The sequence below is a fragment of the Panthera leo genome, chromosome E2 (assembly GCF_018350215.1).
Source record: "Panthera leo isolate Ple1 chromosome E2, P.leo_Ple1_pat1.1, whole genome shotgun sequence".
Classification (NCBI taxonomy): domain Eukaryota; kingdom Metazoa; phylum Chordata; class Mammalia; order Carnivora; family Felidae; genus Panthera; species Panthera leo.
The window spans coordinates 11802834-11871273 of record NC_056693.1 but is presented as its reverse complement, the minus strand read 5'-3'; the positions used below and the strand labels follow the sequence as shown (position 1 = coordinate 11871273).

At 56.7% G+C, this 68440-nt stretch overlaps 3 protein-coding genes, 1 long non-coding RNA gene and 1 other non-coding gene across 16 annotated transcripts in view; 3 read left to right on the top strand and 2 right to left on the bottom strand.

Annotated features, from left to right (window-relative positions):
* Positions 1–2562: 2562 nt before the first annotated feature.
* CEACAM19 (CEA cell adhesion molecule 19) lies at positions 2563–18877 on the top strand. Its single transcript, XM_042919354.1, has 8 exons — positions 2563–2617; positions 3523–3891; positions 13904–14054; positions 16462–16545; positions 17140–17186; positions 17803–17888; positions 18357–18389; positions 18824–18877. Exons 1-8 carry the CDS (start codon positions 2563–2565, stop codon positions 18875–18877), a joined length of 879 nt encoding a protein of 292 aa, XP_042775288.1.
* On the bottom strand, positions 2902–3088 carry LOC122209230. The gene has a single exon (XR_006197510.1).
* A 7166-nt stretch (positions 18878–26043) lies between the features above and the next one.
* Positions 26044–37149, top strand: CEACAM16 (CEA cell adhesion molecule 16, tectorial membrane component). Of its 12 annotated transcripts, none has more exons than XM_042920019.1 (10): positions 26465–26949; positions 27156–27291; positions 28758–28870; positions 29089–29259; positions 30484–30828; positions 31150–31425; positions 32441–32719; positions 33472–33532; positions 34868–35194; positions 36927–37149. In XM_042920019.1, the coding sequence occupies exons 4-10, from the start codon at positions 29223–29225 to the stop codon at positions 37009–37011; spliced, it is 1410 nt and encodes a 469-aa protein (XP_042775953.1). In that variant the 5' UTR covers positions 26465–26949; positions 27156–27291; positions 28758–28870; positions 29089–29222; the 3' UTR covers positions 37012–37149. The 12 variants fall into 12 exon arrangements, with proteins under 12 accessions (XP_042775948.1, XP_042775946.1, XP_042775953.1 ...); XM_042920021.1 differs by lacking the exon at positions 33472–33532 and adding an exon at positions 36735–36810 and having other exon boundaries at positions 36927–37015; XM_042920020.1 differs by lacking the exon at positions 36927–37149 and adding an exon at positions 36735–36806.
* A 15017-nt stretch (positions 37150–52166) lies between these two features.
* LOC122208996 lies at positions 52167–57191 on the bottom strand. The gene is made up of 3 exons (XR_006197395.1): positions 55108–57191; positions 54541–54718; positions 52167–54352 (listed from the first exon to the last, which is right to left on the bottom strand). It is a non-coding gene; the product is annotated as an uncharacterized LOC122208996 (long non-coding RNA).
* Positions 57192–59829: 2638 nt separating this feature from the next.
* BCL3 (BCL3 transcription coactivator) overlaps positions 59830–68440 on the top strand; it is a 10526-nt gene continuing 1915 nt past the window's right edge. The window contains 6 exon segments of the mRNA XM_042919267.1: positions 59830–60157; positions 61945–62098; positions 66912–67020; positions 67252–67456; positions 67555–67643; positions 67859–67936. Coding sequence (XP_042775201.1) covers positions 59902–60157; positions 61945–62098; positions 66912–67020; positions 67252–67456; positions 67555–67643; positions 67859–67936 — 891 coding nt within the window. The 5' untranslated portion in view covers positions 59830–59901.

The window sequence follows — 68440 nt, the reverse complement described above, 5'->3', positions numbered from 1 at the left end:
CCTGCTGTGCAACCAAATTCCTACCAGAATGAGGCTGGTTCGGGCAATCTTGTTGGGGCCCAAGCTTGGAACTGTCTCCCCGGGGCGGCCCCACTTGGAAATGACGGCCGGGTTTGCAACCACCTCTCTCTCAAGCAGAGAGAGGAAGTTTCAAAACTGCAGCCAGAAGGCCTGAGGGTAAATCCCCGTGGACACTAAACATCGCACAAAGCCTTCAAGGCATCAGGGAGCTTTCGCGAGGTGGGGGGTTGGAAACGCCTGGGGGGGGGGGGATGCACTTCCCTTGAGCAAGGTCACAGAGGGGCAGGGAGAATTCTGGAAGGAGCCCAAGTCCAAAGACAAGGTCAACACCACCACCACCGCCAGACGTCTGTTGTGTGCTTTGGGGGCCTCTTGCGTGAGTGTCTCCTTACCCCTCGCGGCAGCCCCGTGAGGTGTGGATGCTTGTCCCCACTGTCCAGAGGAGGACAGCCAAGGCTCAGAGAGGTGAAGTCACCTGCAGCCAAGATCCCATAGCCGAGTGATAGCGGAGCCCGGCTGAGTCAAGCTCAGCAGCTCGCCACAGGGACTCTGCGATTGTTTAGCCGGGCTGGGCCACCCCACCCTAAGGTGGTTCAAAGTCAAGATTTTTCTCTCACTCCAAGCTGCAGACTCCGGTGGACGCCCTCACCTGCGACAGTCTGGCCACACGTACACACACAAACTGCTACCGACAAGCACCCCAACTTACTGTTCTTCCCGCAGACCCGGAAACCTCGCGGGGCCCTGCCCCCTTCAGATCCTTAGACAAGCCCCGTGCAGGAAAAACTCCTGTGATGGAGGTGTCTGGGTGGCTCGGTCGGTGAAGGGTCCGACTCCTGATTTCAGCTCAGCTTTGTGAGATCGAGCCCCAAGTCGGGCTGGGCACGCATGGAAGAGCCTACTTGGGATTCTCTCTCTCTCTCTCTCTCTCTCTCTCCCTCTCCCTCCCTGCCCCTCCCCCCCCAGTGCACTCTCTTTCAAAATAAGTAAACAAACAAATTTCAGGGACACCTGGGTGGGTGGCTCAGTCAGTTAAGCGTCTGACTTTATCTCAGGTCATGACGTCACAGTTCGGGGGTTCAAGCCCCGCATCCGGCTCTCTACTGACAGCTCAGAGCCTGGAGCCTGCTTCCGATTCTGTGTCTCCCTCTCTCTCTGTCCCTCCCCCATTCATGCTCTGTCTCTCTCTGTCTCAAAAATAAATAAACCTTAAAAAAAAAAATTTTTTTTTAAAGTGGCCAGTTTGAGAAATTAATTTTTTTTTTTGAGAGAGAGACAGAGAGGGAGTGGGGTAGGGGCAGAGAGAGAGAGAGAGAGAGGGAGAGAGAGAATCTCAAGCAGGCTCTACACTGTCAGCGCGGAGCCTGAGGTGGGGCTTGAATCCCCGAACCGTGAGATCATGACTTGGGCTGAAACCAAGAGTCAGATGCTTAACTGACTGAGCCACCCAGGCGCCCCTGAGAAACTAATTTTTGAGGCATTAATTTTAATTAATTTAAGGGCATATTTCAATTGCCATATGCGGCTACTGGCCAAAGTATCAGCACAGCCCTGGACCCTCCATCACCTAGACCCTGTCCTAACAGACCTCAGAATTCCAATCGATCCCTCCTTCTTCTCCAGCCTCACCCCCTCCTACTCAGACCCTCCCCAGCCGGAATCTTCAGCCTCCACGCCCTTTCAAGTGCTGTTAACGATGCTTGGTATAAACCTCACCCCACCCCACTGCACCTGTCTCATTGCTACTCCTATTCTGTTCCGTCGTCTCCTCCTCCAGGAAGCCCTCCCTGCCCCTCAGGCTGAGTGAGGCATCGTTTTGGGCTCTCCCAGTCCCCTGGGCTCCTCCGTCCCAGCGCTGGTCCCTCCGGATCATTGTCTGGGGATGGGTCTGTTCCCCTCCCCAACATAGACACAGAACTGTGAGCCCGACTGTGGACGGAGGGCAAAGCAAGAGCTGTCTCAGTCGTCACTGTGTCCTCAGCACCACCCAGCATGGGGCTGGGCATAAGGAGCGTGTGTTGGAATGAATGAATGGATGGATGAATGAATGATGCTTTTGAAAAACTATGCTAAAAGCTTTCTTCAGAGTAAACCAGCCACATCTCCACCTACTGGTGAAGTCACATCTCCACCTACTGGTAGGCTTGCCTCCTCCCTTGAGCCTCAGTTTCCTTCTCTGTGAAATGGGCACAGTTATGCATGGGGGATGTTGGATGAGGGGGTTATGTTGGGGCTACATGCGGGGAGCTGCCTGGCCCGGGGAGATTGCTCAGTCACACTGGGTGGGGAGAAGAGAGCGGTTGGAGGGGATCAAGGGAGGAGTCCTGGGAAGCCCCAGGAGGCTCCCCAGTCACCCTGGAAAACTGGTTCAACCAGTGTCGGCAGCCATCCCAGGGAGCACGGGTGAAGGTTCCGGAGCCTGCGGAAAGGGGGTGCTGGGGCTTGGTCAGCCTCGGCCATGTCTGGGAGGCACGCCCAGGACCCCCACTGAGCTGGCCCACTTCTGCCAGCTGAGTACCCGCAGTGGCCCCCGCCACCAAGATGGCAAGCCCTGAGGGGGCCCGACGCCACTTCTCAAAGGGCCTCCTGCTCTCAGGTAAGGAGGAAACACACCCCAGGGCTGAGGGGGGAAGGCAGGACTCAGCCCAGGGGCTGAGGTTTCCTCTTAGAAGAAGGGAAGGATGGTCAAGGAAGACGACATTATTAAGAGTAAGATCGGGGAGGGCTGGGGAGGATGGTGAGCTGTAGAATCACACCCCATCCCTAATTTTAACTATGGAACTTTCTAGAATGTCAGGACCACGAGGACAGGTATTTTGTTTGTCTGTTTAGGGGCTGGCGAGAGGGGGTTTTGTGTGTGTGTGTGTGTGTGTGTGTTCGTCCTATTTGCAGTATCACACGTGATCATCAAACTGCGGCTAGAATGTTCACGCCCATTATTGCAAATTCAAACCCCAGAAAAAAACTGTTGCTGGTAATTTACTGAGGTCAGGATCGGACTGCCTGGTACAAGGCTGTACCCACAACCGGGCAGGTTCAGCAACACGGGAGCCTTTCCCTGGACCGTCATGGGGACAGGAATTGATCTGTATTTGTTTCTGTGCTGTATCCCCTGTGCCTAGAAATCTAGAGAATTTTAGACATAGCATATATAATTGGTACTATAACATAACTAATATGTCTGTCCGTAAGTATTGGTTAGATGGATGGATGAATGAATGAATGAATGAATGAATTCAGAGAGTCCATGAGTTTAGAAGCAGACCACATAGCACCTTAGGGCAGAAAAATCTGCTGGGCCAATGGGATAAGAAACCTGGGGCTTTCATATCTGGGTTCCCACTCCTGACCCCGGGGCAGACATCACTAATCAACCCCAGCCCTGCTTCCCCTGAACACCATTCAGAATCCTTGTCCCCAGATGAGGACACAGAGGGAGGAAAATGCTATGATCCCTGCCCAACACCTCTGATGTCAGCCACCCCTGTAACCCCCCCGCAGCCTCAATCCTGGCCCTCTGGGTCCCCCAAGGCTCCCGGGCTGCCCTCCGCATCCAGAAGATTCCAGAGCATCCTCAAAAGAACCAGGACCTGCTCCTGTCTGTCCAGGGCATCCCAGACACCTTTCAGGACTTCAACTGGTACCTGGGGGAGGAGGCCCACGGTGGCACGATGCTCTTCACCTACATCCCCGAGCTTCAGCGGCCCCAGAGGGACGGCAGTGCCATGGGGCAGCGTGACATCGTTGGCTTCCCCAATGGCTCCATGCTGCTGCATCGGGCCCAGCCCACCGACAGCGGCACCTACCAGGTAGCTGTCACCATCAATCCTGCCTGGACCGTGAGGGCCAAGACCAAGGTCCAGGTGGAGGGTGAGTGTTGCCCCGTCGAGCAAGGAAGTGGGGAGGCTAACGCGCCCTGACATCTCCCACGGCCAGGGTCTGCGCCCATACCGCCTCGTTTGGCTCTCTCCTTCACCCGTTCAACGCCTACTGATTGAGCACCTACTGTGTGCCGGGCCCTGAAGCTATCACTTAATCCTCACTGGTAAAATATCTATTGGCCGCCTGCCTGTGCCAGACCCCGAGTGGGGCCCTGGGGAACGCACCCTCTCTTTTACCGCTCCCACGCCTTCCCTAATAGGATATTTATTGAGCTCCTACGGTGTACATGGTCCTAAGGGAGCAATCCACTCGGGGCAAAGTGCGAGAGAGGGGGCGGTGGACAATGGCGATGGCCAGCAATTCCTGGGCACTCGTCACTTGGGCACACTTACGCGAGAGCATAGCCTCCCGACCTGGGCCCCGTTAACATTTTGGACCGGCTGAGTCTTTGTAGGACAGGGCTGTTCTGCGCGCCGTAGGATATTCAGAGACTTCCCCGGCCTCTACCCACTAGATGCCAGGAGGCTTCCTCCAGCTGTGACCACCAGAATTGCCCGCCGACAATGCCAAACGTCGCCCCTGATTGAGAACCACTGCTCGATATTAACTCATTTGTGTCTTTAAAAAAAAAAGATACAGCCCCCTGGCTGGCTCAGCTGGCAGAGCATGTAACGCTTGGTCTCGGGGTTGTGAGTGTGAACCCCACGTTGGGTGTAGAGATTCCTTGAAAATAAATGTCAACTTTAAATTTTAATTTACTTTAAAACCCCCCGTGTAATGTCCTACACCAGTTACATCTCAAAAGCGCCAGGGGGGGGGGGGGGGGAAGAACTTCTCAGCGCCCCCCCCCCCCCAGGCCGACTTGGTCATTAACCATCTGTGTCCCCAGAGGACTCTGATCACGCCATTACTTCTGTGATTTTCATAACGTCCTCTGACTTATCACGTTGCAAACGTGTCTCCCTAGGATGGAATTTTCTTCAGAGTGAGAGAGCGAGAACGTAGTGGTCCTTTTATCGTCCAAATTCTACCACAGTGCGGGGCGGGGTGGGGGGGGGGAGGACACAATGGATTCTCAGTTAATGTTTGTTGAATAAATAAATGAGTGAAAACTTTCTAGGCCAAAAACTCCACGAGGCAGGCACGATTTTTGTTTCCACTTTACAGATGAGGAAACCGAGGCACAGAGCGCGGTAGAGTTGGGACTTGATCCCACAAAGTCATAATGCCAGAGTCTGGGAGCTTAGCCATTTCCTCCCAGAGAAGAGAAAGAAAGAAAACCTCCTCACCTCCATTCGTATGTGGGAGGCGATAATGAGCACGGAAATGATAAATGAAGGCCATATTTCAGAGACATTAAGAATAATAGCGCTAACTTTATTTGGTGCTTATCACATGCTTGCTTTATGTATAACTCATTGAATCCTCACTGCAGGCCTGAGTGGGAAACATCATCAGACTCATTTTACAGATGAGGCAATTGAGGGGCAGAGAGATTATGATTTACCCAGTAAAAAAAAAAAAAAAAAAAAAAAAAAAAGATTAAACAGGATGATGTAATCTGGGACGGGAGGTCATCAGGTAAGCTTGCTGAAGCAGTGACATTTGAGCAGAAGGAAGGAAAGGAGCCCTGCAGATTTCTGAGGGACAGAAGAGGCAACAGCAAGTGCAAAGGCCCTGAGGCAAGTCTAGCCTGGTGTGTTGAAAGCATATAGACAGAAGGATGCCCTCGCCATAAGGCAGAGTGCGAGTTGGGTGTTAGGGGTCGAGGCCTGAGAGGCACACAAGGACTGGGCTTGTTGGCCGCGGGGAGAATGAGAGAAGCCACTAGAGGGTATTAAACAGAGGAGTGATCTGATACCCAGTTTACCCCACCCATGGTTAAATCTCCATTGTATTCAGAAGGAAGCTGAGGCTCAGGCGGTTTAAGGCATGTCCCCAATATTAGCTTCAGGGCTGGGATTCGAATGCACGGCTGCCTCCGGAGATGCCGAACTGCTCATTCACTGGTTCCTTCAGCAAAGATTCCCCCACGAGCCTCTGCCCCAAGGCCGCCTCTGCATCTGGACTGCCCTGATCAGAGCTAGGACACAGTGGAGACTGAGACAGCCCTGACCCTGCCCTCCCGGGGCTCACAGCCCAGTGGGGGAGACAGATAATAACTAATAATCACACACACAAAAAAACAGGTCATCAGGAACAGTGCAGGGACCGCGAAGGAAAAGTCATACACGGGGATGATGAAATTATAAGTAGCAGTAGTAGGGAGGTTACCCCGGAAAGGCGCTCCTTCGACAACGCTTGATCATTACTGATAATTCTAAGTCAAGGGGAAAGGAGCTTTGGGAGATGTTCGGGTCTGTGCAAAGGGCCAGTGGCAAGAAGCTGTGGGATTCATGCACTGAGCAGGCAGGAGGCCAGCACGCCTGAGGCAGGAGAGCAGGAGGGACACCCTAGGCCAACGCTGGGGGGTGTTTTCAAGCCCAGGCGCAGGTTGTAAGGACAGAAGCTCTCTGCCAATGACTCACAGTGTAGGGAGCCTTGTAGAACCCCGGAGGAAGCCCCTGGAATGTCGGCCCTGGGAGGCCTGGGTTCACAGCTGTCTCCTGGGAGCCTAGAACGGGGCCAGACACACTGTTGAATAAATGAATGGGTGGGGAGCCCCGCAGAGCTGATGGGAAATAGAAGTTGTCGGAAAGGCAAGGGCTCCCTTCTCCTGCAGGGGGCGCCACCTCTGACCGCATCTTGTTGTCTTCATGGCTGGGGATTCCTGCCAGACCTCAAACCGGGTGTCAGCCCAGGCTTCTTTGCATATTTTGAATCTCTTCTTCCAAAAGGCAGAGATGGAAAGGAAGAGAGCTGGGGCGCCTGGGTGGCTCAGTTGGTTAAGCGTCCGACTTCGGCTCAGGTCATCATCTTACGGTTCGTGGGTTCGAGCCCGCACCGTGCTCTGTACGGACAGCTCAGAGCCTGGAGCCTGCTTCGGATTCTGTGTCCCCCTCTCCTTCTGTCCATCCCCCGCTCGCCCTCTGTCTCTCAAAAATAAATAAGCATTAAAAAAGAGAGAGCTGAAGAGACAGAGAGAGACAGAGACAGAATCTGGCTGATCCAGCCTGGCCTGGGGTTTCCTTCCCCTTGAGTGAAGGGTCTACCCCCTTGTCCAAGGGGCTGGGATCAAGGAGAACAAACAGAGGCCTGGGGATCAGGACTGCACAGATGATCAAGGACTCAACACCTGCTCTCCTCATAATAATCATAATATGAATCTATTGTTTTGTTCACCATGAATCCCCTAGGGCAGAGCAGTGCTTAGCACACAGTAGGTACTTCATAAGTATTTGTAGCTCCGCCTCTCGTCTATGAGCACTTACTGGATGCCGGGTACCTCTAAGCCAAGTCCTTTGCTGACCTCGCTTCATTCCGTTCCCACAAGAACTGGCATGATCCTCATTTTACAGAGAGGTGAACGGCCCCCCCACCACGCGGCTGGGAAAGGCAGGAAACCGAGGCCCCAGCTGGGTCCGAGTTCATGTCCCTGGCCCTCTGCCACCTGGTTCTTTCTCAGCCCCAGTGGAAGCCACTCCCTTGTGGGAAATGCCAGAGGGCTGAGCCCAGGGAACAGGAAGCAGAGCCCTTAGGCCAAAGGAAGAGCAAAGGAAAAGACGGAGGTAACGAGGCACGGGCTTGGGCGTGTCCTCAGGGCAGGACGGGTCTCCTCGGCAGCCAGGGCTTTTATACGACGACAGCGGTGGCCCTAAATCCAACCCCTGGGTGGGGGACGTGGTAGGGAGCTCTTCCTGAGTTCCGGGCAATCCCCACACTTTATCTCCCTTAATCATGAAGGAATTTGTGTGCCTTTAGTGGCTGGAAAGGGGCTTAACACAGGCTGCTGCGGGCTTGCAGAACCCCCAGGAGGCCGAGAACCAGAAACAAGGTGCAATCTACTTAGGGAACTCTCCAGCCAGAGCAAAGCAAGCATTGCCCGCAGTGTCAGCCCGGGGCCCAGAACCCCTGCCTGGGGGGGGGGGGGGGGGGGGGGGGGCGGGACTGGCAGGCTGCATTCATTCACTCACGCTTGCATTCATTCATGCATTCAACAAGCATCTATTGGGCCCCTCCTGTGCTCCAGGCACTGAGCGTACAAAAGGAACGGACAGAGAGCTCCGTGCTGGGGGCGGAGCGTTTATATGTGGGTGGGCGTGTCCCTGAGCCCGGAGCCTGGGTCACGTGACCGTGCCCACGAGATAAAAAAGGCTAAGGGAGTGAGTCTCGGGCAGAACTCCCCAAGTGGAGGACTCACAGGCTCAGGGCAGCCTGTGACAGCACAAGAAAGGCCCAGGGCACGGAGGTCCTATAGCTGTCCCCAGTGTACGGATGAGGAAACAGAGGCTCGGCGAGATGAAGTCAGTTGCTCGAGATCCAACAGCCGTTAAGCAGCCTAACCCAGGCTCAAAAGCCAGAGGGGGATCACGGTCGTTTACAGCTGGTGTCTGTTCCCCCGTAAATCTAGTCGTGGGGGCTTGGGACCTTCAAGCAACCTTGCACGGGTTCCTCGAAGCCTTCCGGGCCCTCTGACGCCCGAGGCAGTAAACTACAGAGCCCAGCTCCCCTTCACTGAACACGCACAGAGTGTTTCACACGCATTTACCCTTTGTGTCCTCCCAGCCACGGCACGACGATCCCCATTATACAGATGGAGAAACGGAGGCACAGAGAGTTTAAGTAACTTCCCCCAGGTCACCCAGCTAAGGAGCAGCAGACGCAAGACTTGAACCCAGGCTGGCGGGCTCCGGAGCCCACACTTTTATGACTTGATTCTGCCTCATCATTAACTACCACCATCGAGGGCTAAGTGGATGGTGTCACGGGTTTCATACTCACCGGCAGTACTCCCCTTTCGTCAAACGGCCGAACCTTTCAGAGCCTCTGGTCCCCAAATGTCTGTAAAGCGGGGGGCAATTACACCTCCCACCATGGGTCGCGGTGAGGACTGGTTGGCAAATCCATGCGAAGCTGCTGCTTTCGAGGCTGTGGAAAATCAGCAAAGAATGAGACCAGTGAGAAAAGCAAAGGCTATTTATTCGGAGTTCGCTCTAGCGAGGTAGTCAGCCGCTCTCGCTTGCATTTGGGCAGAGGCTCAAAGACAGGCAGAGGGGGGTGCGAAAGCTTCGTGGTGGAAAAAAGAGAAGGCTTCAGCTGTGCCCTGATTGGAGGCCGTTGGCCCGGGGAACCTAGAAGGCGATTGGTTAGGCTGCGTATTTGGCTTTCTCTGATTGGTCCGAAGTTAGAAGCAGGGACGAACCTTAGGGAAGCTGTTGGTTGTTAATCAAGTCCCGGCCATTTAAGGCCCATTCTTGCAGAAGCGGCTGTTTGTGGTCCTGGATGGTCACTGGAGATAGCAATCCTGTTTCCTTTAAGTCTGACCCAAAGCAGGCTGGCTTCCTGGGCTGTTTATAAGAGGGTCGGTTTTCTAGGCAGCGCACTGCAGACTATGGGTCAAAATTCTATTTTTATATATGGTCTGGCTGTTGTCCACTTGTGTGATGGCCTCTCAAAGCACTTTTTTCAGATGTATTTGTATCTAATCAAAGATACATATGGAGGGGCGCCCGGATGGCTCAGTCGGTTGAGCATCTGACTCTTGATTTCAGCTCAGGTTATGATCCCAGAGTCATGGAATCAAGTCCCGTGTCAGGCTCTTCGCTGGGCACGGAGCCTGCTTAAGATTCTCTCTCTCTCTCCCTCTCTCTGTCTCAAAAAGATACACATGGATAAATACAATCCATGGAAGAAGGCTCTGATGATGCTCTGTTAAAGAACAGAGTATAGATGGTCCCAGTGACCAGGAAAGAGAAAAACCAAAAAGCAAACTTTGGAAAGAAGTTCCTGGAACAGTTCCTGGAATTGTTGCTTCCTGGAAGAAGAAACAGAATGTGGGGCTCTGTTCCAGTGGTATAAGAACCACCACCATTGTATTGTGTTCACGAGTCCGGGGATTAGGAATTCAGACAAGGCGCGGCAGGGAGGGCCTGTCCGCTCCATGATGTCTGGGGCCTCGGATGAGAAGACTCAAAGGCTGAGAGGTTGGCTCAAACGCTGGAGGCTGGAATCATCCAGAAGCGTCTTCACTCACATGTGTGGAGGCTCATCCGGGCTGTCAGCTGGGAACTTAGCTGGGACCATCCACCAGATCACTGTTGTGTGGTGTCCCCAGTGTCACTGCTCGGGCTCCCTCACAACATGGAGGCTGGGTTCTTAGGGAGAACAAACAGAGAGCAGGTGTTCCAAAAGACCAAGGCAGAAGCTCTATGGCTTCTTCTGACCTAGCCTGGGGAGTCACACAGCATCATTTACATTGTATTCTTTTGATTACAAGCAAGCCACTAAGATTAGCGAAGATTCGAGGGAGGAGCATTAGACCCTTCTCCTACGTAAAAGAATGGCAAGTTCATACCACAGCAGAGATCCTGTCGCAATCAACTTGGAAAAATACAGGGATTCACAGCCTCCCTCTTTGCAAGCTCACCGTCTATAGTAAAAGGCAGAAAATATAGCAAGTTATAAAAAGAGGACGCTCAGTCACGTGAATCAGGCAGGGTTCTTGCTACAGCAACAGAAACTGCTTCGAGCTGATTTAAGCAGCAAAGAAATAGATGAAAGGATCCCGAACAGCTCAAAGATCTTCCAGGAGGGCAGGGAACGGAGCTTGGGAGGTGTTGCATGTTGAATGATGTCGCCTCAAAAAGACGCTAAGTCCGAACCCTCAGGACATCAGAATATAACCTTATTTAGAAATAGCATCTTATAGAGGTAATTGAGTTAAAATGAGGCCACCAGGCTCCGCCCTAATCGGATACGTCTGGTGTCCTTATGAAATGGGGAAATTCATGGGGTGCCTAGGTGGCTCAGTCAGTTAAGCATTTGACTTTGGCTCAGGTCATGATCTCATGATCCGTGGGTTCGAGCCCCGCATCGGGCTCTGGGCTGACAGCTCAGAGCCTGGAGCCAGCTTGGGATTCTTTCTCCTCCTCTCTCTGCCGCTCCCCTGCTCATGCTCTGTCTCTCTCTGTCTCTCAAAAGTGAATAAACGTTTGGTGTTTTTTTTTTTTTTTTTAATTTTTTTTAAGACAAAGCAAAGCCACAATGAGGCGTGGCTTGTAAAAAATGGAGAAATTCGGACACAGAATTTTGCATGTGAAATTGCCCAGCGTTCCGACGTCAGCAACAATGATCAATACAGTGCTCTAAGGCATGTTTCAATGAGCTGCCGGTGCATGGAGGCTTTAAAGGAGGCTGGAAAATGTCTTTGTTTGGGGGAGACCTCCGCCTAGCTAAAGCTCAGGGTTCTCTTTCCCAGGGAGGACACATGATCGATGCCTTCGGGGTAGCAAGATGACTCCAGGGTCCCCAGGCCTCAAGACCCACGGCTTCCAGAAGAAGGGATCCCTTCCCCACCCCTATTCTGAACCACACCCCTTCGCCTCATTCTGATTGGACCAACGGGAACCAATCACGAAGGCCAAAGGAATGCAGAGCGCTGATTGGCTTACGGCTGAACTGTTCCTGCCGCTTGCGCGCGCGACTAGGGACGGGATATCCCCAGGGAACGCACTGCAGGGGTGGAGGTGAAACAGGAAAGGAATCGATTTCGGTGAGGCCGACACCGGGGAGACAGCGGACTGGCATCTCAGACACGGTCTCCAAAGTGCCGAAAACACTTCTAGGTTTCTATTAGGAAAATGTGGGCGAAGGGCAGTGGGTACACGCAGGTGGGCAGCCAAGGTCAGGTCCATCGTTGCCTCGGGGTCAGTCACAGGGGCCTTGCTGGCTCGGGGCAGTTCCTACTGCTTGAGGGGGTAGTTCCGGTTCCCATCACAGGATGCCTCGCATGCAGGGTCTGTTGCCCGAATTAAGAGTCAAGCTCTGTTGCCCGAGTTAAGAGTCAAGCTCTGTTGCCCGAGTTAAGAGTCAAGCTCTGTTGCCCGAGTTGAGTCAAGCTGGAAAGAGGAATTTCGTCTATTAGCAAGTACAGCCTGAGGTCAGAAGGGAGGTAGTGGGAGCTCTTTCATGTCCAGGCTGCCAGCCTGAATCAACTCCTCGCATGATGAAGCGAGTAAGCTGTGAAGGAAATGCCTATCAAGAGTCTCCTTGGCCTGGGATTGTCAGAAAAGACTTCCGGAGGGAGCTGGGAATGGTAAATTAAGCAGGAGTTCTGTATAGCGCATGGAGAAGAGTGTGCCAAGCGGAGGGAACAGCCTGGGCAAAGGCTGGGCAGCCCAGAGTGTGAGGAAAGGAGCCGGGGGTGACGGGACTGCGTGGGTGGACAGGGCAGCAGAGGCCAGAGCAAGCAGAGCCAGGAGCAGGGGCCCTGGATGCTGCAAGAAGACTGGGCAACAAGGTCGGGGTAGGGAGGACAGGAACTGGGAGGCTGCTTGAGTCAGCCAATGGTGGGGGGAGGGGAGGGCTGGGCCCCACCTCCCTAGTCACTCAGCAGAGCCACTGAATTTCCACATGCTGTTGTGGGGATTCAAAAAGGTAGAAGGTAAAAAAAAAAAAAAAATAATAATAATAATAATAATAATAATAATAAAACAAAAAGGTAGAAGGTGGGGGCACCTGGCTGGCTCAATCCATAGAGCATGCGACTCTTGATGTCAGGGTTGTGAGTTCAAGCCCCATGTTGGGTGTGGAGCCTACTTGAAAAAAAAAAAAAGATTTTTTTTTAAAAAAGGGAGAAGGTGCAAAAGTTGCTGACGCAGTGCCTGGAAGACGGACTGTTCTCTCCTCTGCCCAAATGCAACCCCTCTGGGCCTTGGTGTGCACAACTGTAAAATGGGCCTGACTTAGCCACCTCCCTGGGCTGTGGGGGCAACGACCATATGTGCCGAGACAGGAACTATCCTCTTCCTCCCAGTGAGAAGATTACATTTGAAAAATGGGCTTTGGACACTTAGAAAAGATCAACTTTCAGGGAAATGGATGAAATCAGCAAATATTGATGGATTTAGTTACGCAAATATATACAACGGCACCCTAGTCTGTTTGGAAATAACAGTCCTCACTCGCGCAGAGCCTGAAACAGTTGATTCCCACCCTTCAGGGGCTCCTGGGACACGGGTGCCTTTTTGGAAGCCACACAGAGTGGTCATTAGGAGCTCAGGTGGCCCAGGGGTAATCCCAGCACTGCACCTACTGTGAGCCATCAGGCAGGTTAGTACGCCTCTCTGTGCCTCGGTTTCCTCCTCTTGAAAATGGCACAGAATCTACTTTGCTGGAAAATTGAAAGAGCAGTGTGTGTGTGTGTGTGTGTGTGTGAACTCATTCAGTCTTCACAACAACCCCACAAGGTAGATATTCTTCTTATCCCCAATTTCATAGATTGGGAGAGGCACGGAAGGTTGAGTAATCTGCCCAGGGACTTGAACCCCAGCATTCTGACCTCAGAGTCTGCGAGCTTAGATGCCAAGAAGGGCTGGGACATAGCAGGTGCTCAGCTTGATATTAAAGGCTGGAGGTCCTCGTGGGGGTGGGGGGTGGGGGGTCAGAAGTCAGGCAGGCTTCGTCCCAAACCTGGCAGCTAGTGTTTGAGAACCCTGTGAGTCGAGACCCTATGTCCCCGACAAAACATAGCCCAGAACCTCATCCTGGGGGTGTCATCAACTGAGGCAAGAAAAAGCAGGTCGGTGGGGTGGGGTGAGGTGGGGGGAGTGTGTCCGGAGGTTTCTGATGTGCCGAGGATCGTAGGAAATCTCAGGGAAGCAGAGATTTCAAGGAGGGGAGAGCCGAGGGGTTGCATCTGGGGAGGCTGAGTTTTATGTGCAGCAGAATCAATCAGAGAGTCAGATGCTCAGCTCTGGAAAGCGGGAGAAAGCTCTGGGCTGGGAAAATGAAATGGTATCGGTGCTCTACAGACAGTCACTGATGCAGGGGTGAGGGGAGGGGGGGGGGACGCCCTCCCAGGACATCTCACAGGCCTCTTGCTCTCTCCCATACCCCTCAGAAAAGCATGAGGAGCTGCCCATTACACACCTGCCCATGAGCGCTGGGATCATGGTTGCCATCATCATTGGATCCCTTGCCGCTGGGGCCCTCTTCATCGGGAGCATTGCCCATCTCCTGTTAACAAGAAGCTGGAGGGGCCAGAGCCACAGGTACAGGGGCCCCAGGCCTCTCTCTCCTTCCCTCTGTCTTCTTCCCCACCCCTTGGGTCCCACTGGTTGATCCTTCCATGAGTCACGTCATCTGGCGCATACACAATCTCATCAAATCTCGGAACTCTTGAGGCGAAAAGGATCTTTCTAGCCTGTACGAGATAGGCGTCTGCACTCCCAGGGACAGAAACCCTACCTCTGAACGGGCTTACAAAAAATTAGAAAGTTTTTTTTTTTTTTCCTCCATGAGCTTCAGGTATGGCTGGATCCAGAGGCCCGATTTTTGTCAAGAGCCTTCTCCATACACCTCTCGACTCCGCTTTTCTCTGTGGTGGCTTCATTCACAGGCAGGCCCTCCCCTTGCGCAGTGTGACGAGACAGCTCCCAGGGGCTCCAGGCTTCTATCCCACCAACTGGGCCACCACAGCAAGCAGACCACACCTTGTCCCTAACACTTCCAACCAAAGCCTCAGGGCTGCTTCTCACTGGCTTAACTTAAATCACATGTCCTTGTGCAGACCAGCCGCTGTGGCCAGGTGCTAAAATACCCTGATTGGCCAAACTTGGGCTATTTGTGCGGCTCTGGAGCCAGAGACAGACCCAGCTCCACGTGACCAAATGGGTTCAAAGGGGGGAGGGGTCCCCCCCCCCAAAAAAATACACTTTATTGGCAAAGAAGCCGAGTGGATGGTGGGCAGGCAAAGGCATCAGGCGGTGCCTCCCTCTGCCCCCGGGGAAGGTGGGGAGGATGGAGAAGGGCCTGTTTTCCCAGGGGACTGTTTCTGAAAAATTCCTTCCTCATGAAATCAGCCTCTTGAGAACTTTCTCTCGTGACCTTGGTTCTGAGCTGCTGGCCGACGAGGAATTTCTCCACCCTCCCTAATATCCAGAAAATGAAGGCAGCCACTTTACCTCCTCGTCCTACTCTCCCTTAGGTGCTGTGGTCTCTGGTTCTTGATCCTTCTACTTGTCTTTCTCCCGGCATGCTCCAATTTAGGGGCGGTGAACAGCTTTCGCCTCCCAGCTCAGTTGTGCTCAGTGAATCAGTCAACACACACCTGTTGAGGGCCTACTGGGTGCCCTAGAGAGCTTGGCGGAAAAGGAGTTGGAGGCCGGGCTGAGTTCTGTGGGAACGGATGCTGTGATCGATTAGTCATGTCTGCCATGGCTGGAAGGAGGGTATTAAAGGCACCTAAGCCATCCTTGCTGTGCCTCCTTCTTAGCTCACAGCTGGCACAAAAAGAGGTGATGTGGGTCCCTAATGCTCCTGGGGGCTTCCCGGGTGTAATCTGAAACCAGCCCCCAAACACAGAGCGGAGGGAGAGACTGAAGAAAGAGGCCACTCCCGGTCAGTAGGGACAGTTTCACGAAGCAAAGAAAACCTAGATACGAGGTTTGTCTGGGGCAGCAGCTAAGGAGGAGGTCCTAACTGGGCTCAGTCACGTCCACCGTGCAGGTGTCCTCAGCACCACATGCCATCTGAAGGCCATGTCCTGGGAGCAGAAAAGGCAGGTAGAACCCACATTCCCAGGACAGGAAAGGGGGCGAGGAGCCCCCAAAGGCCTGTGTCCAGCTCAGGGGTCAATCGGTGATCACATCTTTTTTTTTTTTGTAATAACATTTACTTATTTTTGAGAGACAGAGAGAGAGATAGAGCACAAGCAAGGGAGAGGCAGAGAGAGAGGGAGACATAGAATCCGAAGCAGGCTCCAGGCTCCAAGCTGCCAGCACAGAGCCCGACATGGGGCTCGAACTCACGGACTGTGAGATCATGACCTGAGCGGAAGTCGGACGCTTAACCAACTGAGCCACGCAGGCGCCCCGTCGAGCTACAGATTTAAACCATTGGCTTTCATTTTCCTCACTTTCTACTTAAGTCAAGTTTCATTACAATATGGCAGCTTCTGTCTCCTGCTTCCACTCCCACCCCCCTACCCCCACCCCAGTCTGTTCCCCATTCAGCAGCCAGAAAGATCCGGTGAAAATCAGTCAGTTTGGGTCCCTCAGAGTCAAGGCCAAAGTCCTCACCATGGACACAAGACCTAGCTTGACCCACTAACCCCCTCTAACCTCCCCTCTTCCCCCTCTCCCCCTTACACTCTCTGCCCCAGCCACACCCCTGTCTTTGCTGTTCCTTTGCTATTCCTGCTCCTGCCTCAGGGCCTTTGCACAAGCTGTTAGAACTCTCTTCCCATGATTTCTGCATAGCTGATTCCCTTGCCTGCATCAGGCCTTTTCTCAAATGTCACCCTCTCAGTGAGGCTCCCCACACCATCCTATTTGAAACTGCACGCACACCCCCTCTACCCTCTGCCCCTTTCCACCTTCATTTTCCTTCATAGCACTTTTCACTCCCTGACCTTCTACTGCCAGTCACTTATATGACTTCTCTCTCTCTCCCCACTAGAATGCCTGCTCCAGGAGGCCAGGGGTCCTTGTCGGTCTTGTTCCCAGCTGTGTCCCCAGTGGCTTCAACGGGGCCCAGCCCACGGTCTGTGTTCTGTAAATATTTGTTCAGTGAGTTGATGAGTTTGCTGCAATGATGTCGAGTGTATTTTTTTTTTATTTTTTTTAAAGCTTATTTATTTATTTTGAGGGAGAAAGAGAGAAGGAGGGAGAGAGAATGAGCGGGAGAGGGGCAGAGAGAGAGAGAGAGAAAATCCCAAGCAGGCTCCATGTGGTCAGAGTGGAGCCCGACGACAGGGCTCGAACCCACCAACGGTGAGATCATGACCTGAGCCAAAATCAAGAGCCGGATGCTTAACTGACTGAGCCCCGCCGGGGCGCCCTCAAGTGTGTTTTTTAAATAAGGGTATCCAGGGGCGCCTGGATTTAGATGGTCTGTATGAATAGTGGCATCGGTCGTTGGCACACAGTAGTGGCTGGGGAAACTGAGGAAGGGCTCTGTGGCTGGAGATTATGGGAGAAGGGGCAGGGGGATGGGGCACGTCTTGTCCTGGCTCACTCTGAAGCAGGGACCAGACCATCTCTCTCTCTGATGGGCTGATGGGCTTTCCAGCTTCTCTGAGTCTCTCTCCGCCCACCTGAGCGCCCTAACACAGGCCCCCCCTCCGTGTGTCCCCAGGACGACAACCACAGAGAAGCCAGAGGCGCAGCCCAACCACAATGCCGGTAAGCCGGAAGTCCCTCCTCTTCCAAAACTCTCACCCTGTCACTCCTCTCTGCTCAAAGGCCCTCCATGGCTCCCCAGTGTCTGTAGGACGGGCTCAGCCTCCTTAACATGGCTCTCAAGACCCCCATACGCTGGTCCCCACCATCTTTCCTGGCTTCGTCTCCCACATATAACATTCCCAGCCTCAAAAAGAAAACAATAAAAAACAGACTATATATATATATATAATGCAGACAGGCCAAACATATCATCGCCCTTCAAACACGAGGCTGTTTCCACCAGGCCTCTGCACCTACTCACTCTTGCTTTTGCGTAGCTCTCTCTTCAGTCTCAGACGTCCCCTCCTCCAGGAAGCCCACCTTGACCCACCTCCAGGAGCCCTGGGCTCCGCCACTCACCCTACCCACTCTGGGGACAGACCTGGCTCCCCCACCAGACTGTGAGCCCCAGGAGGGCAGGGCCAGCACTGCCTCGGTCACCGCTGTGTCCCCAGCACCGGGCTGGGCAAGAAGAGGGCTTTGCACAAATGTTGGCCGAACGAATGAATGCCGACAGCAGCCAGCACGGGCCTGTGGGCCACCTGTCAGCCGGTTCCTCCCTTGTCCTCTGCTTCAGGTGACGAGAACATCTACGAAGTGATGCCATCTCCGACCCTCCTGGTGTCCCCCCTCGGTGACCCGGGGTCTGCGAACACCGCCATGGTGAGCCCCGCCCCCTCCCCCCAAAGCCCACCTGGTGCCTCCCCTGGGAGCCCGCTGTGGGGCCCGGCACCTTGTCCCACACAAGTCGCATGGGAACGCGACTCTCTCTGGGATGCTCCCTGCTCTCGAGCCACCGGGAAAAGAGACCGGAAGGGACCCAACCTAAAGAGCCTTTGTCTCTGGGGCACGGAGGCTGGTGGGGGGACTTTATTTTCTCTGCCGCTTGGCTGTAGTTTCTACGCGGAGCAGATACTCCCCTTATTATCGGTGGGAAGGGCTGATAATAAGAAAGAGTGAACTGAACGAGAGCGGCAATTTCAAAAGCGGAAACGGAGAAGCTCAGAAGGGCAGGTGTGGATGGGAGGCCGAGCGCTAAAGGGGTCATGGACGTGCCACCGCCGGTGCCTGTCCTCACAGCAAAGGTCAAAGGTTGGAGGCGCCCGGCTCACCCGTGCTCTTCCCTTGCAGCCCCTGCCCCTGCCGGAGAACCACCACTATCAGGTGCGGAGCTGGGAAGCGGGAGGGGAGGGGAGGACGGCGGGGCGGGAGGGGCCCCCTCACCCACCGTCCACCTGCTCTCAGGGTCTGTAGTTTTACACGGTACAGCCTCTCCCCTCCTGGGGAGGCACTTTCCTCCCTCTTAGAAGGATTCCAAAGCTGTGAGTTTGCACAGGAGGAAATGAAGCCCAGAGAGGCAAGGGCGGTGCCCAGGGTCACACAGCAGGTCGGGGCCTGCGTCAGACCCCACCGCGGGGAGCCCGTTCTGGGTCTGGGTCCCAGCCCCTCTCTGTCCCCTCCTGTCCGCCCCTGGATCTCTGTGTCCCCGTGTGTCTGTGTGCATTTCTCTGCGTGTATCTCTCAGCCTCTGCCTGGCTCCCCCTGACCCTGACCCTGACCCCCCCACCCACAACCCCCTTCTCTCCCTCCCCCACCAGGACCTGCTGAACCCCGACCCTGCTCCTTACTGCCAGCTCGTGCCAAGGCCCTGAAGGGGTCCCAGGGCCCTGGAAGGGCGACGGCCTCAGCCCTCCCCTGGGACCTGGCGCCCGCAGAAAAGCCGTACCAGAGACCCCACAGGACCAGGCCACCAGGGCCGTGGGGCCAACGAGGTGGACTCCAACGAAGACTTGGGCAGGTGTCCCGGGCGGGGGGCAAGAGATCATGATGGGTCTGAGTATACAACCCACACTCAGTTCTGGTCCTTCCAGCAACCTGGCCTGGGCCACGTGCCTGTGAAAGACAGGCTTTCCTTGTCCCAACCCAAAGTACCCCCCCACACACTGGATACTTGGCGGGGGGGAGATACTTGGGGCTTGGGCCTGCCTCTAGCCAGACCTCACCGGCGCCTACTTGGCCGGGCTTCTGACCGTCAGCTCGCGACGCCCCACCCCTGCTCCCTGGTTGTCCTTGGAGCCCCTCGCCCCTTGGGACAAGGCAGCCCCCCACCACACAGGCCCCCTAGGATAAGGCACATGGCAGGGAGGGCTGGCCTCACGGGCTGTGACCCCAGACGACAGACCTGGTCAGTTACCGGGTAAGACCCCTTCCCTGCCCAGGCAGGGGCAGACCCCGCCCCTCTCCAGACTCCGTCTTTCAGAACCTGTGGCCAATTTCTGCCCATTGCCCCCACCCCCGGCCCGAATCGTACCAAGGCCCTCTCTGCCCCCACCCAACCCCAGGCCCCAAATGTGGGCCCAGTCTGTAGCCCCTTAATTTATTCACTCACTCAGCAATAAACAAGCCGCGTGTTATGCACAGTTCTGGATCTTGCGGCTTTGGGAGGGAACAAAACAGACAATCCCTTCTGTTCCCCTAGAGGGGCGCTGTGGCAGGGGAGAGAGTCAACGAGCGAAGTAACACACGTGGTGTGTTGGATGGTGATGAGGCCACTGGGGAGATAAAGAGAGAAGGGGGGCTGGGAGTATTGAGGGATTGGGATTTTACTTTTTGAGAGAGAGAGAGAGAGAGAGCGCGCATGTGCGTGCAAGTGAGGGAGGGGCAGAGGGAGCGGGAGGGACAGAATCCCAGGCAGGCTCCACACTCAGTGTGGCGCCCGACGCAGGGTTCAATCCCAGGACCGTGAGATCATAACCTGAGCTGAAATCAGGATTTGGATGCTCAACCGACTGAGCCACCCAGGCGCCCCGAGGGATCGTGATTTGAAACACAGGAAGGGCAGAGAAGGCTGCTGAGAAGGTGACAATGAGCCAAGACCTAAAGGGGGAGGGAGGGGAAGCCATATAGGGATCTGGAGGGAGAGCATTCCAGGCAAAGAAGCAGCAAGTGCAAAGGCCCTGAGGTAGGACGGTGCCTGGGGAGTTCAAGGGGCGATAAAGAGGCCAGGGTGATGGGAGCAGAGGAAGGAAGAGGGAAAGGGAGGGAGGTGAGTTCAGGGAGATGGGAGCGGTAGAGGGTACAGGACAAATAAAGCATAACGGACGGTCGCTTTTATTTATTTATTTATTTATTTATTTATCCAGGAGCTGAAAAAAGACTGGTAGGCTGATAACGGCCCCTCAAAGTCGTCTGTGTCCTAATGTCCTGTGAATGTTACCTTACATGGCAAAAGGGACTTTGCAGCTATGATCAAGTTAAGGATCCTGGGGGTGCCCCTGGGTGGCATCGGTTAAGCGCCAATAACTCGTTTGTGGGGCACCTGGGTGGCCCAGTGTGTTAAGTGGCTGACTTTTGATTTCGGCTCAGCTCACGATCTCACGGTTTGGGAGTTCAAGCCCCGCATCGGGCTCTGTGCTGACAGTACGGAGCCTGCTTGGGATACTCTCTCTCTCTCTCTCTTTCTCTGACTCTCCCTTTCTCTCTCTCTCTCTCTCTCTCTCTCAAGCTAAATAAATAAACTTAAAAAAAAAAGAAAAGAATTTCAGGGGCGCCTGGGTGGCTCAGTCAGTTGGGCACCTGACTCTTGATTTGGGCTCAGGGCATGATCTCGCAGTTTGTGGGTTCGAGCCCCACGTCAGGCTCCGCGCTGACAGTGCAGGGCCTGCTTCGGATCCCCTCTCTCTGCCCCGCCCCTGCTCACGCTCTCACTCTCTCAAAGATAAATAAATTTAAAAAATAAACTTAAAAAGAAAAAAGAATTTCACCAGAGACCTTTAAAAACAATAACTTGTTGCTTCATCAGTGCAACAAACATTTATTGACCACCTGCTGTATGCAGTGGTCGTAGCCCCCGAGGAGACAGCCGAGAACGAAACAGAGGTCCCTGCCGTCAGAGAACTGACAACACGCGGCGTCAAACATAATTTCCGCGGGGGGAGTGACGTCGCGAAGGAGAAAGCTGGGGGGGGGGGGGGGGGCTGGAGTGGAGGACCCCCAGGTGTCTGGCTTGACCACAGGAGGCAGCGACCCAGGGGGGGGGGGGGTGGAGACAGTGCACGTGGGTGCACCCTGCAGCATGGCCGCCCCAGAAATGTCATCTTCTGTCACCGGTTGGGGTGTGAGTTGATCGGGTCCGTCCTAAAGCCGGGTTTGCAGGCAGGACCCATGTCAACGCAGAACCAGCAGGGGGCAGCAGAGGACCGTGCAGACCCACAGACAAGCTCCCGGGCCGCTTGGAGCCTCTCGCACCCCACCTCCCTGCACCTGTCCTTGGCCTCTGCGCCTTTGTTCCCCCTTCTGGGTGCCCTGAGAATGCACCCAGCTGCCCAGGCCCAAAGCATAGGCGCCTTCTACCCTCAGGGAAGGACAAGCACCGGAACCCACCTCCTAGGGCCTCCTGAGATTGGTGTCTCTACAGCCCAGCCCTGGGCCAGGACATTTCTCCCCGTCACCTCCTCCCTGGTCTCCTGCCCCCTCCTACCCTCCCCCCCACAAGACAGCCCAAGGGATCTTTCTGAATCCCAAACTCAGTACTGCCTCTCCCTGCTCAGAACCATCATCCATGGCTCCCCAGTGCCCTTAAAGTCCAAGCTTCTCGCCACAGCCTGCAAATCTCTGGGAGGTCTGGCTCCAGGAGGCCCCTCGGCCTCTCTCAGCACCCCTGACCCTCACCCCCACCCTGACATCTGCGGTCTACAGTCCACCAGACCGAACTGCTTCTAGGCCCTTCACTTTTGGCTCCCTGTGCTGGGGGCATGCCCGCAGGCACTCCACCCTGCCTGCCCCACCCCCACTCATCTCCCAGGTCTCAGCTCAGACACCTCTTCCTCCGGGAAGCCCTCCCTGACCGTCCAGCTGGTTCAGCCCCTTCTGAGTTCATCCGCTTCAGCCCTGCCCACTCTGGCTGGTCACCGTCTAGGGACAGACTCGTCTCTCCACTGGACTGTAGGCGCCGGAAGGGCAGGGCCGGGGCCGCCGGGGTCACTGATGGGTCCCGGCACCAGGCAGCAGGACAGGCACGGGGCAAGGGCTCAAGGAACGTATGTGACACACGGGAACGTATGCAGATCCTCGTTATCTACATATCCACAGCTCCACTCATTCATCGACAAATGTTCACCGGGGCACCTACCGTCCGCCGAGCTGTGTTGAATTTGAATGAACCCACCCGGGCTGCAGAGACGAGAAGAGACAAGTGCCTCCTCTCAGGAAGCTTGCTGGCCGGGGGCGGCGACATAACATGCCCTGCACTGTGCTAACCCCTTCACGCTGATTAGCTTCATTTTATCCTCACAAGTTTACTCAGGGAGGCGCTGTGACCGTTCCCATTTCACGGATGGGCAAACCGAGGCTAAGGACGTTCAGGTCACACAGGGCGCAAAACGGATCCACCGGAAATAGAACCAGGGTCTTTCTAACATCCGGCTTTCTCCTCTACTCATTCCGGCCCGTGAAGAAGGACCAAACGTAACCCGGGCCGCCTGGATCGGCCCGGCCCGGCCGAGGGGATCTGCCTTCCACGAGGCGGCATGCAGAGAGGCCAACGCCGATGGTGGTTTCAGGCCCCGGGTCGGGTTTGGAAGAGCCAATGTCCTCGGCTGGGACGAGGAGCCCCTGGGGTCCTTCGCCCTCTCTCTCCACCCGAGCTCTGCCCACCGGGGCTCCCGGCGGACCGCCACTCCCTTCCCCTGAGTCCCGGTCACCACTGCATTCTCAGGGCCGTGGCTCCTCGTTATACCGATGAGGAAGTGACCGTCTGGGGAAGGAAACGGGCTGGCCCATGACCAGGACTGATTATGATTCATGGGGAAAACCCTTCCCTCCCGAGCTCAACCTCTTTGTACGCAAAGGGCATCGCACTCTGAAGACTGGCTGGCAGGGCCAGCCGGTGGCCCCGGGGGTCGAACCGCCCGTAGGGGTGCAGGCCCCTTCCTGAACCCGGGGCCCCGCGGGGAGCCCGGGAGTTTAGACCCGGGGATCTTCACCTGTAGTGCACGCGGGGATTCTATGGAAGACTTGGAGGAAAGCAGTCCACCGCTGGAGTAGACATTTCAAACGATTGGGCCAGTTCTGCCTCCTGGCACGGGGAAACTTTCCGGGGGCGGCGAAGACGTTCTCCAACTAGATTTGGGGACCGCCGCACCGGGTGAACTTGATGCTATAGAACATCGTACCCCTGGGGCGCCTGGCTGGCTCGGTCGGCGAAGGCGTCCGACTCCGGCTCGGGTCACGATCGCACCGTTGGGGGGTTCGAGCCCCGCGTCGGGCTTTGTGCCCACAGCTCTGGAGCCCGGGGCCTGCTTCGGATTCTGGGTCTCCCCCGCTCTCTGCCCCTCCCCCACTTGTTCTCTCTCTCTCTCTCTCTCTCAAAAAATGAACATTAAAAAATGTCTTTAATAAAATAAAATCGTAAAAAAGGAAAGAAAAGTATGCCCCGGGGAAGCTGAGGAAGGGATGATGTTTAGGACAGACAGGAACCCTGAACAATACTGACCGAATATTTGAAGGAAACACTCCGGGGCGAGGGGTGGGTGGGTGGGGGAAGGGGGGCATGACTGGCAGGAGCTGGGGGGTGGGCAGGGAGCCATCGCTCTCCCCTCTACTTTCGAGGAGTGCGTGGAATCTGGAGATGTTCCAGAATAAAAAGTTATTCAATTGTTTTTCCCTAACTCTAAATCCAAATCCGCGCCCCCCTCCCGTATTCCTGATGGATAAAATGCACCCGACTAGCCTATAATGGGTCATCTTGCATCCAAAATCTTACTCCCTATGTCCCCTGCTTCCCGTGTAACCACCTCTTTCCACTGCCCCCTCCCTCCCTCCCTCAGCTCCGGCCACACCAGCCTCCTCACTGTCCTCACCCTTACCAAAGACCTTCTTGCCTCAGGGCCTTTGCACCTGCCGTGCCAACAGCCAAAAGCGCCCTTCCCCCAGATGTTCCTTCACAGACCCCACCACGTCCTCCAGCTCCCCGCTCACATGGCCCTCCCTGACCTCCCTGGTCACTCCCTACCCTCTTGCCCTACTTTATTTTTTTATAGCAGTTGTCTGTCCCTGACGTGATATGCCTTATCGGTTTTTCGATTAGCGTTCATCTCCCTCCAATGGGATGAAGCCCAACAAGGAAAGCGATGTTGCCCGTATCCCCAGCGCAGCCTGGCAGATAGTCGGTGCTCGATAAATATTTGTGAAATGATTGAAGGACGAGGAAAAACCCGGGTGAATGAGGTGAGAGGACAGAAGCGGGGGGTGGGTGTCCAGACAAAGGGCAAAGCCTGTGCTAAAGGGCTGAGGCCCTCAGATCCACCCGCCGGCCCGCCCCTGCATGGTAGCCCCAGTGCTCTTCCCGGGGGTGAGGACTTTAGGGGATCTGGGGTCCTTTCTCCCCAAGGACAGCCTCCCCCGGACCAAGCCCAGACCTTGCCAGGCGGGCACAGGAAACCACACCTTGAGGTCAGGTCCCTGAGTAAATATTGCAGCACTCTGGGCCTCCTCTCACCAGATAAGGGGAGGGAAGGGGGTCAGAAACCCGCTCTGGCCTCTCGCTGAGGGATTAGCTCCAGCCCCTCAGCTCCAAGGTCTCTGCCAGGGGAAGGAGAGGACAAGGGTCTTGCCACAAGGGGCCCAGGCTAGTTTCCATCTAACAAATACTGATTAGGTCCGCGGTGGGTGGGGTCTCCATGAAGGACAGGGCCCCGGGCCGGCTCCCTAGGGAACTTAGTGACGTGGCTGGTCAGATAAGAGGGCTTGGGGTGGGGGTGGGGGGTGGAAGTGAGCTGACAAGACCGGAGAACCTTGTCCCCAGCCTGCTGTGATAAGACGCACCCACTCCAGCCTCCTGAGGCAATGGCCCTGAGCCTCAGTTTCCCGGTCTGCAAAATGGATCCTCAGCGGGGAGGGAGGGGGCTGCGGGACAAGGTAACGGGTAAGGCCAATGCCGTCAACCTGAATAAGAGCCTCTCTGTAAAACGTACCCACGGTCTGGCCGTTTCTCCCCTCCCGGGTGTCTGCTTTGGTGCCATCCGGCAGGAAGGATGGGAGCCACGTACACAGGGCAAAACGCCCGGGTACCTTTTACTCATAGCTCATCTCGGTTCAGAGAAGTTAGTGGCCCGTGGCCACCGTACGGGACACAGCTGGACTACCGCAGTCACCTCCTCAGCCCCTCCCAGCCCCGCCGCCACCCCCTCCACGCCAGTCTGTTACCCGCACGCAGCCAGAAGTTTCTACAAACACCTAAGTGTCAAGCCCCCATCCGTTCTCTGCTCAAAGCCCTTCCATGGCTCCAGCGTCAGAGCAAAAGCCAAAATCCGCCGGCGGCCCGTGAGGCCTGCCAGATCCGCCCCTGTTCCTTCAGCGGCCCCCTCACTCTTCCTCACGCTCCTGCCTCAGGACCTTGGCACTGCTGTGCCCGCTGCCCGGAATGCTCTTCCCCTGGATTCAGCACGGCTCCCTTATTCAGTCTCTACTCCAGGGTCGCCTCCTACAACGTCTTCTCACTGCCCGACATAAGGCAGCGCCCAGGCCCCCTCCACTCCCTCCCCTGCTTTCTTTTTCCCCATGGCATTATCCCCACCTGATACAAAGCTCTGTGTGGTTGTGTTTATTCACCTACTGATTATCTCGCCAGACAGAAAGAAGGTCAGTTCTCCGAGGCAGGGACTTTTGTCTACTCGTGCCCATAACCTCCTGCCTAGCCCGGCGCCTAACACACAGTAGGTGCTCGAGAAACGTCAGCTCTCACTTGAACCGAGGATCCAGGCTCGTGTCCGGGAGCACCAGCGGAGGGGCGGGGAGGTGGGGAATGGGGCGGATCCGGAAAGGCAAGGACAGCAGACGCTGTGAGTGGTCGGGAGCCATGGCAGAGTCTGGACAAAAGCCTGGACCTGTCCCAGTACTTTCAGAGCCATGGCCTCCTCCTGCTCCTCAACCAGATAGCGAATCGCCAGACACCCAGGCCTCCCTGTCATCCGCCCCTGGTGTCTACTTCCACAAGCGCTCTGCGCCCCACCCTGTGCTGTCCGGCAATGGGGACACGGTGGTGACCACAACGACCCAGGTCCTGCCCTCCCAGGACTCACAGTCCAGATGGGGAGACAGGCCCACCCCCCGACTGTGAGCAGCCAGGGCGGTCAGGGTGCTCTTAACCACCCCCCCACCCCCCCGAGAGTCCAGGAGGGCTTTCCGGAGGAGGAGGAGGAGTTGGGCAAGCAATGAAACAGAGCAGAGGGAAGCGGGGATGTGCTGGGCCGGGAGGGCAGAAGGGAGGCGGAATAACCAGAGCACAGAGTTCCCGGGAGGAAGGGGTGTCCGAGAGGCCAGTCGAGCCGGCAGGGGCCAGGCCATGCAGGGCCCCACGGGCCATGCCAAGGAGCTGGGCTTTCTCCCAAGGGCGCCGGGGAGTAACGCAGGTTCTGAGCACCATGGAAGGAGGGAGGGCGAGACCAGGGCCAGAAACCTGGGAGGACGTGGGAGGGGGCAGCCAGACAAAGGGCAGGAGGGGTGCCTGGACCAGGGCAGGGGCCCCAGGGAGGGAGAGAAAGGCACACGTGGGAGAGAGATTTAAGAGGCAGGGGCCACAGGATGTGGCGTGCTGGTGGGGAAGCGTCGGGGACAGAGGCCTGGGTCTCTCTGTCCCAGTGACGGGTGGACAGTGTCACCAACCCCTTTGATAAGAGGACGAGGAGCAGAAGCAGGCCTGATGCCAAGGTCGGTCCGGGACAAGGTGAGCGAGCGGCGCCCAGGGACAGCTCGGGGGAGGCGTCCTGAATGACTCTGAGACGCGGTCCCAGGGCTCAGGGGAGAGGCCTGGGTCAGGACAGAGAAGGGTGAGGTGAGGCTGCAGGCGGGGGGGGGTGTGGGGGGGGTGGGAGGGAGGGCGGGGGAGAGAAGGCGCCAGTGCACCCACACTTCTCGCAACCCCTCCATCAGAGCCCCGCCCTGCAAGGGTAGCTCAGGACACGGTGCCCGAGGAGCAAACTGGGACAGCTGAGCCACAGGGACGGCCCCCTGCCCGGAGGCAGGCCACTGGGGCCCGAGAAGGGCCGGGGACCCAAAAGCCATCGAGGTATCAGTAATAACACATCTGTCGACAACACCCTTTCCCCAGATCCCCCGCCCCCCCGCCCCGCATCGCCAACGTCACCTTTCCAGAGATGACCTTCCCTGATCCCCTCCCCCACCCCCAACTGAAAAATCGCAAACCCCCCTTCCTGGCTTTATTTTTGCCCCAACCGCACTTATGTCCATCCGACACGGGACGGTTTGTATTGTATTTGTTTACCCCCGAGGGGGCAGGGAATTTATCTACTTGCGCTTAGAACGGTGCCCGGCAGGCAGGAGATGCCCTTCCAATATTTGTTGAATCAATGAGTGGTTTCTTGGCCTTTTGCCCTGTGCTGGGCATCATCGCAACCATTTCACGCCGGTTTACTCACTTAATCTTTACAACGGCCCTACGAGGTGGGGACTGTCATTGTTCCCATTTCACAGATGAGGAAACTGAGGCCCAGCGGGGCAGACTCTATAACTTGCTCAGGGTCGTGGAGGCTCAGGGTCCAGCGCCTGCCCTTTTAATAATGGTGACACCAGGGGCGCCTGGGTGGCGCAGTCAGTTAAGCGTCCGACTTCAGCCAGGTCACGATCTCGCGGTCCGTGAGTTCGAGCCCCGCGTCAGGCTCTGGGCTGATGGCTCGGAGCCTGGAGCCTGTTTCCGATTCTGTGTCTCCCTCTCTCTCTGCCCCTCCCCCGTTCATGCTCTGTCTCTCTCTGTCCCAAAAATAAATAAAAAACGTTGAAAAAAACAATTTAATAATGGTGACACCAGCCAGACCTTGTGTTGGGGGCCCAGTTCCACCAGGTGCTGGTTCAAGTCCCGACAGGGAGCGTCACGCTAATTGTGCTCAACAAAACTGAGGAGGGCCTACACCATCCCTGTTTCTTTTCTTCCTAATGTTTACTTATTTTTGAGAGAGACAGACAGAGCATGAGCAGGGGAGGGACGCAGAGAGAGGGAGACGCAGAATCCGAAGCAGGCTCCGGGCTCTGAGCTGAGAGCACGGAGGCCGACGCGGGGCTCGAACTCACCAACCGCGAGATCATGACCCGAGCCGAGGTCGGATGCTCGACCGACCGAGCCACCCAGGCACCCACCAACCGTGTCTTGCAGAGCAGCTCATGGAGACTCGGCAAGGGACTGCCTCCGGCCCCACTTCGGGGAAGTGCAGAGCCAGGGTCAAAACAGGGCCCTCTCTGGCCCCAGAGGCTCCGCAGACACATCAGACAGACACGGGAAAGAAGGCCTCAGAAGGAAAGACAGAATGCGCGCTTCTCACCCTGTGCAGGAAGCCAGTCGGCAGCACGGCCCCAAAGAAAGCGCGTGGCCGCCGAGCCTCCTTCCCTCGGGGTGGCTTTGGAGACAGGGCAGGGTTCGAACTCCCTCTCGCTGCAGGGACTTGGGCAAGTTAGAGCCCGTGCCTGGCGCCTCAGTTTCCCCATCTGCAAATGGGGGTTCTAACAGTGCCCACCTCACAGGAAGTCCCCTGAAAAGATACCGGAAGGTCACCCACAGCGCAGAGGCTGGAAAACGGCAGTCGCTGCTGATCGGCTTTATTCTTTGGTGACCCCCAAGTTCACCAGGGCCCGGGGTAAGAACTGCCCTAAAATCTTCCCCCGCCCTCCTCCTCCCTGGCGACCTGGTTCTCCTCCTGGTACCAAACCCGGGCCCGGGCCCTCGGCACAAGGAGGTTAGGCAGCGCCCCAGGAGGCCCGGCCGGGTCGTGACCCCTGGCCGGTGCCTGCCACACCCGCTCTGGTACCCAAACGGGGCCCCAGATCCTCGGTGACTCGATCCCTCCAAATTCAGGTGATCTCCCCCGGCTCCAAATCACCGAACCCTCCCAGGTCCCGCGCCAGACGGAGCCAGGTCCCAACCAGGAAGGGCCTCGGAGCATCGGGACGCCAACGCCGCCGTCTTCGAGTCCGGGTTGGGGGCGAAAGATGGCGCTGACGGGGTGCAGCTGGCTCTTCCTCAGCGGTGAGCGACAACGGTGCCCCCCACAACCGCAGGCCCCGGGGAGGGGGGGCCTCGGGGAAGGGCAGGGACCCCGGTCCGGGAGAGGCAAGGTGCGAGCCAGAAGTCCAGCGTGCTGGATAGGGAGGGCCCGGTCTGCTCCTCCAAGAGGCCCCGGCCAGGGCCAGCCACCCAGAGAAGTCTGCAGGGTGGACCTCAGAGATTTTTCTAAGATCGGGGTGTGAGGCTAAAGCAGGGGGGGGGGGGGTCACTGACCCACCCTCGCTCGCGTGGCAAACCCTGACTGAGCTATAAAAGCGTGGCCGGGGTGAGCCCTGACCCCCGGCTCTGCCTCTCCCTGAGGACGTGGCTTTGGGCAGTCACCTTCCCTTTCTCAGCCTCAGTTTCCTCATCTGTGAAATGGGCTAAACTCCCAGGGTCGTCCGAAGGTCACAATAAGCAGCGTTCACTAGCATTTACTCTAAATGTTTTCTGGGTGTTAACAGCCACCCTAGAAAGGAGGTCCGCTCAGGACCCCCCTCTTCATAGGCGAGAAACCCGAGGCTCGGAGAGGGGAAGCCGCTGGCTGGGCTCAGCCTGCCAGTGGTGGCAGGGCTGAGTGCTAGACCCAGAGCCCTCACCCCTCGCCAGGATGTGTCAGCCTGGAAAGTACCAGAAACCGGGGCCAGGCGTGCAAGCACTTCTTCCCCCAGAACCCACCACGGCCGCCCCTTCTGGGCAACCACACACACACAATTCAAACCCAAGCAGCCCTGACCAGCTAGTCGGGTTTGGGGCTTATCTCCTGGGTTGGAGGGAAAAGGGTGGAGTCAATTCGTCCCGCCCCTACTTTCTGCTGCGGTCAGACCTGCCGAGGCAGAGGAAGAGCACCGGACTGAGAGTCCGGGCCCAGGGCCTAGACGAGCCAGCCTGATTGTGCAAGCCGGGGTTTGGTGACTGTCACAGCAGGAAAACCCTCTGGGCCCCCAGGAAATCCAAAGTTCTTGCAGGCCGAGCACGTGCTAGGAGCTTGTGCTCAAGGCTTTGGGCCAGACCCCAGGCAGAGCCCATCGAATTCAATCCTCAGTCCCACCGCAGGACTGAGACCCTACACCTGGCTCACACTGATTAGGCGCTTGTGGTATACCAGGGACACGCGTGCCAGGAGATCACCACGTCTCCTCCTCCACTGAGTGGGGGCAGTGGCCACGGCGGCCTCACCCGCCCCCTCCGGCTCCTCTTCCTCAGCCGCCTTCCTGAGCGCGGGGGCCGAAATCTCTATCACCCCCGAGCCTGCCCAGCCAGCCGAGGGGGACAACGTCACACTGACCGTCCACGGGCTTTCGGGGGAAGTGCTTGCCTACAACTGGTACGCGGGGCCCACGCTCAGCCTGACGTACCTGGTGGCCAGCTACATCGTGAGCACGGGCGACGAGACCCCTGGCCCGGCCCACACGGGACGGGAGGCTGTGCGCCCCGACGGCGGCCTGGACATCCGGGGCGCCCTGCCCGGGCACTCGGGCACCTACATCCTGCAGACCCTCAACAGGCAGCTCCAGACGGACGTGGGCTACGGACACGTGCAGGTCTATGGTGAGACGCCCCGCCCCCCTCGGCCTCCCCTGTACCACGGCCAGCCTTCCCACGTGCGTCCCGGTCCCTCTGATAAAAATTAAAATGAAAATAAGTTAAAATGGAAAACCGTTAAAAAAAAAAAAAAAAGACAAAATAACATTAAAATGCTCGCCTCCTTCAGGATGGCTTCCAGGACTGCCGCCTGTCCCATTCTTTGCCCCTCTGGCTGGGGGTTACAGAGACGCCCCCAGGATCCACCCATGCCCCTTGCCTAGAGCGGGGGTGGCCGGGGGAGCAGGCAGTGCCCGGCCCCCTCCCCCTCTGTCTCTTGCCCCACAGAGATCCTGGCCCAGCCTGTGGTCACGGCCAACAACACGGCACTGGTCGAGCGCCGAGACACCCTGCGCCTGGCGTGCAGCAGCCCCAGCCCCGCTGAGGTCCGCTGGTTCTTCAACGGCGAAGCCCTGCCCATCGCCATCCGCCTCGGCCAGTCCCCCGACGGCCGGGTACTGACCCGGCATGGCGTCCGCAGAGAGGAGGCGGGAGCCTACCAGTGTGAGGTCTGGAACCCGGTCAGTGTCAGCCGCAGCGAGCCCGTCAACCTGACCGTGTACTGTGAGTCCTCCTGGCCCCGCTAGAGATGCCCTGCGCCCAAACCTCATAGATGGGGAAACCGAGGCCAGGAGAGGGTGCCCAAGGGCTCACACAGTGAGTCAGTAGGTGAGCTGGGGTGAGGCACCAAGGATCCCTTTCTAAGGGATGCACTTGACCCATGTCCTAAGGACTAAAAACCACCCTCGAAACGGACCAATCCTTCAGTTTGAAGCAATACACGCAGGGAAGAGACACAGGGCTGGTTGGTTGTGAAATGCAGGTGGGAAGTGAGTGGCGGGTGGGAGGGGAGACCAAAGAAGGAAACACAACCAAAGCATGGAGTCATTCCCAGGGGCAGCAGATATGCAGTGTGGAATCCGGGGGAAATAAATCACAGAGGTACGCAAGGGCCGCCGATGTAGAAACACTTAGAGCCTAGAATCCTACGACCAGAGAATTCTGGATTTAAGAAGCACTGAATTCTAGACTCTGAGAATCCTAGAAACTCTAGAAGCAGAGATTCTTAGAATCTTAGAATCTAATTCTAAAATCTTAGAGGCACCCAATCCTAGAATTTTAGAAACATAGACTTCTAGAATCTTAGAATCCTAGAACCTAGAAGCATTGACTAGAAACATTGACTCTTGGAGCCCTAGAATTCTAGACTCTTAGAATGGCTTATGAGAAACTGATAGACCGATAGTCTAGTCGTCGTCGTCTTCTTCTTCTTCATCTTCTTCTTCTTCTTCTCTTTTTTTTAATGGAGCCATAGACTTCAAAAATATCTTGAAATTTTGTCTGGCCCAACATCCTCTTTCTACAGATGAGAAAACAGGTCCCCTGAAAGGGGAAAGTGATTCTCGAGATCCTAGAGCAAGTTAGAGATGTGTGTGGGATCCGAAAAAGCCAGAGCTTTCTCCCTCCGCTAGGCCCACACACTCCCAGAGGCCCAGCATGGTGGAGAGGAAGCCAGGGTGCCCATCTCTACTCCCCTGTCGCTCTACTGCCCCGTCTCTCTCCCTCCCGCCCCCCACAGATGGCCCAGAACGCGTGGCCATCCTCCAAGATTCCACCACCCGCACGGGCTGTACCATCAAACTGGACTTCAACACGTCCCTCACCCTGTGGTGCGTGTCCCAGTCCTGCCCAGAGCCCGAGTATGTGTGGGCCTTCAACGGGCGGGCCCTCAAGAACGGGCAAGACCACCTCAACATCACTAGCATGACGGCGGCCCAGGAGGGCACGTACACGTGTATTGCTAAGAACCCCAAGACCCTGCTTTCCGGATCCGCCTCGGTGGTGGTCAAGCTCTCCGGTGAGTCGCCCCCAGCCTGACCACCACCCCCTCCCCATGGAGGCCCAGTTGGACTATGAAGGTTTGGCCCCTCCACCAACAGTTACCGCACCATGTGCCCAGGAGATCACTGGAGAGTTAAGAGATTCCCAGCCCATTCTTTGGCCAAGTCACAAAGTGGCATATCGGGTGGACCCCCTCTTCATCCGGAGACGGTCCATGCCTTGTCGCCTGGAAAACAAACAACGAATCAGACTCTTCCTTGAGAGTCCTCAGTGTGTACCTGTCCACATCGGGCAGTGGCAGGGCGGGAAAACGTTCAGACGTCCCTTCCTGTGAGTGCCCCTGTTCTAAATTCAGCCGGTCACAGATGCTTTGGGGCTGACCCATTCTCTCCACACAGACAGGTGAACTTCTGTGCGGCCAACTGGGTTACCCAGTTATCTGGCCCACACACACACGCGCACACACACACACACACACACACGGAAAGTCACAGCCGACTGATGGCAAGTGGAAAAACACAGCCAGGGAAGCATTGTCTTGCCTCTGTCCCTAAACAACCTGGGGGCTGGGGGTAATGCAGACACAGCTGGTGTTTTCAGAGCTATCAGGATCCTCAGGGGACACTTTCTCATCCCCTGGGGACGGTGGCTTTGAACACTGAGGCCTCCTTAATTCTGCCTTGGTTCCTTCCCAAGTGGCCACCATGCCCCCAGGGACGGTGGGAACAGTCCTTCCCTCCCTCCCTCCTCCCTCCCTCCTCCTAACAGGCTGGGTCTCATCCAAAGGGTGGATACTCTTTCACCCAAAGCAGAAATGGCATCCCCAAAGGTAAGTGTACCTCCTGCCCCGCCCCACCTGGGGCCTTGGTAGCTGGTCTTGGCCAGAGACAGGGAGATGTACCAGATGACCCCAGGTGCCGCCCCAAGCCCTGCCTGTGCAGGCCAAGATGGGGGGTGCCCAAGGGTGCAGGTATGTGCAGGGAGTGGGTACAGCACCCCCGAGGGCCTCCCGAACTGTCAGCAACCCCGTGGCAAGTGCCAGGGAGAGACAGAGGAAAGGGAGACTCTATCCTGATCCCCATCTGGGGGAGACTCTGATGTGATGGAGGAGACATGGTCTCTGCTCTTGGAGAGATGATCCTGGAATAGGGAAGCATGACTTCCTTATTCGAGGAGCTGCCAGTCAGAGAGAAGAGGCAATGTCTCACACTCCATGGACTTTAAGCAATGATGGAGGAGACATGACACCCGCCCTCAATGAGCTTCCAGTCAGATGGAGGAGACAGTCAGTTCACACTTGGGGAGACTTTGTATTCTGATGGGAGAGATGTGGTCTTAAGGAGACATGGTCCTTTTTTTTTTTTTTTTTTTGAGAATTCCTAGTCTGATGGGGGAGACATAGTTCCCACCTTTGGGTTACTCCCAATCTGATGGGGGAGTAAAGCCTCCCCCTACTTTCTAGGAATTTCCAGTCTGATGGGGTAGACATACCCCCATCCAGCTTCTGGGGTCCCCAGCCTGATTGGAGAGACCCAGCCCAATAATCTGGAATTTCGAATCTGATGGGAGAGACATGGCCTCCCACCCTCTGGAATCTTTCAATTTGATAAGAGACTATGGCCCCCACATCCTGAGGTCTCTTGGTTTGACAAAAGAGATACAACCTGGGGTACACAACTCCCAACTATCTGAGGCGGAGACAGGGCCCCCATGTTCTGAGAATTTCCAGTCTGATAGGGGAGACATGCCCCCCCCCATATTCTAGAATTTCCAATCTGATAGGGGAGACATGGCCCCTATATTTTGAGAATTTCCAATCTGATGGAGGAGACATGGTTTGACTCTCTAGGGTCTTCTAGTTAAGCGGGAGAGATATCCCCCCGAGGGCTGGAAATTCTTAGTCTAATGCGGGAGAGACGGCCCCCACCCTTGGGGTCCCCCAATCTCCTGAGGGAAGACAGAGCTCCCTGGCAGGCATTGTCGGGACACAAAACCCACCTCCACGGCCACACAAGTCAGCTCCTTCCTCTGTCTCCTTCCCCGGGGCCCCCGCACGGGGCGGCACCATCGGTTGCGGGGGAGGCAGGGGCACAGGGGTGGGAGGGGGATGCCACGCCAGGTGCAGGCCCGGTGACCCAGCCCCCCCCCCCCACTCTCTCTTCAGCCGCAGCGGTCGTCATGACGATTGTGCCCGTGCCCGCCAGGCCGATGGAGGGCCAGGATGTGACGCTGACCGTCCAGGGCTACCCCAAGGACCTGCTGGTCTACGCCTGGTACCGCGGGCCTGCCTCGGAGCCCGGCCGGCTGCTCAGCCAACTGCCGTCAGGCAACTGGATCGCAGGCCCCGCGCACACAGGCCGGGAGGTGGGCTTCGCAAACTGCTCACTGCTGGTGCAGAAGCTGAACCTCACGGATGCCGGCCGCTACACCCTCAAGACCGTCACGTTGCAGGGCAAGACCGAGACCCTGGAAGTAGAGCTGCAGGTGGCCCGTGAGTGTGTCAGAGGGGGCAGAGGGTGTATCTTTGCAGACAGACGCTCCCAAAGCGGGGCTTTGTCTCCTCCAGAGGGGGGAGGGAAGCACGGACGAAGGGTGGATCTGTGTCCCCAACAGACTGAAAGAAGGGGCTCCCTCTCCTCCCTCTGACTTGGGGATCTCCAAATGGAGTTTTTGGCCTCTTCTGTCAAACCGACAGCCTAGACTAGGGGTAGATAGGCCTCCTGCATCGAACTGAAGGCTACCAAAGGGGGATTCCACGCCTCCTCTCTCATATAAGAAGTACACCAGACTGAAGGTCTCAAGAAAGGAGGCACAGTCTGAGCGTAGGGCACCCTTTTTCCTGCAGGTGGGTAGACCTATTGCCTCTGCTACTTTATTGGGAAAGTGGGTTAATGATGGGAGTGTACCTCCCCCATCAGACTGGATGTATAGTACGAGGGTGGATCGTAACTCCCTCTTTAGACTGGGAGATCCTAGACAGTTGGCATCATGTCTCGGCCTTTGCATTAGGGTAAGAGTGAGGACAGAATTTCTACCATCAGAGGGGGACATTTTTCTCTCAAAGTGAAATAGGAAAAATCTCCTCCGTTAGGATAGAGGCTTCTAGGTGATGGGAATTTTGTCTCCTCCCTCAGACTGGGAATTCCCAGTGGTCAGGAGCCATGTCTCTTCCATCAGTCCGGGAATTCCCAGATGTTGAAGACCATGTCTTGCCCATCATAGTAGGGACTCCCAGAGTCAGGGACCATGTCTCCTCCATCAGACTGGGAGCTCCCAGAAACAGGGACCAGGTCTCCTCCATCAGACTGGAAGTTCTCGGAGTCAATGAACCATGTCTCCCACATCAGACTCGGAGCTCCCAGGGTTAAAGACCATGTCTCCTCCATCAGACTGGGAGCTCCCAGAAACAGGGACCAGGTCTCCTCCATCAGACTGGTAGTTCTCGGAGTCAATGAACCATGTCTCCCACATCAGACTGGGAGCTCCCAGAGTTAAAGACCATGTCTCCTCCATCAGACTGGGAGCTCCCAGAGTTAGGGACCATGTCTCCTCCATCAGACTGGGGGCTCCCAGAGCCAAGGACCATGTCTCCTCCATCAGACTGGGAGCTCCCAGAGGCAGGGACCATATCTCCTCCATCAGACTGGGAGCTCCCAGAGTCAGGGACCAGGACCATCCCCATCAGCCTAGACATCCCCAGAGGTCCAAGAGGCCATGTCCCTGAGGCAGGCTTCATCCCATTAGACCAGGAGCTCTCAGACACTGGGAACTTGGTCATTCTCCAGTCTGGAGCCTCCTCTCCCCCATCAGACCAGGCATTTTTGGAAGCCCTGAGTCAGGGATGGCATCTCCCAGCTCAGATGTGAACTTTCTGGGGTCAGGAAATCAGTCACTGCCAGGCACCGCTTCCTTCATCAAACCCTGGTCCTGGGTCAGTGCTGGAGGTAGAATGCTCTTCGATGGCAGCAGGCCACCCCCCCCCAACCCATGAAGCCTCGGAAATCCTTTTCACCCTGTCTCTCTTCTCACAGTCAACCTCCCTCCCCTGCATGAGGACCAACGCCACCTTCCTGAACCTGAACCTGGCACAGGCTGAGCGTGGGGAGGGTGGGGCCGCGGGAGGCTGGGGGTGGGCAGGGGAGCAGGAGGGGTGGGGGCACCGGGAGCTCGTCCTCTACCTCCCTGACAGCCTCTTCCACCCTTCTGCCCCCTCCCCTCCTCAGCCCTGGAGTAGCAGCGCAGCTGTGGCTGTGGGGACCTCCGGAGAGAAGAGCTCTTCACACTGTCCTCCCCTTCTCCTCCTCCTGATTGGAGGACCACTTGTTCCCAGGGAGGATGCCGGACTGACCACGGTCGGCTGTTCTCCTGCTTCCGCGCTAGAGCTAGAACTGACCGGGCCCTACTTCTTCGCTGAGTTGTCGGACAGCCACAGAGGCCATAAATGTCCTGGTTAACACATGCATGTGTCAGCCTCTCCTTCTCTGACCGTCAACCCTGCCATCTCCTGGTGACCACACTTGCCTCCTTTCCTACCCGAGGTTATTCTCAGTGTGGATGCACGCGTGCACAGGGATGCCTAATGGACAGTGCTGAGTCCCTCCTGCTCAGTGTCAAGGCCTCGGGCTCTTCCCACGTCTCCCCAGGTTATATCTGACGGTCCTGCTTCCCAATGGGCCAAAGACTGCCCCTTCCTGGGACACCAAACACCGGGGTTCTGTGGGACACAGCCCTCCCCTATGCTGCAACTCACTCCCCCTGGGCCCTGAAGCGAGGCTGCTCATGCCAGGACAGGGAATGACCAAATTCCCTGGGGGGCATGAGGGATGCCTTCTATTTAACCAAAGATGCTCCCTTGTGGCCTTCATTGTCCTGGGATTGTCCCCCACCCCATGTCTGTCTCAAACATCACCTGCACAACCCTAAAAATATCTCCCTCCTCCTCTAAATGCAAATGGAGTAGGGGTGGGGGTGAGGGGTAGAGAGTGAGGGATTGGAAGAGAGTGTCTTCTAACACCTGCGACTACTAGGACCAGAGCCACAGGCCCCACTCAGCCAAGATGTCCCGAGAGAGAGAGAGAGAGAGAGAGAGAGAGAGAGAGAGAGAGAGACTCTCAGTGTTGGTCAGAAGTGGTGATCACAGACTCAGGGTAGCAAGAGAGGTTTGGGCAGGGATAGAAAGGCCTAGTAGAGAGATTTCCTAGAAAGCTTCAAGACAGAGACTTTCTGGGGATGGCCACGTTGAGATGGGATGGCGGGTGGGGAACGCACACCACAGTGAGGGTTATAAAATCTGGATTATGATCCTCCATTTGCCATGGATTCATTAGACTCTCAGTCTGTCCATCAGCAAAAAACGTGTGGGCTTGGGGCAGGCTAGAATTTTTTCAAACCATTTTATTAGCCTCAGAGCCCTTTCCTCAAATGCAAGCTTACATGGTAGGCCAATATAGGATTCAAAATAGTAATGCGATAAAAGTAGGTACAGCCCTCTCTCCCCCAAAGTTTATTTACACCTAGAAAATTCCTGAGATGTAAATTAAATAAACCTCGAATTACAGAGGCAATTACAATGCAAAATACCAACCAAAATCAAATGCCCGTGAAAACACTAGATCCAGAAACCTGTGGTATAGGGCCAAAGCTGCACTTGGAGGGGGAATGATAGTCTTAAAATGCTTAAATGCATTGGGAATACTAAAACGGAAAGAGCTTGATGATGAACAAAATAAGCCGTCCACTCAAGAAACCAGAAAAATAAACCAAGGGAAAAAAGGTAAGGAATGTAAAAAGGCAAAAGCAGAAATGGATGAAGGATAAAACAAAACACAGAGTGAGTCAACTAAACCTAACGGTACTTCTTTGAAAATGTTGACGGACTAGGCAAACGTTTTGCAAGTGTGATGAGAGACAGGGGAGGCCACTATCTACAATCAAAGAGGGGAGGGGGGTGCTGTCTGGCTCTATCGGTAGAACACACGACTCTCCATCTTGGGGTTGTAAGTTTGAGCCCCACGTTGGGTGTAGAGCTTACTTAAAAATATAAATCTGAAACAATAAATACAATAAAAAGAGAGACTGGTCTGGTTGCAGTAGAGGGTTGGTTCTTGGTTAGATGCACAATAACCAAACACACGAAGGGAAGAGGGTGTGGAATACCCGGGAATGGCTCCCCGGCGGCCACTCCTCTCTCATGATGGCAGTCGCCGCCTCCGGTAAAAGAAGCTCAAAGTGTCAGATACTCACTTTCCCAGAGGGCCTTGCAGCTCCGGGTGGCCGTGTAACCAAGTTCTGGCCAATGAAGGGAGGAGCGAGCCAAAAGTCGCGTCCACGCCTCTGCCCCCACCCGAGGGAGGCGCCAAGAGCGCTCTCCATGGAGTTTGAAAGCTATTTCCTAAATCAGTGGTGTCCAATATTAGGTTTCCGGGCAAGGGCACAACTAGGAAGCGTGGATGGCTTTGAGTCCACACTCTTAACCCTGATACTATCCAGCCCCCCAAATGGGAAATGGCTCTCGTATGCGCGCCCTTCCACCAAGTTCACGTAAGAGCGAGCAACGTACATAGGGCTGGAACCCAGGTACACCAGTTAGAATTTCTCTTCGGTGGCCAGGAAGGGACTGGAAATAACACAAGACAAAGAGAGAGAAGGCTAACATACAAGATGAAAGGGAAACTGGTGCGAGTGAGGGCAGCTTACATGGATAGAAGACTATTTCTCTCTCACGGAAAGACTTCCCAGAGGCGGATTGCTCAGACCTGGAATCGCGGCTCCACGGGGGCATTAGAGACACAGCGCCTTCTGGGTTTCTGCCCCATCATTCGTGACGCGGGGGTGCCATTCCCTTGGTCACCTCGTGGTCCAAGATGGCTGCTGGAGCCGCCGCAGCCTCGTCCACGTTCCAGGCCGGCCGCGGAAAGAAAGGGACCGAGGGCAAACACAGCCCCACGCAGGTTGCGCCCCCTTTAAGAAACCTTCCCCAAAGTCCCGGCCTGCGCCGGCCGCTTACATCTGATTGGCCAGCTGTTAGTCACATGGCCACCCTAGCTGCAAGGGAGGCTGGGACTTGTAGTCTTTCCCCTGGGTATATCGCCGCCCCCAGAGAACCTCAGGGTCCTGCGTCGCAAGGAAGAGAGGAAGAAGGGATCCCGGGTGGGCAGCTGGCAGGCGGGGCCACACGGGACCTTGGAACTCCTTCCTAAACTGGACAAAACAGCCTTTCTCACCTAAGCCCGAAGGGAAATTGTCACAGCCACAGCATTCAGGGTTTGCGAAAGACAGTGGTTGTGTTCAGTTGGGGGTTGCTTTGTGCAATGCAGAATGAGGCCAGCGGGAGGGACAGGGTGGAGGGAGCCAAGGAGGAGGCTGCTTGGGTTTCTAGGTCAGTCGGATTCCAGATCCCATATCCTCAGGGTGTGGAGGCTCGGATGTCCCCAGGACCAAAGCTCCCGTCCCTCTAGGCATCCCTGGGCTCCAATCCCCTTCTGTTAGCAGTTCCCGGAAAGACCAGTGACCGCAAAACGATACTAGCTCCTGTATCTCGAGTATCGACCGTCCTTTTGCGAACACGTGCTCAATGAATTTCTACAGCAACACTTCAGAGTAGTTACTGCCACTTGGTCCATCTTCTAGATGAAAAAACTGAAGCCACGGGGCGCCTGGGTGTCTCAGTCGGTGGAGTGGCTGACTCCTGCTCAGGCCGCCATCTCACAGTTCGTGAGTTCGAGCCCCACATGCGGCTCGCTGCTGTCGGCACAGAGCCCTCTTCGGATCCTCTGTCCCCATCTCTCTCTCTGCCCCTCCCCTTCTGGCTCTCTCTCTCTCTCTCTCTCTCAAAAATAAACATTAAAAGAGAAAGAAAGAAAGAAAAAAGAGAAACTGAGGCACAGAGAGCTTAAAAACCTTGCTCTGGGTCCCCCAGTTCCCACAGCTGCTGGGTGGAGAAGCTAGCTGGTAAGTCCCCCTCATTCCTCAGCAGGGCAGGCCAGTCAAGAGCGGAGGCTGAGCGCCCAGACAGAGCTGAGCTGGCCACTTTCAGCGGGGGGCGGAGGCACGTTGCTCTTCCTCGCCTATAAAACCGAGATAGTAGTGCCCACCCCTAGAGTTGTTGAAAAGAGTCAACTACGAGTAAAGGATCTATGCAGAAAAGGTTGGTAAATGCTTTTGGCCCTAGGTGTGAGCTTTTGGCAACAGGCAGGGGGAAAAGTCAAAAATCACGATTTTTCTGGAATATGTTCTTCTTGGGGGGACTTAATTGATCCTATCCTGCACAGGTTTGCCGCACTTTATGTAAGATGTGATGTTCCTGAAAATGTTAATCGCTGAAAGTGTCTTCCAAGGAAAAATAATAAAGTGTATGAGCTTTTTTTTTTGGTAATGTTTATTTATTTTTGAGAGAGAGAGAGGGAGAGAGAGAGAGCGAGCATGAGTGGGGAAGGGACAGAGAGAGAGGGAGACGCAGAATCTGAAGCAGGCCCCAGGCTCTGAGCTGTCAGCACAGAGCCTGATGTGGGGCTTGAACTCACAGTTCGTGATCATGACCTGAGCCAAGGTCGGATGCTTAACCGACTGAGCCACCCAGGTGCCCCACGTGTGAGCTCTCAGAATCACGGTGCTGATCATCACTGGCCCCGGGGTAACGTGCTCTTAGCACAGATTTTCTGACTTGCTGCTCACAGCCTCCCTTTGAAATGGGGCCACGTTTTTCCAATCTCCTAGCTGTTTATTAAACATACGCATCCCAGGTCCCTGCCTGGCTCCAGGAAATCTGTGTTTCCAGGGAAGAGACCCGGAAGCTGAATTTTTTACATCAATAGTCTGGGTGATCTTTGTCACCTGGGAAGTTGGAGGACCTCGATGCAGGGACTGGTTCACAAAAAAAAAGGAAAGAGAGGCACAAAGAGAAGGAGGCACCTTGTCCGAGGCTACTCAGCCAGGAAGGGCCGAGTTGGCCCAGAGAGGGGCAGGAACCAGCTCAGGATCACACAGCGGGTTTCGGACTGGAGACTGGGGCTCTCCTCTGCCCCAGGAGGTTGAGAGCAGCCCCCCCAAGTCCCCTACAAAGCCACAAAGGCCGGATGGCGCTTGGGTCCCCGGATTCCACTACAGCCACGGATGGGGCCCAGACTGGGCGGCCAGGGGAGCCGCGGCCTCTGTCTTGCCCCCATTCCTCCCCCCTCACCTAAGATGCCTTTTCTCAAGTAACCCTCCTGCGGTGGGGAGGGCAGGGGTGGGGGCAGGAATGACCTTGAGGCCAGAGCACACAATGGCCCAGTCACTGTCTGGAGGCCTGCCAGTGAGAGGAAGGAAACATGCCCTGTTTTTCTCCCCTGGGCTGGAATGTTGATGCAGGATGGAGAGAGAGAGGAGGGCGAGCCGAGGGAGGAGGAGGGAAAAGAGAAGGAGGGTGGAGGGAAGGGAGGAGAGTGGAAGAAGGAGAAGGATGAGAAGAAAGAGGAGAAGGGGCGGGGGGTGCGGTGGGGATGGGGGGGTGCCCGGCACCAGGGTGCCAAGGCCAGACTTTGGGAACCAAGCAGGGAGTCTGCTCAGCTCCAGCCAGGCCCGACACACAGTGCAGAGCCCAGAGAGGACGTCCCAGGCCCCTAAGGTTGCACAGGACCAGGGCAGCCAAAGGGCCTCGCCTTAGCCGCCAACCACAGGCAAGAGCTCCCTGAGTTCCCACAGTGACCTTCAGAAACAGGTGTCAGCCCTTGAAGTCCTCAGAAGGGGAAACAACGGCCCCCTGACTATTGTTCCAACAAACCACACAACTCCTGCCCCAGGACCTTTGCACTGGCCTTTCTTCCTGCCAAAAATGGTCTTACCCTCAATCAATCGATTCAGGTCTTACCCTGAATCAATCCATTCAGGTCTCTGCTCAAATGTCACCTCCTCACAGGGGCCCCCCGAATACCCCGTGTTGTCTAGCTTTGTCCTTCTGAGCATTTATGACACACCCACGCCCAACTTTATAGGATATATTTCTTTCTTCACCTATTCATTATCTGTCTTCTCCACCAGACTGTGAGCCCCACGAGGCAGGGATTTGCTCCTTTGTTCACTACAGTGTGTGTCTATCACCTAAGTAATCGGCCCGGTTCCTTCTGGATTCTCCAGGGCATTACCCAGCCTACCGCAAGCTAAGACCCGAAAGCACACAAGATCCAGGTAGAAAGTTGGCAGGGAAAAGCATTTCAAACAGAGGGCACAGAATGTGCAAAGTCCAGGAGGCAGGAAACCAGGTTCACGGCCAATATGGCTGGCGCGGTAGCAGGCCACCGGGAAGAATTTGGCCTTGGCCGTCACCTTGAGTGGGAGCCACAGTGTGGGGGGGTGGGCGGAGCTGGACAGGCTCCGTCTCGGGTTCTAACAGGATCCGTCCGGCTGGAAGAAATATAAGAAAAAGAGCAGGTAACAGGTAGACAGGAGGCAAAGGCAGCCGGGCCGGGGGAGGCTGTGGACACGGGGGGGGGAGAATAGATTTTGAACGTGAAGCTCAGGACGCGGCAGAGGGAAGAGAGGAGTCAAGGGGTCTCCGAGCTCAGGGCCTGAGCAGACGCAGGGCGGGGGCTGGAATGGAGGCCTGGGCGTTCGAGAGGCCAGCGAAGCGGGAGCCGGGCCCAGACCCCGAGGCGCACAGGCGGCTCCATGAAGGAAGTTGGCACAAGCGGCGGACTGTGGTTTTCACCCACCTCGAGGGGCCCCTTATCCTCTCCCCCAACTTCCCCTCACGCCGGGTGGAGCCGGCCTTTTGTTTGTTTCCCTCTCGTCATCCGTTTTATGATGGGGAAGGCTGGTTTTCCCCTAACCCAGCAGACGCCTCTTCCCTCTGCCTGTCCCTGACCCTCCCGCCTTGGGAAGCCCCGCGCTGGCCTCCGAAAATGTCCCTGCAGGCGGAGGCCCCTGCCACCCGTTCATCTGGCCAGATGGGCCCCGAAAGGGGAAGCGGGTCGCCCAGAGTCACCCGGCATGTGGTCAACTCAGGCCTTCAGGGTCCCGTCTCCTCGGTGCCCCACCACAGCCCCGGGAGGCGGGGTGGGGAGGAAGCAGAGGTTTGTCTCCACGTTTCACACGAGAAAACTGGAGCTCCGAGGGAGGCCCGAGCTCACCCAAGACGCCGCACGGACCGGGAGCGTTGGGATGTGAACCCAGCTCCTGACAGACGGGGCGGCTCCGTTGTGAGCTGTGAGGAGAAGGCGGTGGGGGACCCAGCCCCGTCCTGCCAGGGCGCAGTGGGGGTACAGACCGGTCGCGGACAATGACAGCCCAGCCCCTGGTCGGGGCTGGGATGGGGGAGCCCGGGAGACTGGGTGGGGGAACACCTGACCCAGCCAGGGGCCACAGAGGGCTTCCAGGAGGAGGAGACCCAGAAGGTAAGCGGGAGTTAACAGGTGCCAATGTTCCAAGGCAGGGAACAGCACAAAGGCCCAGGATTGAGAGGAAACCTTAGGGCTCCTCAGTGACCATGTCCCTCCACTGATGAAACTCTCCGATGACCTACCCTGGCAAACCCTTCAGCCTGACGTGCATTCATTCATTCAAACCTTCCCTGGGGTATGTCGTTAGTGCCAGCCCCCGTGGGGACATAGCAGTGACTGCAGCAGCCCCTTGGGACCGTGACCCCGACCCAGGGTGGCAGGGAGGGCGTCCTGGAGGAGGAGGCATCTACTCCAAGACCCGAAAGGGCGGTAGGAGGGATGCTGGGAAAGAAGCAGGGAAGGGTGTTCCAGGCAGAGGGAACAGCCTGTGCAAAGGCCTGAAGGTAAGTTCTGAGTCAAACAAGCTGCTCATGGCTCAGATGAAACAGGGTGGTCTGGGAGAGGCTAGAGAGGCCAGCCTTGCCGGCTTCCTTCCAGGGCACTGGGGAGCCATGGAAGAGTTATGAGCGGACTGGCAACAAGGTAGGCTCGTGAGTCAGAAAGACCTCCCCAGCATCCACAGAGGATGAACGTAGGGAAGCCACAGAATCACAGGCGGGACTTTGCAAGGTCCGGGAGACTCGTGCCCAGGTCTGAGGGAGGGGATCCACCATTTCTGGGTGCTCCGGGTGGGAAGCCTGGCCCACAGCAACCACTAGGTGGTGCCAGTAAACCACTAGCCGGGGCTGAGCCCACACGGGGCGGTCAAGTCCACAGCCCTGCAGAACTTCCCGGCCCCTGGGTCAGGGGAGCAAATCTGACCTGCCCTTTGCCTCTCCCTGTGCCCGTCCCGGCTCCCTCCGGAGCTGGAACTTGCTAACAGTGAGATTTCCAGAGGCTGCTCGGACCCCAGGGCTCCAGGAAAAGAGCTGCAGACAGGTTCACCTCTGTCATCACACTGGAAGCTCAGACTGGATCACCTTGTCACCTCTCCCAGACGGGAGGACTTTTACCGCCCCTATAAGACTGGCGCTTCCCTGTCTCCCCCACCTGATTAGAAAACCATCATCCTACATGTCAGCATGGACCCTCCTTACCTCCCCCAGCAGACTAGAAATCCAGACTAGCTACGTCTTCATCCAGGGACCTGGGATTCATCCTCTCTATCCGATTCTCTATCCGGGAAATTCTGCCTGCCTCGTCAGACTTGCCGAGGGCTCCACATGCCCCCAACCAGCTGAGTCTCTTTGTTTCCCCCATCGGATTGAGGAGACCTTTGTCTCCTGCTCAGACCAAAGGGGAAGAATCTTCCAACCTTGCAAAGCTTTGCTGGTCCTTCCTCTCTTTGTGGAAGGAACCACGCCCGATTTACGGAATGGGAAACTGAGGCACCGAGCAGTGATGCAGCATGACCCTGCTTCATCGAGCTGCACATGCTCCGGTTCCCCCTTCACCCCTTCCCCACACCTGCCCTCCGCCCTCCCCGCACCCTGGGTAACTCCCCTGGCACAGGGAATAGGGGAATTTTGCCCGCTGGCCTCTGAGCTTGCTTGCCCATAGGGGTGGCGCCTGGAGGCCCGGGGTTAAAGTCCGGAGCTGGGCTTGGGGTTCAGGGCAGGGAGGGAGGGAGGGGCAGTGGCCTAAGCTGCGAGGGACTCCCCAGAAGGACAAGACTTCCCAGCTGTGGAGGACAGGGGATGGGCCGGTGGGGCTAAGGATGGGCAAGGCAGCACCATGTCCCTGCAAATGGAGGTGGGGTGGGGTTCAAATCTCCCCACTCCGGGTCCCCCCTGCGTGGCCTTGGACCGGGAATTTGCAGCCTCTCCAAGCCTCGGTTTCCCCAGTTGTGAAAAGGGCATGATACTTCTCTGGATGGTTGTGAAGTCTCCCTGAGTTCACGCAAAAGAAATCCTAGGGGCGGTTAGTGGCCGGGGTTTCAACATGGACCCCTCCCTCCCCCTTCTCGGCACTGACCCTCTTCACTCTACCCTCCCCTACCTTCCTAACCCAAGCCACCTGCTCTCTCCCTGCACAGCTGATCTCCCTGCAGAGCCAGAGAGGTCTTCCCAAAACTCAACCTGATCCCCAGCTCCAGACCTGCTCTGGCTCCCCAGTGCCCTCGGGAAGAATGCTGACACTTCACCAAGGCCACGGGCCTACTAGGGCCTGTGCGAAGTGACCACTGTCGTCTCTGCCCTCCTTTCTGTCCTTCAGACACATCCTTGTGCTCTCCTCTTTCAAACACTCCCTCACGGGGTTCAGGTGCTAAAACATCACCGCTCCAGGAATGTCTTCCCTGATCACCCTGATCATGGCCGGCTTTCCCTCCCTCTCCCGGCTCTCTGTTGCCCCTCATAGCCCCCACCACGGTAGAAGGAACAAGTGTTGGGGTGCCACAGTCAAAATAGCCTCTGAATCCTGCCAGTTCTTCCCATCTCGGCTGGCCCCATCCCGGCCCAGCCACCATCACATCACCTGTAGCCTGGACCATCACTGTCTCCCCACCAGGCTCCCTGCCTCCCTCCTTGCCCCCCATATGCAGCCAGAGGCACCCCGTTAAAGCCTAAGTCAGATCACATCCCTCCCCTGCTCAGAACATTCCATGGCTCCCATCTCCCTCTGAGTAAAAGCTAAAGTCCTTGTGGTGGCCCTCCTGACCCACTCAACACCGCCCCCACCTCACTTCCGCTCGCTGCCCCCTTGCCCATTCTGCTCCGGCCACACTGCCCTCTAACAGCCACTGGGACCCGCCTCAGCCTCAGGGCCTCTGCACTTTTTGTTCCCTTGGTCTAAACACCCTTCCCCCCAGACGCATGTATGGCTTTTTCTCTCACCTCCTTCAGTTTTTTCCCCAACTATCACTCCTTATAGGGGCCTCCCTTGGCCACTCAACTTAAGAAACACTTTCAACCACTTCCCACCTCTGTCCCTCGCCAGCTTTGTTTTTCTCCATGGCAAATACCTGACGTTGTGTGTATTTTCCTTGTCTTATTGACAATCTGTCTCAGGGACTGGACTCTGACTCCCCGAGGGCCGGAAACTTATTTGTTCACTACCAGAGCAAGGCCTAAAATACCCGTCGGCAGAGTGAATGGAAGAAGTAAGACGTCTGCTAGTTTCAAAAAGTACAAAATGGAAGAGAGAAGCCACCTATCCACCATGACCCCTGACCCTGTCCCTCCCAGCCTCTGCTTTTTCCAGTTTCTTGTGGTTCATTCCAGAGATTGTTTACCGACAAGAAAATGCACGCAAATGTTTCTTCCCCCCTCTGCCCCGCCGTTTATGCCAGTGGCACACACCTTGACCCTGCCCTGCATTTTTTTCCCTCTAGCAGCACATCTGGAAGATCCGATTGTATCATGCCAGGAACTGATTTCTTTTTCTTTCTTTCTTTCTTTCTTTCTTTCTTTCTTTCTTTCTTTCTTTCTTTTTTTTTTTTTTTTTTTGCAAGCAGCTGCATGTATGGTGACCATAGTGGAGACCACTTTGGTCACAATTATTATTTACCAAGAGTGGTTGTTGGGGAGGCAGGGGAGCGGGGGGAATGGGTGATGGGCATTGAGAAGGGCACTTGTTGGGATGAGCACTGGGTGTTGTATGTAAGCAATGAATCACGGGAATCTACCCCCCCGCCCCCGAAACCAAGAGCACACTGTATACAATGTGTGTTACCTAACTTGACAATATATTATACTTAAAAAAAAAAAAAAAAAAGTGGTTGTGGCTTGGCGGCCAGGAGCTCATATCCACCTCACAGACCCAGAAACAGATGGTAGCTCTGTCACCAGCACCTTTGCACGCCGCTAGCCGGAGCGCAAACTAGTGCAGCCACCTTGGAAAACGGTTTGCCAATTTCCCCTGAGGTTAAATACACACTTCCCATATGACCCAGCAATTTCATTCCTGGGTAATTTACACAAGAGAAATAAAAACCTAGGGTCACACAAAAACCTGTACGCACATGTTTATAGCAGCCCTATTCATAATCACCAGTAGCTGGAAACAACCCAAAGGTCCTCCAACTGGTACATAAATAAGCCAACTGTGGCGCCCCCAGCCACGCCCCCAGAAGTGGGATACCAGGCAGCAGTGAAAATCAGCAAGCCACTGACAATACACACCACCGCATGTGTGAATCTCAGATGCATCAAGCTGCGGGAAAGAAGCCAAACTCAAAAGGCTACATTACTCCGTTTGTTAGACATTCCGAAAAGGGCCAACGATAGAGACAGAAAACAGATTGGTGGGTGGTTGCCAGAGGCGGGCTGGGGAAAGATGTGACCACAAAAGACCAGGAGGAGGGGATTTGGGGGAGGCGATGGAAATCATTTGCATTTTGATTCTGGTGGTGGCTATACAAACGCAAGCGGGGGGGGGGGGGGGGGGGGGGGGGGGGGGGGGCACGTTGTTTACAGAACCGCACATCAAAGAGTGAATTTTTCTGCATGCACATTTTTCAATAATTTTAATACTGTGTGATCCCATTCCTGTAACATTCTGGAAAAGCAAAACTATAGCGAGGGCGCCTGGGCAGCTCAGTCAGGTGAGCATCTGACTCTTGGTTTGCACTCAGGTCGTGTGGTCTCATGGTGCATGGGTTCAAGTCCTGCATTGGGCTCCTTGCTGACAGCTCGGATCCTGCTTGGGATTCTCTCACTCCTTCTCTCTGCCCTTCCCCTGCTGTGGTCTCTCTCTCTCTCTCTCTCTCTCTCTCATTCTCTCTCAAAATAAATAAATAAACTTAAAAATTTTTAATTAGGGGGGCACCTGTGTGGCTCAATCAGTTGAGCGTCCAACTTCGGCTCAGGTCGTGATCTCATGGTTTGTGGGTCCGAGCCCTGCGTCGAGCTCTGTGCTGACAGCTCAGAGCCTGGAGCCTGTTTCAGATTCTGTGTCTCCTTCTCTCTCTCTGCCTCACCCCTGCACTCACACTCTGTGTCTCTCTCCTTCAAAAATAAATAAACATTTAAAAAAATTTTTTAAATTTAATTAGGGGTACCTGAGTGACTTTCAGTTAAGCGTCCAACTTCAGCTCAGGTCATGATCTCACAGCTTGTGGGTTTGAGCCCCACATCGAGCTCTGTGCTGACAGGTCAGAGCCTGGAGCCTGCTTTGGATTCTGTGCCTCTCTCTTTCTCTGCCCCTCCCCCACTCACACTCTGTCTCTCTCCTTCAGAAATAAACATTTAATTTTTTTTTTAATTTAAAAAATTTAATTAATTAAAAAAAAAAAGCTATAGCAATAAAAAACAGATCAGTGGCTGCCAGAGACTGAGGATGTAGGGAGAGTTTGACTGTGAAGGAGAACAGGGGGTTTTGGGATGATGGAAATGTCCTGTATCCAGCTTGCGTATGACTCTACGACTATAAACTTTTATCAGGACCCGTCCAACATAGACGCTTAAAATGCGTGCATTTTACTATATGCAAATTACACCTCAATAAAGTTGATTTCTTTAACAAAGTTGATTTTTAAAATCTTATCTTCTCTTGCTCTTCCCTGGCTGTGTGACCTCAGGCAAAGCCCCTCACCTCTCTGTGCATCAAGTGAAGGAGGAGGGAGACGGGGGAGGAAGCGATCACATCCAGGGTGAGGACTCAGGTCTCACCCACAGGTACACAGGTACACGCAAGAAACATTATAAACAAAACAGAAGGTCTTTGTGAGCCTTTGGGGAGGAACTGGCCACACAGCCATGAGCTGCTCACAATGGCTCCTGTGTTTTGGGAGGGCCTGTCCTGGACCGAGCTCCCTCAGGTCTTACCTGGGTCCCTGCGCACTCCTTGGTTGACCTAGAAAAGCCAGTGGAGCCATCCCTGGGCCCCAGAGGGACAGTACGAATCGGCACAATTCAGAGCATTGTAAGAAAGCCTTTTTCAACAGTCAGATGGGCCCGACACACCCATCCCCTGAGGTCCCAGCTGTTTGGGGCGGTATTTGTTGGGTGTGTACAGCGTGGGGCCTGCCCTCAGCTTCACACACAGGGGAGACAGGCGCGTGACACCCCAGAACGATTGGGGCTCTGGGGGGGGGGGGGGGGGGGGCGGGGGCAACCCAGGCAAGAGGTGGGGGAGGGGGGAACCCGGCCCAGCCTACCGAGAGAAATCAGGGAGAGCTTCCTGGAGGAGAAGCTGCCGGAGTTGGTCCCCCACTGTGTTTTTGGAACACCTACCTCGTGCCCTGGGTTGGCTCTGGGAGGAAGAGGTATTATTTTTGAGGCTGAAGTGAAAAGGGCTGTTGCGGGGATGGGGGGTGGGGGGGTGGTGGGAAGAGGTTGCTATTGAAAGCAGGGAGGGGCGCCTGGACGGCTGAGTCCCTTAAGCACCCGACTCTTGATTTCAGCTCAGGTCATGATCTTAGGGTTGGGGAGTGCGAGCCCCGCATTGGGCTCCTCTGTGCTGACAGTGAGGAGCCTAGCGGCTTCCCCCGGGGTTCGTCCACACCTGCAGGGAAGGCGAGGGGAGGCAATGGGAATGAAGAGGCGGGAAGAGCCCGCAACCAGTAAGACCTGGTCCTCAGGCCTGCCAGAGAGAGGCCCTCCCCAGCCAGAGTCGGGGGCCTTTGCCAGAGGAGCTTCCTCCATCCCGAACCTTTAAGGCAGGTGCGTGTTAGGTTTGCAGAGGATGTATTTCTATCATTCTTTACTTCCCAAGACTCTCTGATGCGAGCGTTCCCCTTCCTAGATTCTGTTGGTCTTGGCTCCTGAAGTTTCTCTGCTCCTTTGAACCTTTGATTCTAGGAGTTGCTCATTCATTCAGTGACAATTTATTGAGCCTCTCTGCGTGTCGGGGGCTGAGGATACAGAAAAGAACAAAACATATAAAATTCCAGCCTCAGGGGAAACCACAATTACTGAGCGATCACCAGGCGCCAGGTGCCATTCTGGGTGCACACATATAACTCATCCCATCCTTCAACCAACCCTGGGAGTTACAGAACCCCCCCCCTCCATCATCCCCATTTCACGAATGGGGAAACTGAGGCCCAGGATTCCGGAATGCCCTTGTTCCAGAAAGTCCGGGACTCTAGATTTCTTTACCCTTAAGGTTTTAGGGTCCTAGGGGCACCTGGGTGGCTTGGCCAGTTAAGTGTCCGACTCTTGAGCTCAGCTCAGATCTTGATCTCAGGGTCATGAGTTCAAGCCCTGCATCGGGCTCCATGCTGGGCATGGAGCCTACTTAAAATAAAAAAAAAAAAAAAAAAGATTGTAGGGTTCTAGAATTTTTTGTCCTAAAGATTCTGTTGTGCTTGGACCCAAGTAGACAATGGACACAGGGAAAAGTGCTCAACCTTGTTACTGAGCCAGGAATTGCAAATTAGAACCACCATGAGATTTTCACACACGCACACGCACGCCTGCGTGCAGGATGACTCATATTTTAAAAGTCTGGCCAAAACCAGTGCTGGCAAGGATGTAGGGCGAGCAGAACCCGCAGCAGACATTGGAGATGGGAGTGAAAATTGGGGCAATCACACGGGAAAACCGTCTGGCCATATCTCACCCAGCTGGACGTATACACATCATCTACCCCATCCTACGACAATCCCACTCTTGGGTGATGCAGAAAAACGGGGGCTTGTTGGCACCAGGAGATACATACGGCATTGTCCAAAAAGTCAAAACCACACACACGCTCATCACCAGGAGAATGGATTAACAGATTGTGGTGTATCGGGCAAGAAAGTCGTACGCGGCAATGAAAATGAAGGCCAATAGACACGAGAATGTGGACACACTTCACAGGTATAAAAGCGAGTGCAAACAGCCAGATCCGAGAGGTTGCACTGTAAGATCCCTTTATTTAAAAACTCAGAACTGTAGGGGCGTCTGGCTGGCTCAGTCGGTGGAGCGTGTGACTCTTGGTCTTAGGGTTGTGAGTTCGAGCCCCATGTTGGGTGTAGAGATCACTTAGAAATAAAATCTTTTCAAAAAATAGTATGGGGCGCCTGGGTGGCTCAGGAGGTTACACATCTGACCTCGGCTCAGGTCACGATCTCTCGGTTTGTGAGTTCTAGCCCACAAACTCTGCTCTGTCTCTCTGTCTCTCAAAAATAAATAAACGTCAAAAAAAATTTTTTATTAAAAAAAAAAGTATGGGGGCGCCTGGGTGGCTCAGTCGGCCCTGTTCTGCTCCTCAGATGACTTGGGTCTCCAGGGGGCAACATTCCTGGGCCCGAAAGGCAGGAGGGCGGCGGAGGGAACCCGCAGGAGGAGAATTGGGATCTGAAACACACAATACGATTTGATTTTCCCAGAAGTGAGCCAATCCACTGTGACGCCACGTAACCACAGGAGGCCAAAGTGACAAGTTCAGAGATGGGTAATGGCCAAAGGAGCTGCCACAAGCCGACAGCCACCCCCACCCGCATCTCCTGCAGGGCATGACTGGAGGAGCGCCCCCCGCCCGCCCCGGTTTACCCCATCTGTCACCAGCCAGCCCAGAGCCAGGCAATCCACGGGTGCGGCCTCACGCCTTCCAGATGTGCAAACGGCCTGTCCAGAGTCGCAGAGCCGAGAAGCGGTGCCAGGCGTTGCTTCCGGCTGGCGACCCGACTCCACAAAGTCTGGTGGTGGAGACCCCCGCCCTGGTCCTCCCTCTCCTGGGAAGGGGGCTGGAGGGCAGGGGTGGCTCCCGCTGGGACGATAGTTGGGGCACAGGAGAGGACAGTTCGCCGTGGCTCTGGCTCAAATGAGGAAGAGCCTGGTGTGACCTCGGCGTTCCCAGGAGCCCAGGGAACTTTTACATCTGTATTTTTAGGCCCTGGTGGCCGCAGCAGTGGTTGTGGCCTGGGGCTGGGGACAGGCCAACTTCCAGGAAAAAAGGCTGGCTCTCCAGGGAAGGTGTTGTCCCTTCCTCCGGGATGGGTTCTGGGCTGTGCCCTGGGGAGTGCGTTTGCAAAGTGGCGGGGACTCCAACTGGGGGAGCCTTGTCCCGTCTCAGGGAGTGGCTGGGTGGTCGGGAGAGAGAGACTTCCCCCGACTCAGGGCTCTGGAAGCAAGCACTAATCTGACGGAGGAGACAGGCAACAGCTCCCTCCTGAGTAATCCATGCTTCCCATTTAATGCTGGGGATAAGATTAATCTCACCCTCACAGGGCTCCCCATACAACGGCCAATTCAAGCTCCACAACTCAGCGCGACAGTCCGATGGAGGAGGCAGGACCCAGACTCACGCTCAGGGAACTTTAGAACGATGGCGGAGGCATGCCCACCATCTTCAGGAAGCTCTAGTCTAATACTCATCCGGATGTCCCCCGAAGGGGGCAAAATTGCCCCCCTCAATTGAGAACCGATGTCCTTAGACAGACGAGGGGAACATGTTGCCTCATCTCGAGCGACCTCCCAGTCCCCAGAGAGGCATGCCCCAGACACCCCCCCCCCCCCGGGGAAAATTCCCAGTCTGATAGGGGAGGCATCACTCACTCTTAGAGATAATCTAATCCGTGGACAAGTGACACACGCCCCCTTCTGAGGGAGATCCTGATCTGATGGAGGAGGGAGAACGCAACTCAAAGGCACAAGGAACTCCTACACTGACGGGGAACCTATCCCCACCCCAGGGACCTCCCAGTCTGATGGAGGAGGTCTGCTCTAGTCTGATGAGGGAGGCCGACTTTTTTTTTTTCTCGTACATTCTCCCTCCCTTCTTGCCCACTGAATGAGCAAGGCAGGGGGCTTCCTCCTCCCTCCTCCCCAGCTCTGTGGTGTATCCCAGAATCAGGGAGCTTCTACAGGAGGACACCACGGTTTCCCAGCCCTGGGACTTCCCTTCGTTGGTCAGCCCAAGACCAGGGCCCCATGGGGGTGAGACGTGCCTGCCCTACAGCTCCCTGCTCACCTGTTCCTCAGATGACTTGGCTGGCTCAGCCCCTCAAGGCAGTGGCCGTAATGACACCACCCAGCTATCGAGCTTCTGGTGTGCCAGGCTTGGCCGGGGCTTTCCGCACCTGACTCAGGGCGCCCTACTCGGGGAAGGACGGGGTCCATCCCCACCTTACAGACCAGGCTCAGAGGCCAGAAACCGGCAGAGTGGAAAATAGGCCCAGATTTGTCTCCCTCCCGATGGATGAGTGTGACGTATGGGTGCCAGGTAAGTGTGCTGAGGGCTTCGTTGCTGACCCACTGGAGCCTCTCAGCCGTCACGTTACCGTTCCCATGACTCAGAGGGGGAAACTGAGGCTCGGAGAGATCAGATGCCGCTCCGAAGCCACCCAGGCAGAGACAACACTGGTGCTCTGGTTGTCTGACTCCAAAGTCCATCGGCACGGATCCGGTCTTCCAGAAAGGAGGTGCCTAGAGTCAGGAGGGCAAAAAGTTACCGAGAGCGGTCCGTGAGAAAGGGAAGGGGGAAGCGGGATTGGGAGGTGGGGGGCGGGGGGGAGGAACGATCAGGCCACCATGTCAGCCCAAGGGGGAGCCCCTGCAGCAAAGATTGCACACAGAGGAAGCCCAGAGTAGCAGAAATGGCCAGAATCCCCTACCTTGCCTGGCTCAGTCAATGGCCAGACGCTGCCAGGAGCTGGTGTCCCCGACTGGCAAGCTGAGGCAGAACTTGAAGGAACCAACTGTGGGAGGCTCTCAGCCAGCCATCTGCACGCGGGGCAGCCACGCCACATGTCTTTTCTTGAGAGATCCAAGCAGCCTCTGCCACTCCCATATCTGTATTAATAATAGCAATCGTTGAAAAATAGTACCTTCCGTTTCCCGAGAACTGACTCCTCGCCAGCTTGGGTCGACGCATTGCTAACTCCTTTGACCCTCACAACCACCCCATGAGGCGTTCGCTGGGTTTCGTCCCCATTTTATAGATGAGGAAACTGAGGCTCAGAGGGGATAAGTCACTTGCCCAAGGTCACGCAGCTGGTAAGTGGCAGAGCTGGGATTCGAAGCCAATTGGACAGGGAGCCCCATTTACGGATGAGGACGTTGAGGCCCAGCATTACGCCGCCTACCGTCTGTCTACGATCGCCTCACTGGGATCCCTCTGAGATTGCCCAACCCCACCCAGGGCAGATGCCAATATCCTTAGATGTCTCCCACCGCATCACCTTGGCCCGATAGAGGCAGTGCACGGGGCAGAGGATGTCTGGTCTCAAAGCCCGAGGAGAGGATGTTGCAATCCTCTGACTCAGCGTCGTGCGTGCAGACCCAGCAAGAGGGAGAAAAGGGAAGATCAAGTCTTGGCCAAGGCCCCAGAAGGGCTGATCCTGCTTGGTGCCAGGGGTTCCAGAAGCTGCCAAGGCCCCAGGGTGGGGAGGAACCAGGAGGTACAGGCCATGCTGCAGGAAGCTGGCCTGTATTCACTCCTGGGGGGTGGGGGGAAGGGCAGCCTCTGGGAGCAGGGCAGTCCGCAAACCCAGGGTGGAATCGCAGCCCAAAGCTGTGTGACCTTGGGCAGGGCCCCCCCAGCTCCAGGCTCAGGTCTGTTCTCCTCTGTCTGTGCAATCTGCTCGCTTTCCCGGAACCCTCTCTTCAATCTAAATCTATACCTTCCTGCCGCGACGCGACCTTCCCTCCATCAGCTCGACCCTCTCTGTGCCTGGAGCCTGTAGACAGAACATAGACCTGCTAATCTCTGGCCGTGACTTTGCCTCTTTGTGCCTGAGTTTTCCCCTCCTGAGCCATTCCCTTCTTAGGGGATAGGGGTCTGGAGTTAGACAGGAGGGGGAAGGCCTGTGGTCTCCGGGACCGATTGCCCCAGCAGCCGGGCTGCGGGGGACACAGAGACCTGGCATAAAAATCTTGATGACCCTGAGCAGGGACTCCGCTCCTCTGTTGTGTCTCTGTAAAATGGGAGTTTCAGCTGGATTTCCTCACGAGATGTCAAGAGGATTACGTGGGCCAATTCTTCGTGGGAGTTCGGCCCACGGCGAATGGGCCCATCTTGCTTTATCTCTGGGCGGAGAGCGTTACAGGGAAGGCCTGGCCCGGTGAGTTAAGGCAGGCAGTATGGAGGCAAGAAGGGACACCGTTCATTCATTCATTCAGTTATTCATTCTGTACACGTGGTCTCAATCTGCTCTGCAACCCTGTGAGGCAGGGCTGTTATGATCCCCAACAGTAAAGTCACCAACAAAGGCACAGAGAGGGAAAGCCACCTATCCATAGTCACACACAGCTGACACATGGCAGAACCGGGCCTCAAACCCATGTCCTCCAGGCCCAGCATGTTGGGTCCCAATTTCCTCAATGAAATGGGCCCGGCTGTTGAAACTTTAGGTTCCTGGATAGGAATAATTATCACCGTTGTTCCTGTGGTTATAATAGGGATCACAATAATTGCAGCCACACTGCCTTTAGCACTTCCTATCCATCGGGCCCTAGAGGACGGAAGCATTAGGGTCTCGATTTAGTCTGTCTGATAGGTGGGGAAGTTGAGGCTCCGCGAAGTTAAGTAATGGCCCGGAAGCCACACAGCTGATGAAAACAGAAGCTCGGGCCTCAGTTGGGAGCAAAACTTGGGACAGAAAAAGGCCCAGGAATTAAGCCAATGGGAACCTAGTATCTAACAAGCACTATCCTCCCCTCTTGGAAGGCCCCCAAGAGCAAGAAAGTGCCCCAAGGCCCACAGACTTCCAGCTAGGCCTTTGTTTCCTTCTCGGGACCTTGGACGGGCACAGGCTCGGCCCTTCCTTCCCTGGGGGTAGGGGTAGAAGGGAAGGAGCAGTGGGAGGGAAGAAAAGATTTGCACAGATACAAAAGGCAGCCTGCATGAGGGAAAGTGGTTAGACAACCATGCAGGACTTCCGGGCTCTCTCTGGGAACTTTCTGGGACTCATCCAGGGGCTGCCCCTGCCGGCAGGGGACCTCCGGAGCTCAAGCGCAGAGAGGGGAGACCCTAGTGCTCCCCGCCTGGGGTGCTGGGAGCCAGGGGGGAAAGGAGGGGGCAGCCGTCCTGGTTCCGCATCCTCCATTCCCGACACCGGAGGGAGGCGGCTGTGGGAGCTGGGACTTTCCTGAGCAGTAGAAGATTCTGGGAAATTAGACAGCTGCAGGGCGGGGCTGACTCCAGGCCTCCCTTCTCTTCCCTTCCCTCAGTCGCTGCTTGATCCCAAGCACTCCTCTCTTCCCTCTGTCCCAAGGAGGCCCTCCTCAAACTGCTCCTCCTCCCTCAGACCATGCTCTCCGTCCTCAGACCCTCATGTCCTCACCCTCAAACCTCTTCCTCCATCAGAACCCACCCCCACCCCCCTGCCCCGCGCCAGCCAACTCTCTCCTCCTCCCTCCGAGCTGCTTTCCTCACTTGGTCCTTCTCAGACTTCCTCAGACAGTGCCTCCTCCTTCAGACCTTCTTCCCCCCCTCAGAGCCTCACCTCCTCCCTCAGACCTTCTTCCCCTCCCTCAGAGCCTCACCTCCTACCTCAGACATTCATCCTCTCCCTCAGATCCTCACCTCCTCCCTCAGACCTTCTTCCCCTCCCTCAGAGCCTCACCTCCTCCCTCAGACCGGTTCTCTCTCCCTTCTCCCCCTCTCTTAGACCATTTACTTCTCTCAGACCTGTCTTCCTCCTTTAGGTCCTCCTCCCTCAGACTTTTACCCGTCATCCATCCTCAGACTCAGACCCCCCAGCACTCTTTCTGGGCCCCTCCAAACCCCCTTCTGGGCCAAATGCATAACCCCCCTCACCACCACCCCCCCCCCAAGGCCCGTCTGGGCCCAAAGCCATCGCTCTATCTGCCCTAGGGAGGCTGGGAGGAGGAGGAACTTGGGTGTCCTTCCATTTCAACCTCCTAGGGTCACCACCTTGACAAAACCCGCCCCCTCTGAGGCTCAACTTCCCCTTTTGTACAGCAGGGCTGTGCTCCTCCCCAGGTGAGGGAGGGCTGTCTGGATGGGAACGGCAGCACCCAGACTCTCCAGCCTAATTCCTTCGTTTCCTGCCCTGGGCGAAGCTCCCCTGACACGGGGAGGCAGGGGGTTGACATCAGTCCCATTTGCCAGAAGACCAAACCGAGTCTCAAGACAGAGGATTCGCCTGAGGTCCCACAGGGAGCAAGTGGTGGAGGTGGGACTGGACCCAGGCCTTGTCCCCAAATGTTTCCCCATTACAGGGGCTAAGGGGGCTTGGGGGCCACCCAGAGAGAGGCAGAAAGGAGAGAAGGGGGAAGGGGTGAGGCTTCTCTCTCTCCACAGCTGCTCCTCACATCCCTGGTTAACGATCCACCGGGGTGGGGCCAGAGTCGTGGGCAAAGTCCCTTCCTGGGGACGGGGCCCCACACCCACTTTCAGGGTCGCAGAGAGACGCCGCCAGGGAGACAGAGACACAGACAGAGATCGGGAGACAAAAAGAGACAGGGGGTGGGGCCGGAGACAGGGAGCCGAGGGCCAGGGATGCAGGGACAGAGTTGCAGAGACAGGGCGAGACACGAGAGAGCCAGGGGGACCTGCGTGCCTCCCGGACGGATCCGGGATGCAGCCGTCACTCCTCTGCCCCCCGCCCCCGATCCCCGAAGCCTCCCCCTTGGCCTCCGGTAACTCAGTGACCCGGACTCAACCCCAGCGACAGCCCCGCCTCAAGGGAAATCCGGGAAAGCCCCGCGCCGCTGGGGCCCCTCCCCGGGGCGGAGAGAAGGGAGGCAGGGGCGGGGACCCGGCAAAGGCCCGCCTCTGCCCCTCCCCGCCCACTAGCTCCAGCCCGCCTCTGAGTCATGCCCCCAACCCGCCCGGCCTGTTCCCCACCCACCAACCCCGCCCGGACGGGAGGGGGAGGTGGGGGAGAAGGGGTGGCCGGACTAGCACCCCGCCGCCCCCGGGCCCAGGCCGTGGCCGCCCCGACTCTGGTCTCGTGTCTCCGCGTCTCTTGCTATCTCTCTGTGTCTCTTTTCCTTGGTCTCTCACCAACTCTTCGCCCAGAAGCTCGAGCTGAGTGTGCAGGGATCCCGCGGAGAGAGACACATTCGCTGTTTCCCTGTGCCCTTCCCCACCGCCCCCCACCCCCAGCGAAGTTCAGACCCTCGGCTGGGACACATGGAGGAGGCAGGGATGGGGACAGGGCTGGCAGAGGGACAGCGCCCGGGCGCCCGCCGAGGGCAGCCCCTGACCTGGGTGCGTCTTTCTGCTCCCGCAAAGGAGGAAACGGCTCAGAGAAAGGAAGTGCCTGGTCAAGGTCACCGGGCGAGGAAGTGGGAGTCGGGACTCGAACCCGCGCCCTAGGGAGCCCAGGGCCGCTTGGAAGGCCTCCCTAGGGAAGAGGCCGAGCGCAGACAGCACTCGAGAGACAGTGATGGTGAGAGACACGGAGACAATAAATAGAGACAGAGGCAGTGAGAACAGAGAAAGACGCCAAGGTCGAGATGGAGGGACGGGGGAGAGAGAGAGACACACCCAGGCCCAGAAAGACTATCCGGATCGGAGAGTCAGACGAGACAGAGTTCGAGACTCAGAGACGCAGAGATAGAGACAAATAGCCAGAGACACCAAAGCACTGAGACAGCGACTGAGAGAGGCAGGCAGCCGTAGGGGTGGGGACCCCCTGGCCCTGACCCCGCCCCCTCCCCCCTCCCCGCCCCCCCACCGAGGCCCAGCCGCCGGGGGCGCCGCGGGGTCGGGAGAGGGGCGGGCGCGGCGGCGCGGGCGGGACGCTCGGCGGGCTGCACCGCGGGGCGGCGGGAGCGGCGGCGGGTCCAGGAAACCCCTGGGGCGGACGGGTGGCCCCGGGGGCGGGGGGGGTGGGGGGGCCGGGGGCGGGGAGGCGGGCGACCGGCACCGCCCCGGCCGACAAAAGTCCCTTCAGTTCAGCCGGCGGCAGGGGAAGTCCCGGCGCCCGGCGCAGCCACCCTCCCGTGCAGCCGAGCCGAGCCGCGCTCCGGCCGCCCGCTCGGCCGCCGTCCCCGGCGGCCCCATGCCCCGATGCCCCGCGGGGGCCATGGACGAGGGGCCCGTGGACCTGCGCACCCGGCCCAAGGCCGCCGGGCCCCCCGGCGCCGCGCTGCCGCTCCGCAAGCGCCCGCTGCGCGCGCCCTCCCCGGAACCCGCCGCCCCCCGCGGCGCCGCGGGCCCCGTTGTCACCCCGGATCCCCTAGGCGGCGGCTCCGACTCCCCGGCGGTCCCCGCGGCCCCCCACGGACTGGCCCGGCCAGAGGCGCTTTACTACCAGGGTGAGTGGCTCCCACGGGTCCTGGCCAGATGGGGGTCTGACGGGGCAGACAGTCACCAGAGCCAGGGAACTGAGTTCAGGCCGCACATACAGGGGGTTCCATGGAGCTGAGAAACGGGGGGGGGGGGGGGGGGGAGGGGGGGCAGGGGGTGAGGGGGGACAGAATCCAAGGTCCCAAGGACACCGATATGGGGTTTCTGGGGAGCTGAGAGGGGGCAGAGCCTGAAGTCCCAGGGACACCGCTGTGGAAGCATCAGGGAGCAGTGCCTTGGGACACAGATATGGGGGTCCCAGAACACCAGGTGTTCAGGGGGCTCTGGGGGACAGAGCTCAGCATCCGAAAGCCATAGGTATGGGGACCCAGGGGATGGTGCCCAGCAGCATAGATAGGGGGTCTCAGGGAATCAAGCGGACAGAACCTACAGTCACAAGAACAGAGTTACAAGCTCGTTAGAACCCAGATATCTAGGGTTATGCAGAATCACCACTTGGGCTCAAGAAACTGGGGTTCCTGGCATCCAGATCCGTGGTGTCAAAGGCAGTCAGGGAAACAGCGACTGGGGTTCTAAGAAGACAGATACTAGGGATGTCAGGACATCAGAACCTCAGGAACCCAGGAGATACCAGACAATAGTGGGAATCAGGAGAACAGAGTGGGAGTCTGAAGCATCCGAACCAATATCTGGAGACCCAAGGATGGAAGGGAACAGATGGAAGGGAAGGGGGTCCTGGGGAGCCAGCGGGACAGAGATCCGGGGCTCTGGGCACCCAGTTAGGTACAGTCACATAGGACGGATCAGGGGCTCATCTGAAGTCACGGGGTCAGGGGGTCACAAAGTCAAGGCCTGGGGACTGAGGGTTCTAGGGTTCTAGGAATGCGGGCCAGGACCGGGGAGTTCTGGGACTGGAGGACTTAGGGCCAGGATGAAGAATTCAGGGGTGTCCAGACAAAAGGCTGCAGGGCACCAAGAGCTGGCACTGGAGATACGAGGACTTGGGGGCGCAGGGATGGGGGCCCCCAAGGATCAGGAGATGATAAAGAAGGCCAAACATCATTCTCTCCATCCCTGATCTCAAGGAAGGGGCATCTGCTACCACCTTACCATCCCCGAGTGACCCCAAAAGCTGCAGAGAGCCCATGCCTAGTGCCTCCAGATTTTGGCCCCGTTCCTGCACCTTCCACCCCATCGGAGTACAGCACTTAGAGAGCCTCAGCTTGTGCATCAGGAGGCCTGCCACTGCCTCCTCCCCTTTCCCCGTTCCCTGGATGAGAACCCAGGCCTCAGTTTTCCCCATCTGTGTGGTGGGTGGATATGTCTTCGACTACTGCCATATTTGGCTTCTGACGCCATTCCTCTCTCCTTCTGACCCCCTTTCTCCCCAAATCTCTACACAGTCACCCCACACCCTACACCCATTCTTACCTCCCTCAGCCACAAATTCACCCAGCAAACAGGCCCTGGGGTCCCCTGCTGGGTGATGATGGGGTTCAGTCCCGTCCTTAAGGGACTCTGCCTAGTAAGAGATGGAGGTCAGAGGCATGAAGAGCTAAGTGACAATGACCGTGACCAGGGCTCACGGGGAATGGTGAAGGCGGAGGAAGCTGCCAGAGCCCAGAAGATGGATGTACAAGGCCAGGTTGTCTTGGGCCTTTCAGCCCCAGTATGAGATGCAAAAGGGACCTGGAAAGAAGGACAGGTGACACAGGAGGGGTGAAGGCCTGGAGGTAGGGGTGGGTTGAGGGTCTGCTGACTTGGCCTCACCACCCATGTCCTTTCCTCTGTCCAGGACCTCTACTGCCCCTGTACCCGACCCCGACCATGGGCTCCCTCTTTCCTCTCCTGAACGTGCCTACACCCCTGTACCCCATGGTGTGCTCCATGGAACATCCCCTATCGGCTGACATCGCCATGGCCACCCGTGCAGATGAGGACGGAGACACGTGAGTAAAGCCCCCCATTAATGGGGGGAGTCAGCCCTACCCCCCACCTCACCCACCACAACACATGGGCTTCTGAATTACCTCTACCCGAGTTAGAATCCTGTCTCCACCGCTGGCTGTGACTTTGAGCAAGGCTTTCCCCCTGCCCCCCCCCCCGCCGCGCCTCAGTCTCCTCTTCTGAAAAATGGGCAGTCTGACAGCACTTACATCCTAGGACTGTTTTTGAAGCAGGGGGCATCAACATATTTATCAAAATGCAAACACGAGAGGGGCGCCTGGTAGAGCGTGCAACTCTTGGGGTTGTGAGTTCAAGCCCCACGTTTGAGATTACTTTAAATAAATAAAATGTTTTTTTTTTATTTTAATCGTTTATTTTGAGAGAGAGAGTGTGAGCACGCAAGCATGAGCGGGGAAGGGGCAAAGAGAGAAAGAGGGAGAGAGAGAATCCCAAGCAGGGTGCTTGCTGTCGTGTCGCAGCCTGACTCGGGGTTCTATCCCACTTAACCGTGAGATCATGACCAGAGCCAAAATCAAGAGTCAGACACTTAACAGACTGAGCCACCCAGGCGTCCCTAAATAAATAAAATACACCCAAAAATTCTTTTTTAAAAAAATCCAACCGCGAGAAAGACATTTCATTGATTGACTTGTTGTATGAATTATGCACGTTAAGCTCTTAGCACTGAGCCTGGTAGGTTAGAAATGCTCAATAAGTATTAATTCATATTATTACCTTATGTTCAGCCCAGCACATGTACACACAGACAAGCTTGAAATAAAAATTGCGCAGAACAAAACAAGTCACCCTTACTAAATGGGATCTACTTTGTATTTTCTATTCTAGTGTGTTTCCTGATCTCACGGTCGTAGGCCATTCAATTAATTTGCCGATCCCTTAAACTGATTTCACAAATCCGATAGTTGATTGCCTCCAGCTTGGAGAACTTGCCCTTGAGGCTGCTGAGAACCCCTGCGCAGGATGGTTTAGCTCTGTGCTCACCACACACCTGAACATCACGATTCTTATTTACCTACCTACGTTGGAACTTCCGCTGGCCACTTTCTACCCCCCCCACCCTCTGCCTGAGTTCCCCCCTATAAAAACAAGAACTCTAAGTGTGTGAGTCTGCGAGGCAGGCGTGAGATGACTTTTATAAAGCGCTTATCTGGGCATTGGTTTGGGGACTGGAAACGAGAGGTAGGGACGGAATGGACAGGCTTACTTCTGCAGAAAAAGGCGGACCGCCAACGCTGGCCAGGGAGGCGACTGCACATCCCCGAGCCTCAGTTTCCCCTCCTGGAAAATGGAGGGCTCCTGTAGCACCCATCCAGATTAAGACTCGGTGTAATGGTGTACCTACATCTAGAGCATAGAACAAGGCCAGGCACACAGTAGGTCCTCAGCACCTGGGAGTGGATGTTCTAACAGAGCTTCCCAGCTGGTTGTGGGCCACTCTTTGAGTCCAAGCAGGAGAAAGTGCCTGATCCATAACAGGCTGAACAAATCTAGTTCCCTCCCACTCTGGGTACCTCTGGGGTCATCTGTGAAATAGATTTAATTTGTATCTGCCCCCGGGGGTGATTTGTTTGCAGCCTGTGAACACAGAAGACCTGGCACCCCAGTCTCAGGGCCCGCGCCCCTCCCTCCCTCCCCCGCTCTCCCCGCCCCCCCTCCCCTCCAAAGCAAACACTTCTTCCTCAGCTGCCTGCTGGGGGAAATCCCTTCCCGCAGAACTTGACCGCAGCCCAGCTGCTCTGCCTCCCCCACGTCAGCACCCGTCACTCACTCGCAGCCTCCCCCTCCTGGCGTTCAAGCTAACCTTAACCCCTTCCGCTGGGGCCAAGACATTACCGGAATGGACAGCTGGCTAGCCTGGGAGCGGGGGAGGGGGACATGCTAAGTCTGGTTCCCCAGAGCAGCAAAGCTTGGTTGGGAGGCTGGACCCCTAGGGACTCAAGAGAGCAACGATCTCAGGGCATCTGGACCCTCAAGAGGTCAGGCGCCGGGGAGCTAGAACTCGGTCTCCAAGAGAGAGGGGAGGCCGGAGTACTGTATTCCTCTGAGGGGTTAAGCAACAGGGTAGAGGGCAACTTGGGGATCGATCACTCCCAGGCACTGGGGAAGCTGGTATCCGCAAAGAGTTAGGGCACCGTATTACCTACCGGGTCCTAAGAGAGCTGAGGGGTGGATGCCGGGATATGGGGGACAGGGAGGCAGCTGGAGCCTGAGCCCTGAAGGGTGGAGTTCGAGACGCGCCCCTAGGCTGCAAGACTTGGGGTCCTTCCCTCCAGGGAAGCTTGGTCTCTGTGGTTGGCCTCCCTCCTGCCCCACCCCCAGGCGAGGATGGAAGGGGGGGGTGCCGGGGGAGGGGGGGTGGCCGGGGTAGATCCCCGGCGGGAGGCTTCCCTCCCCCGGGAGCAGGAAGCGGAGCCCCGCCCAGCAGACCTGTTACTGGAAGTCCGAGGGCTGGGCCGCCCCTCCCGTCCCCACTTCCTCCAGCCCCGCCCCACCCCCTGCAGCCCGCGCGTTTATGGGAACTCGGGCCTGGACGGTTTCTCTGAAATCATTCGCTCCCTCTGCCCTCACTTAACCCTGCCCGCCCCGAGGGGGACGCAGGCCGGGCTTCCTGGGAGATGAAGGGAGCCAAGGGAGCCCTTCTCCGCCCCTCCACCCTCACCCCGGCCCAGGCCCGGCCCCTCCCCCAACATTTTCCTTTTAAATTCGGCGTTTCACCAGGTTCAGGATCCAGGTTCAGCGTTTCACCTGCGGAGCCGCTCTTGGGACGTGGGCGCTATTGTGGGCTATACTTTATGGGGGAGAAAACGGGAGGGCCACGTGACTTTGCTCTAGCACCTGCAGTGAGGGAGGGTTGCCCCCAACTTCCAACCCTGGCCTGCTCAGCCCCCAAAGCCGCCATCCCTGGTGCCACGGTTTAGCATCCAACTCTTGCTCTCATCTCAGGTGTTGATCTCAGGGTCGTGAGTTCAAGCCCCGCGTCGGGTTCTGATTTTAAAAACTTAAAAATTAGGGGCGCCTGGGTGGCTCAGTGGGCTAAGCGTCAGACTTCGGCTCAGGTCATGATTCCCGCGGGGTTGGTGGGTTCAAGCCCCCACGTCAGGCTTTGGTGCTTACAGCTTGGAGCCTGGAGCCTGCTTCGTAGTCTCTCTCTGCCCCTCCCCCACTTGGGCAAGCTCTGGGTCAAAAATAAACATTAAAAAAATTTTTTGAATTAAAAAAAAAACCAATAAAGTATGGATTCTGGAAGCACATTTCCATGGGGGGAGCCAATGCTCACCGGCAGCTTGGGCTAGTAAGAGGCAGTGATGGGTGAGAAACTCGTTGCTCTAGTAAATGGACTTTAAGAAGGCTGTGTGGCCTGTGTATATACAGTTAACCTTGTACCCTTAGTGCTAATGTTCCCCCCTACACACACACACACACACACACACACACACACCCCATCATCCCAGATTGCCCTCAACTCTAAATGACTCTTCCAGGTTGGGGGCTGTGGGAAGGCGCATGGAGTTTACTGGGACATGCTCTCCAGATCAATGCCTGTGGGGATGAAGGAAGCAGGACTGCACAGAAGTTGGGCTGCTGTGTCGCCTCAGGGGGCCTGAGCAGTGCAGCTGGCGCCAGAGGCTAGGCCCTCTGTGCCAGCAGCGACCAGTCACGGGATGCCAGTGGATGGCGGCTGCCCCCACTCATGCCCCGGGCAAGCACTTCTTTTCAGCAGAGGGTAATTCCCAGAGACAGCTGATAGCTCACGACCTTCCCATAAGCTAAGGGAATGAGTCCTTCAGTCTGGAAGGGGGGATCTGGGTTCTGCGTGCGGCCCAGCGTCCAGAACAATGACTCCATCCCCCTCCATCCCACCTCCCCTTTGGACAAACACTCCTCCAAATAAATGCTCTGCCTGTGGCATGCAAGTCACCACTGGTGGAGGGAACTCGATGGCACCTGCCTCATCCCCGCGCATTTCACACATGAGCAAGCCGGGGCCGGAGAGAGGTGGGAACAGGCCCCCAGCTCTCCAGGCTGGCCAGGGATCACTGCGATGGGTTCATTTATTGGGTACATGTGTGCGGGGCTCAGCACCGGGCAGCTGTCCTGGGCGCTGGGCCGTGACCAAAGCAGACAGAACGCCCTGCCCTGGTGGGGTTGACATTCTAGTGGGGGAGATTCAGACAGGAAACAAGTGTACAATGTCAGATGATGGTGTGGAGGAAAAGTAAACAGGGGCGGGGGGAAGGGGAGGGAGTCGTAGCCATACCGTTTTAGCAGAGGCCCAAATGAGGGGAGCCAAGTCTTGCAGGTATCTGGGGGACCACTGTTCCAGGCGACAGCCAGTGTCAGGACCCTGGGAGGCAAGCGTGTTTGTCTTGTTCAAGGAACAGCAAGAAAGTCAAGCAGAGTGAAGAGAGCAGACGGAGGAGAAGCCAAAAGGGTAGAAGAAGGGGGAGACAAGCCCCCACAAGGCCTGTTTGGCCTTTAATCTGAGGGTCCTGAGCAGAGAAGGGGCTTGATCTGATTTAAGTTGCAAAAAGGGCTCTCGGGCTGCTGGGGGGGGGGGGGGGAGGGGGACAGTCGGTAGAGCCGGGGTTGAAGCAGGGAGGCCAGTGAGGAGGGAACCGTGCAGGAGGGAGGCGATGGTGGCTGAACCAGGATGGAGGGAGTGAGGGTCAGAAGTGATTGGATTCTGGATGTTCCTCCAAAGTCCCCGGCACATGTTGGAGTTCGCGCCACTAATTTTATGGGGGCGAGAGGTAACCAGCCCCTAACGCTTGTGATCCCCTCCCCCGCCCCCAGGCCACTCCACATTGCCGTGGTGCAGGGCAATCTGCCTGCTGTGCATCGGCTCGTCAACCTCTTCCAGCATGGGGGCCGGGAGCTGGATATCTACAACAACCTACGACAGGTGAGCCCGGGGGGGCCTGGATCTGATGGAAGAGAGGGCCGAGGGTCCGGACTCCTGAATCCTGGGACGGGAGGAGCTGGGGGCCGTGGCTCTTGAATCTGAGGGAGGATGTACTCCAGATTTCTGGTTCCTGAGGGAGACTGGAGCTGGGGATCAGGACTCGGAAATTCTGAGAGACAGGACTGGGACGCAGGGCAGGGCACAGGTCCCTCACAGTCTCTGTTCCCCCAGACGCCGCTACACCTGGCTGTGATCACCACACTGCCATCTGTGGTCCGGCTCCTCGTGATGGCCGGTGCCAGCCCCATGGCACTGGACCGTCATGGCCAGACAGCAGCCCACCTGGCGTGTGAGCACCGCAGCCCGACCTGCCTCCGGGCCCTGCTGGACAGCGCAGCCCCGGGCACCGTGGACCTAGAGGCCCGCAATTACGACGGTGAGCACCTACCCCGGCGCCGAGTGGGACTGTCTGGCAAGACCTGGAGTCCAAGGGCCCCCGAACCCAGGTTTACACTGAGTCTTCCCGTACCTCAGGGCTCACCGCCTTACACGTGGCCGTGAACATGGAGTGCCCCGAAGCCGTGCTGCTCTTGCTGGAGCGAGGCGCAGACATCGATGCGGTGGTGAGCAGGCGCGGGCCGGAGGCGGGGCCAAGAGGAGCCGGGGCGGGACCCCCAAGGGGGTGGGGCTTGCGTGGGACACCGCGCGAGCGGGGGGTGGGGGTGGGGCTTGAAGTATCTACGGGGATCGAGACGCCAGACCCGGCGGCTGGGATGCTGGCCGCCGGCTGATTGGGCAGAGCTTGGAGCGACTCCGAGACCTTCCCTCCCTTCTGCAGGACATTAAAAGCGGCCGCTCCCCCCTCATCCACGCAGTGGAAAACAACAGCCTGAGCATGGTGCAGCTGCTGCTGCAGGTGGGTACTGCCCTCGCCCTTGGCCGCTCGCCCACCCTCTCCTCCAGCACCAGCCCAGCAGTCGCCCCCACCCGCCTCCCCCGTCCCTGGCATCGACCCTGCCTTCCAGGCCCGGCTCCCTCTCGTGCTCCGCTTCCAGCGCTGTCTCTCCCTTCTAGGCCTCCATTTGTCTATGACCTCACCCCTCCAGGCTGCCCTCTGGTCCCGGACCTTCTCCCTTTCCTCCCCCGCCCCCAGCCGAGCCGGGCCCGGTGCAGCGGCGGCCTTGCTCACCCCGCTTTCCGGTTTTGACCCTTTCCCCGTGCGGTCCTTCCGCCCCGCCTGGATTCTGGACCCTTCGTTTCTCTGACTCCGCCCCTACTCCGGCCGGGCGGCGGAGTCCTGCTCCGGCTGGTTCAGCCCGTCCGCCCAGTCCCGCTCTGACCCGCCCTGGGTTCTGCTTTCCACCCTTCCGTCACCTCACCCAGCATCTGGTCCCGCCCGGGTCCTGGCCTCGGTCCGGGG

What these genes read in the sequence shown, in the direction of transcription:
- CEACAM19 (XM_042919354.1), top strand. Translation starts at nt 2,563, where the DNA reads ATGGCAAGCCCTGAGGGGGCCCGACGCCACTTCTCAAAGGGCCTCCTG. An exon ending in AAAGGGCCTCCTGCTCTCAG is followed by an intron (nt 2,618 to 3,522) that starts GTAAGGAGGAAA and finishes ACCCCCCCGCAG; the next exon opens with CCTCAATCCTGGCCCTCTGG. An exon ending in TGGAGGGGCCAGAGCCACAG is followed by an intron (nt 14,055 to 16,461) that starts GTACAGGGGCCC and finishes TCTCCCCACTAG; the next exon opens with AATGCCTGCTCCAGGAGGCC.
- CEACAM16 (XM_042920014.1), top strand. Translation starts at nt 29,223, where the DNA reads ATGGCGCTGACGGGGTGCAGCTGGCTCTTCCTCAGCG. An exon ending in CAGCTGGCTCTTCCTCAGCG is followed by an intron (nt 29,260 to 30,483) that starts GTGAGCGACAAC and finishes CCTCTTCCTCAG; the next exon opens with CCGCCTTCCTGAGCGCGGGG. An exon ending in GGTGGTGGTCAAGCTCTCCG is followed by an intron (nt 32,720 to 34,867) that starts GTGAGTCGCCCC and finishes CTCTCTCTTCAG; the next exon opens with CCGCAGCGGTCGTCATGACG.